At 48.3% G+C, this 70,740-nt stretch overlaps 1 protein-coding gene across 7 annotated transcripts; it reads left to right on the top strand.

The window, feature by feature from the left end:
* The first annotated feature begins 22,534 nt into the window (after positions 1 to 22,534).
* Positions 22,535 to 65,604, top strand: SLC25A37 (solute carrier family 25 member 37). Of its 7 annotated transcripts, none has more exons than XM_025463082.3 (5): positions 29,959 to 30,076; positions 32,007 to 32,103; positions 57,835 to 58,063; positions 60,061 to 60,117; positions 61,978 to 65,604. In XM_025463082.3, exons 3-5 carry the CDS (start codon positions 57,841 to 57,843, stop codon positions 62,496 to 62,498), a joined length of 801 nt encoding a protein of 266 aa, XP_025318867.1. In that variant the 5' UTR covers positions 29,959 to 30,076; positions 32,007 to 32,103; positions 57,835 to 57,840; the 3' UTR covers positions 62,499 to 65,604. The 7 variants fall into 7 exon arrangements, with proteins under 7 accessions (XP_025318866.1, XP_025318867.1, XP_025318868.1 ...); XM_035716989.2 differs by having other exon boundaries at positions 29,976 to 30,076; positions 32,010 to 32,103; XM_025463081.3 differs by lacking the exons at positions 29,959 to 30,076; positions 32,007 to 32,103 and adding an exon at positions 22,535 to 22,963.
* Positions 65,605 to 70,740: the final 5,136 nt, after the last annotated feature.

Genomic DNA, 70,740 nt, shown 5'->3' with positions numbered 1-70,740 from the left:
CACTGGGGAGCTTCTCCCGTGGCCCCACCTAAAGTCTAGCCTTCCGTAAGATGAAAATAAATCATGCCCTTGGAAGTGCTCAGAATTATACGAGGAGGAAGATGATTGTGTTAGAGGGAAGTATGATGTCTCTCCTGAAAGGCCTAGTCCCGAGTGGGGCATCAGAAGGACAAAGCTCTGTGGTTTGTTATCCAGGCCTCCTTAGGATAAAGCTCAGTCCGAGGGTTGCTTCTCAGCAATTTGGAACACCCATAGCCTTGGGAGGCTATCGTGAGTACACCTAAATGTCTGGGATATTGTCTGGGATATTCCCCTGGAAAGGGCCTGAGAGATCAGTTCCCTCATACTATAGACAGAAATGGAGGCACAGAGAGGTCAAGGGACTTCTCCAAGGTCACACAGCTATTCTCAAATCCAGGCCTTCGATTTACAGGCCCAGTGTCCTTTCACAGACTTTCTCAAGTGGGGTCCTCTGATAGTTCTTGTCCAAATCACCAAGGGTGCAAATGAGGGCTCGGGAGAGATGGAGACTGTCCCCCCGACCTACTGAGCTAGTATCTCTGGGAGTGGGACCTGGAGAATCTGTATTTTTAACATCAAGCAATTCTTGGGCATCCCTGCTTTGTTTCAACACCACCTTTAAGTGTTGCTTCTAAATGGTCTCTGTGGAGTAGCTACCATTTATAAACCACCTTCCAGAGAACATAAAAAGGACATATGCTACTAGTTGTCACTGGACAATGCAGTGCCCTCAGTTAGCTACAATGTATGACAGTTCACTATGTGTCCTGTAAGCCACGATCATACAGCTGAATGTTCTGAACAATCAAAGCAGCTTGGGTAACACACATACCTCATGTGGCGCCTTGAAGAGCCTTTCTTCTGCTGGGTTCTGGGATGGGTGTGCTTGCCTTGGCTGGTCACTCCCAGCTTATCTGAGTGTACTCACCACCCCTCAGAGTCATCTTGCTTCATACATGTGCCTCCGGCCTGAGAGCAGATGGTTTCTGATACAGGGCTGAACCCATCCCTCTCCTAATCAGCCGAAAAGGACCTGGCAAGTCCATGGGAGATAAAATACAGCTGAGATCTGCCCCCTAGGAGCCCCTTGGGAGGTTGAAATTGGAAAGTGAACGAGTGACGGACAGACCAGCCACTTCCACTTACTGCCCACTAAGGGCCTTTTGTACAACTTCGTGGCTGTGCCAACGCTTCCAAACACAATGAGACTGAAAGATACCGGGACCCACCTGGATCCCTGGGTTCTCTGTAACGGCTAGATCCTTTTTTTTTTTTTTTAAATGTGTATTTTTTTTTTAATTTTTATTTATTTATGATAGTCACAGAGAGAGAGAGAGAGGCAGAGACACAGGCAGAGGGAGAAGCAGGCTCCATGCACCGGGATCCCGACGTGGGATTCGATCCCGGGTCTCCAGGATCGCGCCCTGGGCCAAAGGCAGGCGCTAAACCGCTGCGCCACCCGGGGATCCCTAACGGCTAGATCCTTAGGGAGGATTTGTCTCTGGGTGTCTGTACACCTGATTGCCCACCTCCCCACGCCTGCCTCCCAGCAGGTTCTTGCCCCACTCCAGACAACCTTGGCTGCTCTTCCCTGCTTACCTGTCCAGGTAGCATGCAGTGAAAATGGGGCCCAGTTTCAAGAAGGGTCCCAAAACGGGAAACCACTCATTAGAAGACAAACTTCATGTCAACAAAACCTGAAGGCGAGGTAGGAGGGGCCTAGAGAAATTTCCTTCAGTCTGCATTTAATTATCTTTTTTAAAAGTTAGTTTTTTGGCTCGAGAAAGGTGGGAAAGGACTATTGTTTTCATTTCTCTGAAAGCTGCCTTGAAAACCACCCCAGAGGTTCCAACAGAGCAGGGGCATAATGTCCCTGACACTCGGCACCTGTCTAGCACTAAGAAGGTGCTCAGAGATGATGTGTCAAATGAATAAGCCACAGCCCCTTCCTGCTGGGTGGTATTCATTAAGGTGGTGGCAACTGACCACACGGTCCAGGGTGAGGGCCACAGACTTCCAGACTCTGAAACCCCATATTTGTTGGCACCCCAGGGGTACTCTGATTCCTCAGATGGTTGGTTTGTATTGATGAAACACAACTAGGTTAATATGTGGAACTAGGATGCCAGGTTACCCATAAATTTACTGTGAGAAATAAATGTGCGGTGGGGAGGGGGAGGCTTGGCACATTCCCTCTGTGTAGACAAATCCTCATAAAAACCAAAGGGTGACCCACATGGTGACACGGTGAGCACAGAGCCAGAACCAGGGGATTAGATGAATCAGATGTTCTTGTTATCAAAAGTATCAGGCCTTTATATAACCATCCAGCCAAAGGACGAAATACTAGCACGCCGTTGGTGCTCACGCTCACCAGAGAGGCTGTCAAAGGATGGGACAGTGAAGGTTGCCTTTTTTTCATCTCTGCCCAGACAAGTGCAGCTGAAGTTTCTGTGACTCTCCTTTTACTTCTAGACTTCAAAACCCTTTCGGATTAACCCATTCTTTTTTTCCCCCTGCACCACACCCACCCCTGGCTTTATTGAGTTATAATGGACATGCAACATTGTGAAAACTTAGGGTTCTACACCGTAATGACTTGGCATACATATATTATGAAATATTTACCACAATAAATTAACATCTATCATTTCCTATAGTTACAAAAAGTTTTTGTTTTCCTTGTGATGAGAACTTTTAAAAAATTCTGTTTAAATTCAATTAATTCACATATATTATTGGTTTCAAAGGTAGAGGTCAGTGATTCATCTTATATAACATTCAGTGCTCATTATATCACATGCCCTCTTTAATGCCTATTACCCTGTTACCCTCTCTCCTCACCCCCCCCCCTCAGTTTGTTTCTTACGATTAAGAGTCTCTTATGGTTTGTCTCCCTCTCTGATTTGGTCTTGTTTTATTTTTTCCTCTCTTCCCTTATGATCCTCTGTTTTTTTCTTAGATTCCACATATGAGAGAGATCATACAATAATTGTCTTTCTCTGATTGACTTATTTTACTTAGCATGATATCTTCAAGTTCCATCCACATCATTGTAAATGGCAAGATTCCATTTTTTTTGATGGCTGAGTAGTAGTCCAAAGTATATATACACCATATCTTATTTATCCATTCATCTGTTGATGGATTTGGGCTCTTTCCATATTTTGACTATTGTGGACTTTGCTGCTACAAACATTGGGGTGCAGGTGCCCCTTTGGATTATGATGAGAACTTTTAGGATCTACTCTACTAGCAACTTTTAGATATACCATAGAGCAGTGTTCATTACGGTCGTCACATTGTACATTCTGTCCTGAGTCCTTATTTCTCTTACAACCGAAAAGTCTGTACCTTCAGACCATCATCCTTCAATCACCCCTCTCTCCCCACCTCTAGTCTCTGGTAGCCACAAATCTGATCTCTTTTTTTACAGATTCTGCTATAAGTGAGATCACACAGGATTGGTCTTCCTCTGTCTGATTGACTTCACTTGACTTAAGCTCCTCAAGGTCCATTTTTTCCCCCTTTAACTGAAATATTGCTACTTTCAACCAGTTATCGGTCAGATTTTATGGACCTGGCCATCTTCTCTCTTTCAAATGACTACATACCTCTGATGTACTGTGTATAGGTTTTTGAGTTTAGCACTCAGAAGAAAGCCAAATATTCCTCATGGTTAAGGTGGTGAGAAGCACCCTCCTGTAGCCCCCAAGTACTGACAGCAGCTATGAATCAGGCTTCTGGAGAGACAAGTGTAGGAATTTTAGTTTTACCTTTTTCTCCCCGACCCTCTCAGTGCTGTGGTGTCTAGTACAGAGAGCTTAGGTGGATGTTGGCCCAAACCTCCAATGTCACCGAAGGAGGCCACCGATGCTGAGGAAATCCCTCTCGGTATGGGTTCAGAGTGGGAAAGTGTAGTGGGCACAGCTTTGGCCCACCCCGCTCGTGACCATTCCCTCCCCTCCCTTTCTTCACAACTCCTGAGGACTGTCTGACTTGTCTGAGGAGCCTCTGCTATCAGTTGGGAATAGACATTTTCAGGTTATGAAATCAACCTCGCAACAGAGAAAGCACCACACAGAGGTTATGGGGCACACACCAAAAAAGTAGAATTGGAAGGAAGCAACAATCAGAAAGCACCTAGAACAGAGACCAGTACTCATTAGGCAATTTTGCTATTCATTGACTGGCTGAATGAATTCCTGAATACTTCAATTGGCTCCTTTCACGAAGGAGGAAATTTTAAGTCCTGGAGGGAGTGCTGCCAATTTGTTTCAAGTCACACCGCTGAGCCACGGCACCTGGGGGCAGACCTGTAGGGGTTGTGAGTCTCAGCTGTGTGATATTACAACAGTGGCAACTGGGTAAACCGAGAGCTGCAGGGGTGAAGAGAAGGGAATCAGGTTGACAATTAGAGATCATAAAAAGAGTAAAACTATTTTAAACAATTATAGAAGAACCCAACCAGCAACAGCCTGAAAGCCTGCCCTTGTCTTGGGATTTTGATACTGCTGGCCCTCAACTTCTCCTCTGTCTCCATTTTTTTTTTTAAGATTTTATTCATGAGAGACACAGAGACAGAGAGAGGCAGAGACACAGGCAGAAGGAGAAGCAAGCTCCATGCAGGGAGCCTGACCTGGGACTCGATCCCGGGACTCCAGGATCACGCCCTGGGCCGAAGGCGGCGCTAAATCGGTGAGCCACCTTGGCTGTCCTCTGTCCCCATTTCTATGCAGCTTTTTCCAGGATGAGGCACCATGATCGACTTCCTCTTGCTTCCATCTTAAGTTTCTCTGTCTTCTATCCCCCAGTCAACAGGTAATCACGCATTTTGTACCAAGGAAAACTCTCCCTAGATCCAGCTCCCCTTACATCATGCTTGGTTTCTCTTCCCTCTTCACCACCAAACTCCTTGAAAAGCAGAGACTAGACCTGTGGACCTCAATGGTCATCACCAGCTCCACTGCCTATTAAGCACTTGGAAGATAGCTAGTCTGAATCAAGTTGTGCTCTGAGTATAAAATGTGCACCAATTTCAAAAACAAGATGAAAAAGAATGTAAAATATGGCATCAATAATTATCTTGGAAAAACTGAGATGAATAAAACATACATATTACTAATATTAGCTTTACCTGTTTCTTTTTAGATTCTTTTTTTAGAGATTGATTTGTTTATTTGAGAGAGAGAGAGAGAGAGAGAGAGAGAGAGAGAGAATGCAGGGGGAGGGGCAGAGGGAGAGAGAGGATCCCAAGCAGACTCCACACTGAGCCAGGAGCCCGAGGAGGGGCTCCATCCCACGACCCTGAGATCATGACCTGAGCCAAAACCAAGAGTCAGACGCTCAACTGGACTGAGCCACCCAGGCACCCCTCTTTTTACATTCTTAATGTGCCTACCAGAAAATTTAAAATTACATATGCAGCATGTGTTGTATTTTTATTGGGCCGTGCTGGTCTAGACTCTACTTCAGAGTGTTTAAAGACTGTGGCAGATATAAAGCACTACGCTCATAAAATAAAAATGGGCTTTGAGTCTATGGAAGAGCTTTTGTTCTCAAACCATCATTTACAGTCAGCTTTTAAGTAAGGGAATGCAGAAGTTGTGACATGAGAAACTGTGAGGGAAATGACAAGGTACCCTGTTTAGCACTCCAGGAACTTGACCCTGAAAGAGCAGTGATGGTACAGCCAGTGCTGGGTCAGGCTTTCTGTCTATCATGACACCAGAGCAACCCCCTCAGAAGCTGTGTGAGGATGTGCCTTCCTGGGGGCCACATAGTGCCCTCTGTGACTGTGCGGGAATGCCCACATCGTGCATTTGATGCCCAGGGTGGAGCAGGAAAGAGCAGGAGGCAGCATGTAGTTGCTGGAGGAGGCCCAGACATCATGGGAAGACGTGGGCTCTGATGCTAGCTTGGCATGACCTTGTGTATGTCACAAAGGCCTCTGGGTCTTGTTCTTGGCACAGAGCAATCGATGCCCAGTAGTACAGCACCCACCCTCGAGTTCCCGCCTTTCTGCCTCATGCTTGGCACCTGGGAGGCCGTGGGCAAGTTCCTGGCGGTCTCCAGGCCTCAGTGTCCTCACCTGTGAGCTGCAGACTATGATAGTCATGCCTTCTGGAGTGGTGCAGCATGCATGAGCTATTCTGTGCACAGGAAGTGCCCCATCCATGTTAAAGCAAACAGAACTGAAGGGCCGAGGGACTGTGAGGCCGTGCAGTCCGACTCTCACCCGGCCTCGAGAGCACCCTTGGATTTTCCCTGATGTCCAGCCACTGCTGGCTCACTGCCAATGGTGGAGGCTCACTGTCTCCCTGTTTCCTTGTTTGTTCATTTAATTTTCTTGCTGTGGTAAAATATATAGAACGTAAGACTTTCCATTAGGGATACTTAAGCACATTAAATATATTCACATGGTTGTGCAACCTTCCCACTGTTGAGCTCCAGGGTTTTTCATCACCCCAAACAGAAATGCTATACCCTTTCAACAATACCTTCCCATTCCCCGTCCTCCTTCCCATGCCCAGGTCCTGGTAACCACTGTTCTTTCCATCTGTAGGATTTTGACTACTTTAAGTAATGGAATCCTCCAGTGTTTGTCCTTTTGTGACTGGTTTCTTTCTTTCTTTCTAAATTTTATTTTTATTTATTTATGAGAAACAGAGAAAGAGGCAGAGACATAGGCAGAGGGAGAAGCAGGCTCCCTATTGGGAGCCTGATACAGGGCTTGATCCCAGGACCCTGGGGATCACGCTTGAGCCAAAGGCAGACGCTCAACCACTGAGCCACCCAGGCATCCCTGTGACTGGCTTATTTCACTCAACTTCATGTCTTCAAGATTTATCCACATTGTGGCCTGTGTCAGAATGTCCTTCCTTTTTAAGGCTGAGTGATATTCCGCTGTATGTATACACCACATTTTGCTTATCCATTCATGTGTTGATGGATCCTCGGGTTTTGAATGGTACTATCAACTCCTCCACACCGTGAAGTGGAACCTGCCTTTCTGTGAATCATGCCCATCTGCCCAGCTCTACCTTTGGGGCCCACAGCCTCCAACTGACCCCCTTCCCACATGAATCCCAGGATTTGAAGAGAAGTCCTGAATCTGCACTGCCAACTCCTCAAAGGCTAAGCAATCTCGGACTAGTTCATAATTTCCAGATGCTTTGCCATTGTGGAGTAGGTCATTAGACGCACTTCAGTTAACTGATCTCCTTCTCAACTGGAATTATCCGAAACTGAGCTGACTTCTACTCTGTTTTGGGACTACAACCTCTGTTATCTCTTTACTAACATAGCCGAGGAATGCATTGCCTTTTTTTGGGCAGCCGTATTTCCTTGATTCATTTATTGGACGAGTTTTATTGGGTGCCTTGTAAAAGTGAGGCAATTCAGGGCAGTTGTTTGGAACTTGAGCTCCAGAGCCAGACTCTGTAGGTCAGATTCCAAGATCCAACCCTTACTAGAAGCCATTGGGCATATTTCTTAACTTCTCAGAGCCTCAGTTTCTTTGTCTACAAAATAGGAGTAATAATAGAAGGCACCTCATTGGGTTGTTGTGTGGATTAAATGAATTAGTGCACCTAAAACATTAGAAGTGTGCCTGGTGCTCCATAAATGTGCTATTTCTCTGCTTGGGGCACTGTGCCCAGTGCTGGGGGCACAGTAGTTGACCAGGCAGACCAGCTCTGGGCTTTTTGTGGTTTGCAGTCTAGTGAAATGGTTGGACAAGTAAACCATTACATGACAACTAGATTTTATTCATGGGCAAACGTGTAATTAAAAGATATGTTTTTTAAATATAAATAAACCCCAGTTGTCCCACAGTGTATTAAATCTTCTGATGAGAAAATTACAGGGAGATATGGGAGCACAAAGGTGTGGCACCTAACTCACCTCCATTCACACTCACTTATTTCTTTTTTCCTTTTTCTTTCTTTTTGAGAGAGAGAAACAGTGTGCGAGCTAATGGGGAGGGGGGAGTAGAGGGAGAGGGAAAGAATGAATCCCAAGCAGACTCTCACTGAGCAAGGAGACCAATGCGAGGCTCCATCCCACGACCCTGAAGTCATGACCTGAGCTGAAACCAAGAGTCGGATACCCAACCCACAAAGCTACCCAGGAGGTCCCAGACACCCACTCATTTCTTTTTTTTTAAATTAAAGTTTTCAATTTAAATTCAATTTGCCAACATATAGTATAACACCCAGTGCTCATCCCATCAAGTGTCCTCCTTAGCTCTTGTCACCCAGTTACCCTATCCCTTACCCTCCTCCGCTTCTGCAACCCTTTGTTTCCCAGAGTTAGGAGTCTCTCATGGTTTGTCTTCCTCTCTGATTTTTCCCACTCAGTTTCCCTCCTTTCCCATATAATCCCTTTCACTGTTTCCTGTATTCCACATACAGTGAAACCATATGATGATTATCCTTTTCTGATTGACTTATTTCACTCAGCATAATACCCTCCAGTTCCATCCATGTCGAAGCAAATGGTGGGTACTTGCCCTTTCTGATGGTTGAAATGCTCACTCATTTCTTAAAGTTAAATACTTATTAGGTTCCTGTCATGTGTGAGGTACAGTTGTAAACTCAGAATTATCAGTGGAACAAAACAAAAATCTCTCTTTTGAGAAGCCTACAGGGTATTGGAGCGAGACAGACAATGGTGTATTGAATAAAACTATAAGTAGTGAAAGTCATATTATGCATTAATACATGATAAATACAACTATATTGTCTATGGGCAGGTAGGTCTGGCATGATTCTTGATAGGCAGAGTGTTCGATGTAAACAACAATGAGGACTTTGGGATAACTCCAAGGTTTTTGGCCTGAGCTGTCAAGGTGTGTGGGATCAGGATGGCTTCCCAGAGGAGGTGACATCTAAATGGGGATTGGAAGGACAAGTGGTAGCTATGCAATTGAAGAGAGCCAGGAAAAGTGCTCTAGAAGCAGGAGCTTGTGCCAAGCTTATGGGCAGCTACAGTCATGTGAAGACTCAGCAGTTCCGGAGGGCTCTATCCTGTTCAGCATATCCATGCTGTTTAGGATTGAAGTGTAATATTTTCTGTTTTTAGAGATTTTAAAAACAATCTTGACTGTTAGCATTCTGGGAAGCTACTCCTCCTGGTATTGTGTCTTCTAAGAGGTTGATAAGTCTGTCTTCCATGCCTTTTTCTCATAGTTGATTTAAAAAAATATATAGTGGAATTGAACCTGGCCAAGGTCAGAGTCCTGTGTCATGCCTCCCTTCGAGCTGATACTGGTCCCATTAATCAACCCTCAGTGGACAACTACAGATCAACCCGACCATACGACAATATTACACAGCCTTAGATAAGACATGTCAAATTGCTAGAAAGTTCTCCAGAGTCACACAAATTGCCAATGTTTACTATGACTTGGCCACGAATTTCTGGGAATGGAGACACACATGTGCTAAGTAAGCAGGCTAAGTGTCACAGAGCAGATGAGGGAAGGATTCCTGCCCGTTCAAACATGCTACAGTAGAGCGTCCCTGACTTGTGCCAAGCTGATCAGTTTGGACAGACTGCTATTGCTCTTGAGGTCACTTTTGTGCATGTGAAGCCAATGGTGAAAATTTGAATTGATCCTATTTATCACAACATTGAAATGAAGCTTATTAAATTTAGCAAGTTGTGTTCATGCCCTGATTTTATACACTTGCATTTATCAAAAACACTTTGGTAAACATGTTATAGACTTGCCTCTTTTGGGGAAAAAAAAAAGAGAACACCTAAAAAGCGGAATTAACTCCTGCTTAAGAGAAAGCCTTTGGTGATCGTAAGCATGCTATGAAATATGTCCATGGTTACAGTCATAGATGACAAACTTTTTGTCAAACATTAAAGGGGAATTGACATTTTGAATACACACACACACACACACATTACTTTATATAACTTCTTTTTAAACCCTATGATGTAGGAATGCCTGTACTCGTTTAATAATTGAGAATCTAGACTCAGAGATGCTAAGGAAATTTTCCAAGCATACTGCTAGGTGTTAAGTGGTAAGTGAGCACTTCTGATTACAAAGTTCACCTTTTCTATTGAGCTCTGCTTCCTCCTCGGTGGATTGAGCACATATTTATTGCTTTCCTGTTATGAGCCTGCTCTGAACTAGGTTCTGGGGATAGAAAGGAGTTTAAACCAGGAGCTCTGCCTTCCAGGGACTTAATATCTAGAAGGGAGACCAGGGCATGTACCGAAATGAACCACAGTATGAAGTAGTAAATGGTGAATGCCATGTGGGTGATGTAGCAAACGAATCCTAGAAAAGTTCAGTGACAGAGATGTGTGTGGGCTGTCAGGGTCAGGGAAGACTTCCTGGAGGAAGTGACATTGCATTTAGTCATTCACATCTATTTAGTGATAGCTGACTCTGTGCCAGTCATATTTCTAGGCACTGGGGACACGGCTTGGAAGATGTGACACCAGTGTCTGTTTTCTTGAAGCTTACAGTGTGTGAGCGTGTGTGTGTGTGTGTGTGTGTGTGTGTGAGAGAGAGAGAGAGAGAGAGAGAGAGAAAGAAAGGGAAAGGGAGAGAGAGACATATGGGGGAGGGAGAGAGAATAAACTAACAAACAAGATATAAATAACTATAAATAACTAACAAACAAGATAATTTGAAAGAACAATGGGTACTACACGTTTTTTAAAAAGTGACTCGGGGGATCCCTGGGTGGCTCAGCGCCTGCTTTCAGCCCAGGGCGTGATCCTGGAGACCCAGGATCGAGTCCCACATCAGGCTTCCTGCATGGAGCCCGCTTCTCCCTCTGCCTGCGTCTCTGCCTCTCTCTTTCTCTGTCTCTCATGAATAAATAAATAAAATCTTTAAAAAAATAATAAAAAAAAAAAGTGACTCGGGAAGTGACTGAGTGGCTCAGTCAGTTAAGCGTCTGGCTTTGGCTTAGGTCATGAGCTCAGGGTCCTGGGATCAAGCCCCAAGTCAGGTTCCCACTCAGAGGGGAGTCTACTTCTTCCTGCACCCCTGCCCCTGCTTGTGCTCTCTCTCTCTCTCAAATAAGTAAAAATGTTTAAAAACTGACTTGAGGGGCCGAATGCCTGGCTGGCTCGGTCAAAGGAGCATGTGAATTTTGATCTTGGGGTCTTGAGTTCAAGCCCCATGTTGGGCGTAGAATTAAATAAATAAGCTTTAAAAAAAAAAGGGGGGGGGACTGGAGGAGCACCTGGGTGGCTCAGTGTCTGTCTTCTTCTCATCATCTGTCTTCCACTCAGGGCATGATCCGGGGGTCCTGAGATCAATTCCCGCATCGGGGTCCTCACAGGGAACCTGCTTCTCCCTCTGCCTGTGTCTCTGCCTCTCTCTGTGTGTCTATCATGAATAAATAAATAAAGTCTTTAAAAAAAAAGTGACTGGGGACTGGTTTGGATTGTTTTCTTGAAGGATGAGACCTTAATGCTAATAGTGAAAGACTAAGAAGCTGCCCATGGGAGGAGTTGGCAGGGGGAACGGCAGGTCCAGAGCTCTGGGGAATACGTGGCTGGAGCCTGGTGTGCAAGAGTCTCAGAGAGTGGGGAAGATGAGATGGCTAAGACAGGTGGGGCCACACCACCCGAGCCCCCGGAGAACCAGCTCTGGAGGGTCTGGCTTCGTTCCTAGGGCAGTGGGAATTCCCAGGGGGCTGCATGTTCCCTGAAGAATGGATAGCTTGCAATAGCAAAAAGGAGTCTAGCTGTGTGTAGGGAACTTGAGGGTTCCACTGTTCCTAACTGGGGATAATCATGAGGGACAGAAGCAGCGGTCACCCTGGATTCAGTTCTAAAGTGTCGGGGTAGGAGGAGCACTTCACTGGATTTTCCGCACCCCTGGTTCTCCATATACCTCACTCTTCTCTGTGTGGAGGGCGAGAAACAAGATTAGTAGGATATTTCAGCTCTGGATCTATCATCTACAAGTCCCATCCATCCATAAGGAAAGATTCTATTTTTCCACCAAAATATACAAATATTTCCATATTTATAGTTATGTATTGACTTATACATGTGGAAGGGTGTAGAAATCATAAGGGCCCAATGAATTTGCACAAAATGAACACAACTGTGTGCCAGCATCCGGATCATGAAACAGAACACAACCAGAATCTCAGAAGGGTAACCCTGTACTGATTTCTTTCTTTCTTTCTTTCTTTCTTTCTTTCTTTCTTTCTTTCTTTCTTTCTTTCTTTCTTTCTTTCTTTCTCTCTTTCTTTTTCTTTCTTTCTTTCTTTTTATTATTTATTTTTATTTTTTCCCCCTGTACTGATTTCTAACACTAACGAGTAGCTTGTCTGTTTGGGAGCTTTATATAAAAAGAATTATACTAAAAAAAAAAAGAAAAAAAAAGAATTATACTTTGTATTTTGTGTCTGGCTTCTTTTGTTCAATATCACATGTTTGAGATTCATTCATACCGCTGCCTCAAGCCAGACATCAGACATCATCCAATTTTACTGCTGCATAATGTTTTTCCCTCGTGTGAACATGCTACAGTTGACTTACCCATTCTGCTATTGATGGACATCTGGGTTGTTTCCATTCTGGGGCTGTTGTGAACTCTGTTGCCAGAAGCACTTTTGTAAAAGTAGAAAATGTGCATGTTATATATTTTGGTAACAAAGTACATGTTTTTGCTGGGTAGATACTAGGAGGATTGCTGGGTTAGTAGATACTGTGGACGGTTTTCCAGATTGGTTGTATCGGTTTAGTTAGTTTTAAAAACCAGACTAAAAATACTCCTTCTGATTATATTGATCAAACACCTTGGTTTTTGATAACCTGTCCTGGGTAGGCAGATTTCTTGGGAAAAACAGCTACATAGCACACTGCTTACCCAAATTTTGTGAATTATTACATTTAGGGTAACTTGAGAAGGATATGTGTCTCATAGCAAGTGAGACTCTACTAATTAACAAAGCAGAATTAAGGATTTTTAAAAAATAATTAATTAATTTATTTGAAAGAGACAGAGCAAGAGAGTTAACACAAGCAGGGGAAGGGGCAGAGAGAGGGAGAAGCAGACTTCCTGCTGCATAGGGAGCCCAATGTGGGGCTCGATCCCAGGACCCTGGGATCATGACCTGAGTTGAAGGCAGATGCTTAACCAACTGAACCACCCAGGTGCCCCTGGAATTAAGGACTTCACAGTTTATGTGAGGTAGAATTTTCCCATAGACTGGGGCTTTAATTTAGGGAAAGGTATCTTCCAGCCCATTCTAGCATGGCCAGATTGGGAGTCTGGATATTGGTGCTCCACTTCCCAACAGTGTGGCTGAGAGGTTTGGACTGGCTGGTCTCTGAGGTCACTCTCAGGGCTCTTCTCTTCTACTCTCCATTTCTGAAAGGGACTGTGGAGATGGATAATCCAGTGGTTACCACTGGTTAACACTTCTCCTTGATCAGACTCCAAGTGCTAACTCAACCCCTGCTTTGTTCACTAGTGACCAGAGCATCTCCGTGTGTCTTTCACTTCTTAATTCACAATTGCTCTGCAATTATTCCTCAACAGCAGCTGAAAATGAGTCTGCACCAAAAAGACACCTGTAACCAGAGGTCAGGAGAGACATGCCATGCATAATAGAATACTATGGACAGAGGAAACAAATATGAAACCCGAATGAAAAATCCCAATGGTGGTGCTCCAATTTGCAAATGAGTTGCTTTGCTCAAGGACAATTCTTGGAAGCAGCAGGTATTTACTTAATTGATCTTGGTCTGTCTCCAAAGCACATGCTTTCTATTTCTTCTGTATTCCCTTAAAGAGCACCTCTTCTTAGCTCAGTAGCCTATTTGAGATGTTTGAAAATGGTCATTACGCTGTCTGAAGGATCATGAACTCTTATTCATAAGGCCTGGAGCTCAATGTAAAACTCACATGTGGAATTTGGCAAATGTGGCCATGTGCTAATGTGCTGTGTCAGGTAAACCTGGCCAGAGTGGAGGATTGATGACTATTGATTTTTATAGAGCAGCCATCTGAGATATGACTAATATGGCAGCAATAAAGGAGTCTTATCAGCCTCAGGGTTTATTTCAAAGGTGTGGAGTGAAAGAGTACTGATGAAACACCTGGGTTTTGATCCCAGTTCTGCCATTAACCACTTTGTGTCCTTGGACAAGTTAGTTTACCTTTTGGATCTCTTTTTGGCATGTGAGATGAGACTTAGAGACTAGATCACAGTCTAGGTCTCTTCCAGTTCCGGGGCTTTGCAACTTCATGTTTCTAAGAAAAGTAGCAACCTTCGTTAGCATTTGTGACATGTCCTTTGGAAGAAAAGAAAATGCCACTTTTTTCTCTTCTTCATGAACTGTATTCAGAGCCTTGGGATATAAAGTGCAATGTGCTTTAATTTTCTGGAGATCATGAGTCTGCATTGTTTTTTTTTGTTTTGTTTTGTTTTTTGTTTTTTGTTTTTTTTTTTTTGAGTCTGCAATGTTTTAATGTTATATAAGAATACGGAGCTCTTTGGAAAGAAATGCTTACTCCGTTAACAAATATTGGTTGCTTACTCAGGTTACATCCTCAAGGAACTTAGATTGTAGTGGGAGAGCTAAGAAGACATGGCCACTAGAACTGTAATGCAAGGTGAAAGGTAGCAAGATCCACGAAGGAAGGATGAAAGTGTGACAAGGTTCAGCTCACTTCTTCCGGGTCAGATAAGGCTTCATGAAAACAAAGCCATTTGAACTGAGAAATGGGTACCATTTCAGCAGGTGAAGACACGGAGAGTCCTCCCTTAGAAGAAGGTGTAAGGAAGGGACAAGGCCATAGGTTGACAAAGTTTGGGGGCTGGCTTTATGTAGAGTGACCATGTGTCTGAGTTTTCCTAGGACAGTCTCAGCTTATATTTTCTGTCCGGGTGTAATTATTAACAGCAACCCCTTTTTACTCTCAAAAATCTTCGTAATTTGGATGATAAACTATATAGCCACCATAGTTATAAGTGATGCTCTCTAAGAGGCCAAATCATCACATGGCTAATAAGATCTTCGAGGAAGTAAAGGAGTGTTACTGAACAACTAGTAGGTCAGTGAAGAAAGCAAAGAAGAAATCAGAAAATACTTTGAGACAAATGAAAACAGAAACACAACTTTCCAAAATCTTTGGGATGCAGCAAAACAGTCCTAAGAGGGAAATTCATAGTGATACTGGCCGACCTCAAGAAGCAAGAAAAATTCCAAATAAAGGATCTAACTTTACATCTAAGGGAAATAGAAAAAGAACAACAAACAAAGCCTAAAGTTAAAAGGAGGAAATAATAAAAATTAGAGAGGAAATAAATGAAATGGAGACTTAAAAAAAATGAAAAGGACAATGAATGAAACTAAAAGCTGATTCTTTGGAAAGATAAAAAGAAATGAATAAACTTTTAGGCAGACTCACCAAGAATAAAGAGGGTTCAACTAAATAAAATCAGAAATGAAAGAGAAGTTACAACTGATGCCACAGAAATACGAAAGATTGTAAGAGACTATTATGAATCATGATATGCTAACAAATTAGAAAATCTAAAAAAAATGGATAAATTCCTTGAAGCATGCAACCTTTCGACACTGAATCACAAAGAAACGTACCCTTCTCAAATTATTCCAAAAAATTAAAGAGGACGGAATGCTTCCGTCCTCATTTTTCAAGTCAAATATCCCCTGATACCAAAACCAAAGATAACACACAAAAAAGAAAATTACAGGCCAATATCCTTGATATAGTTGCAAAAATCCTCAACTAAATATTCACAAACTGAATTCAGCAATACATCAAAAGGATCATAAACCATGATCAGGTGGGATTTATTCCAGGGATGCAAGGATGTTTCAACATACACAAATCTGTCAAGGTGATACATCATATTAACAAAACAAAGGGTAAAAATCATATGATTGTCTCAATAGATGCAGAAAAAAAATTTGACAAAATTCATCATCCTTTTATGATTACAAAGTCTTAAAAATGTGGGTAGAGGAGGAATGTACCTCAACATAATAAAGGCCACCTATAGGTAGAATATAAGTAACAAACAGAACAGAAATACGCTCAACGATATAGAAAACAAACTGCTGGCTACCAGAGTGGGAAGGGGAGGGGAGCAGGCAAAGTAGGTGAAAGGGATTAAGAGGTACAAACTTGCAGTTATAAAATAAATAAGTTATGGGGGTGTAATGTACAGCATAAGGAATACACTCAATTGTATTGTAATAACTTTGTATGGTGACTAATTGTAGCTAAACTTACTGTGGGGGTCATTTCGTAAAGTATAAAAATATCAAATTACTGTAACATACCCTTGAAACTAATAAGATATTGTAGTTAATTAGACTTCAATTAAAACTAGGAGGAAAGGGACACCTGGGTGGTTCAGTGGTTGAGCGTCTGCCTTCAGCTCAGGATGTGATCCCAGAGTTTCTGGATCGAGTCCCACATTGGGCTCCTTACAAAGAGCCTGCTTCTCCCTCTGCCTGTGTCTCTGCCTTCTCTCTGTGTCTCTCATGAATAAATAAATAAAATCTTAAAAAAAAAAAAACCTAGGAGGAAAAAGAAGGGAGTCAGGAATGACTTTACACTTGCCAGTTGGTTGCCTGGTAAAATACAGATAAAAATGACATTAGAAGAGTTGCCAATTAGTAGGAAAGATCATGAAAAAAAAATGCGGGGCTGAGCAGAAGGCAGACGCTTAACCAACTGTCTGGGGTGACCCAGACACCCCAACAAATTCAGTTTTTGATCAGAAAGATAGAGCTGGGGGGGGCCTGTGCACCACTGACTCCACCCCCTCCTTTCACAGGCGAAAGGAATGGGGCAAAGGACGTTACTCAGGACAGGAACCCAGGTCACCTGCCCCCCTTTGCAGCTCTTGCCTCTCTACCTCACTGTATTGAGTTGAATAGTGTTCCTCCTAAATTCACGTCCGCTGAAATGGGACTTTATTTGGAAATAGGGTCTTTGCCAGATGTAATCAAGTTAAGATGATGTCATCCTGGCATAGTATGGGCCTCTAATCCAGTATGACAGGTGTCCTTATAAGAAGAGGAAAATCTGGACGGTAGACATGGGGATGCACATGGAGAACACAATGTGAGAGTCGAGGCAGAGGTTGGAGTGATGCATCTAGAAGTCAAAGAACATCAAGCCAAGCATAGCTGGGAGTCACCAGAAGCTAGGAGGAGACTAGGAGGGATCTTCCCTTCAGGCTTCGGAGGGAGCGAGGCTTTGCCAACATCTTGATTTTGGACTTGTCGCCTCCAGAACCATGAGAGAGTATAGTTCTGTTATTTGAAGCCTCCGTTTGTGGTATTTACTTATGGTAGCCCGGGAACACTGAGGTGCCTTCTGAGGTTTCGGTTCAGGTGGGGTATTCAGATGGCCCTGTCTGTGAGGCATGAGAAAATGTGGGGCCCACGTGCAGGGGAATGGTCAGGATTCAAACAGAGCCAGGGGTGGTGATGGGGATGTGGGAATGGAAGACAGGACCCAAGGGAGGAATAGAAAGGGGCTCTGAGGACAGAGTGTGGAGAAGTAAGACAGGAGGCAGACATCACTGCTGGAAGTTCAAGAAGAGAGAGGAAGTGAGGGAGGAATTCCAGAAGAGGCAGCGGTCAAGAGGTCAGGACTGGCCCCAGCTGATTTGGCATTGAGGTCACTGGTGACCTTTCCAAGAGCTCCTTTCGAAAATTGTAGCGGTTAGAATCTGGCAGAGGCTGCAGGGGTGAGGGCGTTATGAGTATGGAAAGATGAGGGGAGATTACTCTTCGGGATGAAGGGAGAAACCAGGCAAATAGCTTAAAGCGTGGAGCAGGGAAGAGGGATTTTTTTTTTAAGCTGTGGAGAATCAAGTGTATTTTTGGAGAAAGGTGAGGAGAGGGAGTAATCACAGATGTAAGGGGTTGTGGTGGGTGGCTAATGGATGGCCCAAGGTCCAGCCATGCAAACACACGGACATGGCGCCCCTCACTCAGAATTTAGCTGATGCGTCAGTACTCCTGTGCCACACCCCTGTCCAATCCTGGAGCCTTGAGCCATTCAGTAGGGGATGCGCTCTTGAGTGGAGTGGGCATGGCTGCAAGGCAGAGAGAGTCTGGGTCCTGATGTGAGGAGGGGGCAGCTGGCGTCATTGGGTCTCATTAGGGAAAGTGCATGGGGGCAGCTGCGAAGGTGGATGGCATGGGCATCCACAGAACAGGAGTCAGGGGACTGTCCCCCAGCTGTGGGGCCCAGCCTCCTCACCGGGACGATTACCAGTGGACTCAGTAGTAGAGTCTACAGAAGTGTGAGCAGGGCTAGGCTCTCAGGAGGCAGAGTAGGTCAACACTCCACTCCCAACCTGCTGATTAAACCCTCAGCTCTCACCCTTGCCCATCAGCATCCTTTGAAAAGATGGTAAAGTGAAACAGCTCCATGTTCTCTGGGCCTGATGGCTCACACTCACTACTTCTGTATTTGACATGGGGCTCTGGAGTAAGACTAGCTTTTTTTTTTTTTTTTTTTAAAGATTAAAAAAGAATATTTGAGAGAGAGCACAAGCAGGGGGAGCAGTGGAGGTTGGGTTCGATCCCAGGACCCTGGATGACCTGAGCCATAGACAGATCCTTTTTTTTTTTTTTTTTTAAGATTTTATTTATTTTTTTTTTGAGAGACACAGAGAGAGGCAGAGACATAGGCAGAGGTAGAAGCAGGCTCCCCACAGGGAGCCTGATGCAGGACTTGATCCCAGGACCTTGGGATCACACCCTGAGCCAAAGGCAGATGCTAACCCACTGAGCCACCCAGGTGTCCCTAAGAAGCAGCTTTTTGTCTTCATCTCCTCTTCTGCTTATGGAGAGACTCATCTCAAAGTATGAGTCACAGAGCTTTTAGGAAACACAGTGCCGTCTTTGGGAAAAGTGGGAGATTCTGGGAATACATGGTCCAATATACGTATATATAGGAGGGATCCTGCACATCTAGAGGTCCTCCCAGCCTTTCCAGCATATAACCCTGACTTAAATGGATTTGTGGATGAGTGCACATTGAGAAAAACAAAGACAAAATGCACCCCCCTCACACCCTGGTACCACACCACATGGTGCTCTAGGAAACATCATACCAGCTGCAGTCACTCCAAGGCACAGAGCCTCCACTGGCTGAAATCTGGGTAGGGTGTTAATGTCTGTGTGTTGCACAGGTGGGCAGGTGGATGCCAGGGTTGGAGCAATTATTGTGAAAAAAAAAGTAAGATTTTGGAGAAAGTCTGGACCTCTTACCTCTGTACCATTAACTTTTTTCCATTTTCTTTCTTCTCAATACTCCTAAATTATATATCCTTCACCACGAGATTTTATTTTTTCTCTGTTTCATTCACCATGTGTTAGGTATGAATGCCTACCAACAGATGAGGAAGCAGGCCAACCAATGGGCAAGAGCCACATACCTAGTAAATGGTGGAACCAGGGTTTGAACAGGTCTATGACTCCAAGTCAAGTGTTCTTCACCCTACACCCTCTGTAGCTCCCCCTTTCTAATGAAGGCTGGCTCCCAGTTGGGAGAGGGCAGTATGATGACATCTTCAGAACTTCAACATTCAGGAACTTTATGTAAGACTCCAGGGAACCAGCAAATCATTTTGTGTCTCCAGGTCCACCCTACAAGACAGGATTGCTATTCTGCTCCTGGCTCCCCATGGTCCCCCCTTTTTGCCGACAGTGTGGCCAAAGCACTGGGTGATGGTATCTGGGATGTCCAAACAGGCATTCCACAGAGATCCAGAACCAGGGCTGGTGGCTGTATTCTGATATCCAGGAATGGCGCCTTCATTATCATGTCCTCTTGCTACCATATGCAATATTGTTAGAGCTGAAACCTAGACTGGGCCTCTGGGAATAACTCTCAGATCCACATTGCCAAACCGGCTTCCCGAGGGAACCTCTGCCATGTCTGAAAGGTGAGGAAGGCTACCTATTGAAGCTATGGTGCAGGGATCCAGAGGCTGCCACCATTCCTGCTGCCATTCCTACTCCACATTGCTTCTTGACATCCATGAATCTGGTGAGCGGACACTGCAGTGCTGTTGCAATAGGAAAGCCACTGCCTACCCCAACTGCTCCTTACCCAAGTGTCTCTGACTTTGCAAGGCAGCAGAAATCATCAAAACAGCAGGAAAGTGACCTCTGTCTCCTTACTGCCTCCCAGGTCTCTCCAGTTCATCCAACTAGCAGAATATAATTCACATCTGGACTACTAGCTGCAAAGATCTGATAAATATGGCTTAAAAAATGTCTGGCTGCTGCAAAACAAAAAGGTGTTTAAGATGGATGCTGAGAACTAAACCACCTTATATGATGAGAAAAAATACTGAATACTTATAACAAATGTACCAAAGATTTTCTAAGAAGCTCTGGCTTCACATTTATTTAATGAAATTAAAACATATATCTAATGTCTCTGAAGATTATGGGCTTGTTCACATTTGCCAAGAGTCCCCTTAATCATCCAGTGGGTGGCTCCTCTCTACAAATATCACCATTGCAAAGTTCAGAAGGCTTTTTCTCCATTAGGAGATTATATCCTAAAAAAGAATTAAGTTATAAAAATAATACAAGTATTATTTAGGTCTGAAAAATATAGCAAAAATACTTTTAATGCCAGGTCACTATCACAATGACCACTTCCTTCTTCCCATGTGCATAATATTTACATTTTTATAAATGTCATATTTATAGAGGTTTGTGTTTTTCTTCACCCAACGTTGTATCATACTCATTTCTCATCTTATTGCATAATACAACCACAATTTTTAATGGCCCCATAATAGTTTACGAATATACATGTCATAATTTACTCAGCCATTCCCTTCTAGTTAAACATTTCAATTGTTTCCAATTATTTAGTATTATAAAAAGCGCTTTGAAGAGGAGATTATGAATACTTAGACTTTTGTGGCACATTCCCAGAAGTGGAGCAATAACACATACTGGTTAAAAGGTATCCATTTTTAAATGAGTATCAATGGCTTTTGGTTAATGTTTCTTAAAAATCACCTATGGCAAAAGCAGGGAAAATTTTCTCTGCCAACCACTAAACAAAGAACTTCCTTCTCCCTGTGACATCCTTAAAGGGGAATTATGCCTTTGGCCTTGAAGCCTTGATGCACAATACATCACTGTATCTGAAATCCCTGAGAGGTGCCTAGGTTGCTGTGACCTGAATCTTGGGACCAGGGTGAGAGTAGAGTGGGTGCAGCATCTTCAGGCTCTCCCCCACCCTTTCATATCTTAAGGCCCAGCTCTTCTGACCAGAAGGCTTCTCTGGATAAGGTGTCTAGTACCTTAGAAGTGCCAAGTTGCAAGCCCCGGAACATGCACTTTTAGGTATGCAGATGCCATGCTTTGATGGAGACTTCCATAGACAGGTCGTTCCTCTACTTTTTGATTTCTCCTTCTTCCCCGAGATAAAGCAAGACAGTATTGTTTAGGTTGAAATAAATCCTGGGTTACACTTTTGGAAGTCAGCATGGGATACTTTAAGAACCAGGAGACCAGGGTCTTAAAAGGCAGGCAGATGCAATGCTGCAAGATTTTACTCAGGGCCACTTTGCACCTGAGAGACCAGCCTCCAAAGGCCTCGCAGGCATACCAGTCCTGAGAAAAACGCGCTTAAGAGGCCTCAGAGAGGTTCCATTCGGATGCCTACTCATGTCTTTCGATCAGTCCAGGGCAGTGGGGCTTTAAGTTTCCTTTTTTTTTTTTTTAAAGATTTTATTTATTTATTCACGAGAGACAGAGAGAGAGAGAGGCAGAAACATAGACAGAGGGAGAAGCAGGCTCCATGCAGGGAGCCCGATGAGGGACTGGATCCTGGGACTCCAGGATCATGCCCTGGGCCGAAGGCAGGCGCCAAACTGAGGAGCCACCTAGGCATCCCTTAAGTGTCCTGATGAGGATAAGAAGAGAAATTTAGCTCTATGTGTTCTAATGAGATGAAAAAATTTCCACTAAACGAATGTTCTCTCCAACAAAGCAGCCTCGCACAGGACCTTGAGTTTCAGCTCTGTCTCCTCCACCGTATATGCCCTTGTGTCGCACAAAAGAGGCTGCTGCCCCCCAGATTTCGCGCAGTGTGTCTCCAATTCTAGAACTCCACTCCACCCCCACGTGGGCCCCCCCGCCCCCCTCCGATCCAGCCATCGGTAACTGCCCCATAAATGGCATTCGCAGTAACTGTCCCCACTCGAGGCCTGAGGAATGCCAGTGCTTGCTGAGCAACAACGTTTGCAAAACCCCGGGCTCCGGAAGGATTAACCGTTGTTCCTGCAGCCCTGGGCACGTCCCCCGCGCTGCGGGCCCAGACGACCCTCCCCAGGGACCGCCAGCCCCGTCCCCGCCCCGCCTGCGCCAGGCGCCGCAGCAGCCCCCGGGAGGCACTACAACTTCCCGGGACACCCCAACGTCTCCTCTCGCCCCCGTCCGGTTGCTTGGAAATTTGCACTGGACGGTGACGTCACACAGGAAGGCGGGTCCCCAGGGTCCCGCACGCCAATGGCGCGGCCGCGGGCGGCCTCTTCTTTTCCAGCGATTGGTGTCTCGGGCCCCTTGGCTCCACCCCAGCCCGCCATGGCGTCAGGCGCCGCAAAACCGGGGAGGTGGTTCCCACTTTAAGAAGTGAAGTTTTTCGCCCCCTCCCCCTCCCTGCCCACCTCCTGCAGCCTCCCGCGCCCCGCGGAGCCGGCGGATGGAGCTGCGCTGCGGCGGCGTAGGGGGCCAGGCTGTGGGGCGCAGGATGGATGGGGACAGCCGCGATGGCGGCGGCGGCGGCTGCAAGGACGCCGGGTCGGAGGACTATGAGAACCTGCCGACCAGCGCCTCCTTATCCACGCACATGACAGCCGGAGCGATGGCCGGGATCCTGGAGCACTCGGTCATGTACCCGGTCGACTCGGTGAAGGTGAAGCGCGCGGGGACCTCAGGGACCGGGCGGGCGGAGCGGGGAGCGCGCGCGCGCGTGCGCTTGCATCCCGCGCGAGCAGCCTGGGGGAGCGCCCCGAAACCACCTCCGCTCCCGGCGGCGCGGGCCCCCGGGTCTCCTTCCGCCGCGCGCCGGGGCCCCGCCCCGGGGGCGCCCCAGCCCGCAGCCCGCAGCCCCCAGCCCCCAGCCCACGAGGGGGCCCCGGCAGGCGCCGCGCACCGCCGCTCGCGCCGCCTTCCCGACCCGGGCTGCTGGCGGCGCTGCGGCGGGGGAGGAGGACTGGCGAGCGCCCCCGGGCTCGGCGGCGGCGGCGGGGTGCCCGAGGGAGGCGATCGGTGCGGCTTTGCACAGTTTTACCGCGCCTGCCCACGCGGTGCCGGGGCTTTGGGGTTCCCGCTGCCCGCGGCTCCCGCAGGCGCGCGCGCTGCCCCGCGGCTCGGTGCGGGGTGGCCCAGGCTGCCCACACGTGCGCAGTGTCCGGGGAGCCCGGCAGCTGGCCGCCCGCAGGCGCTCGCTCGGCACGCTCAGCGCTGAGAAACGTGGCCCCGGCCTGGGTGTGTGGCTTCTGCTCCCGGGTCCCTGGGGAGGCGTGGGAGGGGCAGGGGTTCTACCGGTTCTTGGCAGCTCTCTCGGGCATACCGGTTCAGCGACGCTCCGCGTGATCCCCTTTTCCCAGGGTGTCTGCGCCTCTTCCCGCAGAAGTTCGGGCAGCCGAGCAGCCCACAGGCAAGCGAGCCCTGCAGTGACATTTGCCTTCTCTTTTTGTTGCAGGGAAGGCAGGCAAGGAGAGCATATGCTATGCTCTACGACTCTTTAACTGTGGGTTGTGTAATAGGCACTCACTTGGTTTGCTCGCCCTTCCCCGAGGTAGTTTTACGTGCATTTTTTGCAAGGAGGCAGCGTTAGCCAGGCGGATTTTTCCTGTTAGGCTACAGCTGCCTTCTGCCCGCCTGTATAGGACACCCAGTGGCAGGAAGGTAGTCCTGGTATTGATGTCTTGCACTTTTGTGGGCATCACTCATCGAATCCGTTCAGCAGCCCAGGGATTAACAGATGAAGAAACTGAGGCAAAGAGATATGAACTGATTCACCTGGCCAGGCTCATACTCCACCTGTTTCCTCTGACTCCAGCCTTAGAGTGCTTTCGGAGATTTTGGGGGCCTCTCCGGGTGGCAGTTCTCTTGAAAGGCGGGACCTCACAGAGCCCCCCTGTCGGTGGCTGTGTCTTGTTGCTGAGGCTGACCCCACATGGGGCGGGGGTAGGGGGGGTGGGGGTGTGTGTGAAGACCAGAATGTCTAAGACAGGATTTTCCCTCCCCTGGGCAGCTCTCAGAGAGCTAGCAGTCAGTGCACAGAGAGGAATCCAGTGAGAGAAAGTGTGGGCATTTGTAGTAAGGTGAGGCCCAAGCCTTGGACTGTGTTTCAGGGCCTGGGGCAAACTCTTGGAGGGTCACTCTTCTGACCCTTCAGAATCCCCAGGGGGGATTAAGGGTTCGATGCCTGGGTTATGGAGGGCCTGGGGGCAGATCTTGCCCCGCAGGTTTTCACAGCTTCTCCAGGAAAGACCCTGGACACATACCAGGTGGCATTTGTATAGGAAAGAATCCATCTCTTATAATGAAATTTCCCATATTCGAAGCTGTTGTCTCCAGTGCCTTGGACAGAGTATGGGGAAAGTTAGGGGCAGGGAGATGTTATTCCAGCAGGCACCAGACCCACAGGGTGGCTGAGATGAACGTCCCATTGGAGAGCTATATCACCTGTGAGATTTTGCTGAGTTTGGTTCAGAGCATCACTAGAGCTTATCTTCAGGGTTGGATGTAATTAGTCATGCCTTCTCACCTTCGTCTGTCAGTCTAAAGAGGCATCTGTCTTCTATGTTCTGTGTTTAGTTTCTTCCCTGCCTTGCCTTCTGCCCTGTAGACGTTTTATGTTATAGTCCACATGTCCCTGTGTGCTTAGTATTATTTTACATAGCAGTTTTCACCTCTGGATAGGCAACAGGATTGGCTGTCCCAGACAAGTCACTCACCTTATGGGGCGTGACATGAAGGCCTGGGTTAGCTCATTAGTGAGGGAATCCTTCTTTGTTTAAGCATGCAGGTTGAGTTTGAGAGCACCTCATTTTTCATGACAACTTTCTTGGAAGGGGGTAGCAAGGATTATTCTTTTCATTTTCCAGCTGAGACAAAAGGCACACAGAGAGAGAGTTAAGCGGTGGGAGTCCTGTTGCATGGTCCCAGGGAGGCTGCTGCCAAGGCTGCCGAGATCAGCACAGTTGTCTGTGCCCAGCATGACATATCAGGGACGCATCCATGCCTCAGTCATGGAAATGCTTCTCTTGGGGAGACCTCGACTGTGTTCTTCTTAAATATTTTGGATGGTGGAGACCATGAGTAATGGAGACAGGAGCCCTGGGTGGGGTTTCCAGCCCTGCTTCTAACTTGCTTCATGCTTTAGGCACTGTTCTGTATCTTAGTTTTGTCACTGTAAAATGGGGGCTATGGGCCATTTGAGTATTTCTCCCCATTTTTAATCTGTCCCCCTTTCTGTGTACACAGAAAACCTATTGTCCTCTTTTACGATACTTGAAATTCCAAATAATTATTACAGTTGAAGCCATGGCAGTGTCAATTGTATGTCGGCAAAAATTTTTTTTCTGATTTTATAAGGTACACGTTTTGAGCTGTGAATATGTGAATTAAGTGAGGGTATCAGGTGGGCCTGCTTTTTCCAGTTTTTCCATCCTAGATGCTGTGGTCCATGGAACTCAGTGCTGGTCACTTTGACCACTGAGCCAGGAGCTGCTTGCTCTTGTGGTCATAAGGGCAGAAAGCCAACCTTACTGATGCTTAACATTATTATGTTAAATATGTTTCCCATGAAGTCCCATCCTAACACTCCCCCCCTCCCCGTGTGACTTTAATTACCTGTATTTTTCAAATTGTGTCTTGTGACCCCTTAATGACATCAACATTTTAAGAAAGATCAGTCTTTCTAATGGTGAGAGTACAAAATGCAAGTGTGTGTGTGCCATACAGTAAGAAGCCTTGCTTGGTGAAGTTGGGGTTTTGCGTGTGTGTGTGTGTGTGTGTGTGTGTGTGTGTGTGTCCCCTGGATGGCTGTGTCAAATCCCCTTCTGACCGGAGGTTACAGCCAAAAAAGCATGAAGAACACTGAACCTGATGATCACTAATGTCTCTCAAGCTCCAGCAGTCTGTGATTATTAAAGGGTTATTTGGAAGACCTTTGGCAACTTTGCTGTTCCTTCCTGTGCCGCCTTCCCTCACTTAGTCCCTAGGGGTGGAGTGTGAGTGCTTACGAATCTGCAAAGGGCTAGGGCCAGGTCACTGGGACCTCCTGTCGGTTCCCACTCCCTGTCTGGTCTGCATGGTACCAAGGGAGGGAGCATATGGGGGCCCTGCAGCGCTTTCGCCAACAGTAGCAATTACTCGTTTCTTTCCAAATGGGGCTTTGCAGCGGGTTTTCCTTGATTCTCTAGCGGGTGCTCCCGAGTGGCCAAGTGGCGTGATCACCTAGACCCGCGCGTGGGGTGGCTGCGAAAAGCCCTGGTCGGGAGTGCTCAAGACTGTGGGGAGAATGCCAGGTGGGTGGAGGAGGAAATTCCAACCAGATTAGGCACACCACTCTAGACCATGCCGAATCCCGTGGTGGTGAAAGCGGGGGGCAAAAGGAAACAGGAAAGATTTGAAGCGAGGCAGCTTCCGCTGGCCCTTTCTCAGCCCTTCTCTCTGCTTCTCAGGGAAACGCGGTCCCTAAGTGTGCTGGGAGAAGCCCTGCTTCCCAGCCGGGCGCACAGTCCACGGGAGGAGAGGACCGCGAGGGCCTGTGGCTCGCCTTCTCTCGAGGAGCTGGTGGGTGCTGAGCCAGTTGGAAACCTCGGTTGGCCTCAGGGGTTTCTGGAGCAGCAGTGACCAGGCAGGTGCCAGGATGGCTCAGCATTCCTCAGCTTTCGAGTTTGTTCCACCACCCTCCCCGCCCCCCCCCCCCCCCCCCCCCCCGGGGTCCCAGCCTTGCAGGCCTGCTGGGAGCCAGGGTGCTCAGCGGGGTAGGGGGGGAAGCCTGCACCCACTGCAGCTTTTCGAAACCAAGTACAATTCAGTAGATGCCATTCAGCTTCAAAAGGGCGTGAAATCCCAAATTGCTCGAGTTCTTGCGAGAAAATTATAGTGATTTTTCCGTCTCTCTTCTCCCGTCTTGTCTCCTTTAGGTCCTTCCCCTCCCCCCCCATTTTTTTTCTGTCCTTAAGTGGGTGATGCTTTTCTCAAAGGTGCATTTGGAAGGGGCACAGAATGAAGAGAGGTGTACTCTTGAACTTGTGTCCTTTTGTTTGCCTCGTGACTGCCCCTGCTGATGCCCGGAGCCTGGATCTGCACCTTTGCAGGCCTGCCCGGGAAGAGGGGGAGGACCTTACCCAGCCCCCTCAGCCCGGAAGTGGGGGAGGGGCGGGCTGGGGCAGGCCTTGGGGGGGCGCCCCAGAATTCTAATGGGCAGGGAGGGCGCCCTCCCCTCTTGAGTAGGGAGAGGCAGTGGGCCTTACTGGACACAGTGTACCTGACTGTGTCATTCAAGCACTCAGGGATGTGTGCGCGTGTGTCTGTGGAGTGTGTGTCCCAGACCTTTCCTTGGTTTTCTTTTTTTTTTTTTTTTTTTTTAAATTTTTTTTTTTAAATTTTTATTTATTTATGATAGTCACAGAGAGACAGAGAGAGAGAGGCAGAGACATAGGCAGAGGGAGAAGCAGGCTCCATGCACCGGGAGCCTGATGTGGGATTCGATCCCGGGTCTCCAGGATCGCGCCCTGGGCCAAAGGCAGGCGCCAAACCGCTGCGCCACCCAGGGATCCCCTTTCCTTGGTTTTCTTTTTTTTTTTTTTAAGATTTTATTTATTTATTCATGAGAGACACAGAGAGAGGCAGAGACATAGGCAGAGGGAGAAGCAGGTTCCCTGTGGGGAGCCCGATGCAGGACTTGATCCCAGGACCCCAGGATCATGACCTGAGCCAAAGGCAGATGCTCAACCCCTGAGTCACCCAGGCATCCCCTTTTCCTTGGTTTTCTTGAGAGCTTCTGTTCCATCTGCTCTTTGGAGCACTGACCGACTGAAGTCCACTTTCCCTTTTTTACTTCCCTTCCAGCTTTAGGAGGCTGTCTTTCCCCAACCCACTGGATGAACTGGCTTCTGTGTTGAACGAAGCCTTTGGCAGTCTCTCTCCAACCCCAGAACATTCTGGCTGTCTCCGTATTTCTCCTAGTACCCGACATTTCCTTCTCAGGGAATTTCCTTTTTCTTTTTTTCATCCTCTGAGCCCTCTGGCCTCCTCAGGGCTGGCTGCAGCCGTGTCTCTACGGTCCTGCTGCTTGCTGGGGCTCTTGGGCAGGCGTGAGGAGCCCGAGCCTGCCCTTCCCCTCCCCGCCTCCACCTTGAGTGCTCATGGCTGACATTTTCTATGGGTGGGGAGAGGGTGGAATGTATCTAACCACTTTGTCTTGAACTACAAACCTTCCCCCAAGCTCTTTCCAAGCTGGAGAGATTCCGAGGGTTCTCTCACCCTCAGAGAACTATCTTGGGGAGAGATTCAGATCCCTAGTCTTTGACTTGCTGGTTGGGGCAGGAAGCTTAGCTTTGCTGAGATGTGATTGCTCTGTCTGTAAAATGCAGATCCTGATTTTCCCGCTGGTTTCTCCCTCCTGACCTAGCTTTCCACCGCTTGCTGCTTACCGTATTTCTCATCACACCCTGCGGAAGTTCCTTGGAACAAGCTCCCTTATATCTGCACTGAATGTTCCTTCCGTCTCCGTGTCCTGATAGAAATCCAGCTCTTCCCTTGAGGCCACTCCTTCCCTGAAGACTCTGGAGTGTAACATTCCCATGAGCTCAAGCCCAGGCACCTGTGGGGCTCCTGCCCTCTCACCATTACCGACCAGCCTCTTCTCAGCCTCTCCTCCTCCTTTGAGGCTCCTCCCCTTTCTCTCTCTCTCTCTCTCTCTCTCTCTCTCTCCATCTCTCTGTCTCTCTTTCATCTGCCCACCTCTGCCTCCAGCCTGACTTATACTGAAGGGCGGGAGGTGGAATGATGAGGAGCAGGGACCCTTGAGCCAGACTGTGGATTGGTCCTGGCTCCGCTTGGTGTGACCTTGGGCAAGTCCCTCCTCCCGTCTTCCCTCTGGGCCCCGGTGGCCGTCCGGTGGCCGTCCGTGCAAAGGGGAATGTGGTACTGCTGCCCGGGAGTGACTGTGCGGGTTAGGTCTGGAGAACATTGCTGACAGAGCCTGCCGTGTGGTGAGTGCTCTCTGCGGGTCAGTGCTCCTATCTCCATCGTCGGCCACAACATAGCTGTGCAGCTCCCCTGCTCCGCTCTCTCTGGACTTGGGCGTCTGGCGCACAGACTGCTTCCACCACGAATGAATCCCGTCATCACTCTGAGGACCCCCTTCCTGGGCACCACCTGACTAACACCCATATCCCTGTGTTCTTTATGCCCTTCAGGTCGGTGGCCTTACTAAATAAACTCCACGGGGGCCTTGTCCTAACCCAGAGCTTTGGCACCTGAGGGCTTGAATCCAGATGTGTCAACCTGGCCACACTGGCCTAGGTCCCTGCCTCTTCTCTTCCCCCTCAGCCTGGCCCTGTCCTCCTCATCCAGACCGGGGCCACTGCAGCCGCTCCCGGGACCTCTCCTTCCCCTCCACACCGGCCTGCCCAAACCCCCATCCTGGATGGCCCATTACCCTGTTTTTTTTTTTTTTTTGCCCATTACCCTGTTGAGCAGTCAAGCCCTTCTGGGGAAAAAATCACATGTTGTGTCCATTGGTGTCCTGTGTGCGCATGCCTCTGGGCCCTCAGCCTGTCCTTCTGTGGGTTCTGGTCATTCCGCTTCTAGTCCTCTCAACAGCTGCTCCAGACCATGTAGGCTCCTGTTTCTCCACTTCCCATCCTTCTGCTTTCTCAGCCTCTGCTTAGCATCTTGCTCCCGAGCTCATCCAGAAACCAAGACCCCGGTCAAGCTCACCTTCCTGTTACTGTCCTCCCAACCAGCATGCTGTCCTGTACCTTCCTACTGTCGTAAGGTAAGAGGGTCCTTCCTTTGCCAAAGGCGAGTCCGGTGGGCCTGGGGAAAGGGGGTGTGTGGGAACCACCCACATACACCCGCATTTCAATCCTGCCTCTACCCCAGTTCAGTATCCTTGTCTGCAGAGTGGAGATGTTAACACCAAGCCCTACCTTATAGGGCTCTTGAAAGAATTAAATGAGGCAACTCACATAAAGCTCTTGCTGCAGTGTTTCCTGCACAAATGTGCTATAAATGGTCATGGTGGTAGTTATTTTGGTCATCTCTCTGATGAGTAACTCGGCTTCAGTATCTTTAGCCTTCCCCTGACCAGTGATTCCTTCCTAAAAGCATTTATACAGTGCAGGCGTGTCCCATCTTAAATAACAGACAAACCCTAGACATCTCACCTTGACCCCGTGTGCCCCGAGGGTTTTTCTCCTTAGAATAACAAGTGTTAGGAAAGGATCATTGACACTTGGTCTCTGCTTCCTCACCTTATCCGCCTCCCAAACCCTCACAGGCCCCGGCCTTTGGCTTTGTGCCCAACCCTCTGCTGGAATCCTCTCAGAGGCTGCTAGTGATCTTGCTAATAAAATCAGTCACTGTTTTCCTGGTCTCTCTGATGAGGGGCAGCCGCCTGGTTTTCCTTGGAAGTCAGTCTGCCACCTTCCTTCCTTCTCCCAGGACACATGTCTCAGTTTCTGTCTGGGTCCCCGTTATTCACAGATGGCAGATTGGTGTCTCTGGTGCAGTCTTCCTGGAAGCTGGACAGCCTGTTGCCTCACAGACATGTTGGAGACTTGGCTGCCTCGGTGGCCAGGACGTCCAGTGTGGTCATCCCGGCCTCCCCTCCAGCCTGCCCCCCCCCCCCGCCCCAGAAACTTGGTGATCCTCTTCAGCTTTTCTCTCACCTCTGCCCACTCTCCCCAGCTGCCACCTCTTATGTTTTCAAGACCCTTCCATTTGTGCATCTCTAATAGCTCCAGCATGTATTTATTCTTCTCCCTCCCACCACACCTTGGTTTTGGGAGGACTCACTGTCTTCTTTGGATCGATGGCATCCCAACCACTTGAGACACTTCTTGTCCCCATTTCCCTGTGACCTGGCCATGCCATTCTTCTCCACAGCATGTGCTACCTTCTAACATGCAGTGCCATTTACTTATATTTATTACTTATATTCGTTGTATATGTTATTTCTATTTAGAATATTATGTGTTAGGGATCCCTGGGTGGCGCAGCGGTTTGGCGCCTGCCTTTGGCCCAGGGCGCGATCCTGGAGACCCGGGATCGAATCCCATGTTGGGCTCCCGGTGCATGGAGCCTGCTTCTCCCTCTGCCTGTGTCTCTGCCTCTCTCTCTCTCTCTCTGTGACTATCATAAATAAAAAAAAAAAAAAAATTTAAAATATTATGTGTTATTTATGGTCTGTCTCCCCTTATCTGAATGTAAGCTCCCAGTGGGCAGGAATCTTTTGCTCTTCTATTCTCTGGTATCTTCCTGTTGCCAGAAACCATACCTGGCACGTAATAGGGGCTCAGTTAGGAAATTGTTGAATGATTTACTGGAAATCATTCATAGCTGTTCACGCTCACCTCTGAGTCCTGTAGCTTGTGGGTGGCTGTAGTCTTCTTAAATAGGGACAAGTCACAATCCCCATCCTTTCAGGTCTAGTTCCTACATCTGGGAAGAAAAACCTGCAGGCAGGTTTGCAGTGAACTGTGTTTAAACAGTGAATGCAATTTAAAAAGTATAAAGCTCTCTGTAGGGGCCAGGTTGTGGTATTATCATACTGGGAGCCCGTTAAAAGGTAAGGTTAGTTGACTAGAATGAAAAATCTAGCCTGTGCTCCACGTGTAGCAGAGTCCACACTGGGGCCTGAGGGCCAGTGCCATCTTCTGCATCTCATATCAGCTGGTGTCTCTCTCTGCCTCATATTCCCCTAGCAGTCCCTGTTGCTTGCAGAATAAAGCCTGAACCTTGAGGAGTGTGCAGAGACCCAGATCCTCTCCCCTCTGACTTGTCCACCAGAGCAAGACAAAGGTATCGTGTGAATATCGGTTGAATGAGTGCAGGCTCCGTTGTTTTAAAGAGATGGGGAGGGGTGGCGCTGGGTGGTTCATTCAACTGGGCGTCCGACTCTTGACTTCGGCTTGGGTGGTGACCTCAGGATTGTGGGATCAAGCCCCCCAGCAGGCTTTGCACGCAGTGGGGAGTCTGCTTGAGTTTCTCTCCCCTGCCCCCACCCACCGCATGTTCTCTCTCTCTAAAATAAATAAATAAATCTCTCTAAAAAAAAAAAGGGAAGAAATGTGGGGAAAAAAGTGCTTTGAAACATGCTACTAAACAAATGCTAGTTGTAATGTTTTTGTGCGTGTTATTTTTGAATCCACGTGTACCTTGCCCGTAGAAAGACTTTCTCAGCCCTTTTGTTTGTCTTTTTTTTTTTTTTTTTTTTGTAGTTGAATTCTCAAGCCACAGTTATATTGCCATTAAGCTGTTAACTCATCTGGCCACCCACTTCATTCCAGGCTTACTGAGCGTCTTTCCTGCCAGTCTCTGTGCTAGACACTGGACAACAAAAATAAGTCCTGGCCTCTGTTTCCAGAGCATTGCTCCCTATAATTAGATCCTGAGCTAAGGTGGCAGGACTGGCTCCCTTTGAGGGGAAGAATGGGCCAAATTGGTATTTACTTTCAAATGGGCACAAGGTCTGGGGTGTTTGGACTCTGGAGTGCCCAAGCTGCCATCTTGCAGGTCCAGTGACTGCCCAGGGAGCATCATTCAAGGCTTCTTTGCCACGCAGTCTTGAGTTGGCTCCTTCCCCTGTAGGAGACAGTGGCTGTCAGTTGTCCTACCCACCCCCCTACCCCACCAATCCTCTTGCTCACCCCCGAGGTTGTTAGTCATTCTGGAAGCTGAACTTGGCTTCCAGAAGGTGCCTCTGAAAACATCCTCCACCCTACCAGTAACCCCAGACTGTCGGGAAGGGCTGTTGTCCGGTCCCTAAGAGGTGTTATGGTTTCACATTCATGCTTTCTCTCCGAAGAGAAAACAAAACGTGTTGAAATAGAAATCCCAGCAGCAGCTTGGCTGAAGCAAGAGTTGCATAACAGATTTAAGAAATGTCTGGCCATTGTTGGGTCAAGTGGAGGGACTGTAGCTTCATGTCGCTGAGAGGACTTCCTCTGATGTATCGGACGCAGCCGGCGAGAGGCCCAGGAGGGGGCGGCACACCGAGGTCTGGCCGGCAAGAGCCCCTGCCCTGGTCACTCATCGTGGTGACAGCTCTTGTTCCTTGGCACCGCCATAAAGGCTGCATTTGAGATGCTCCGTGGGCCAGGGCTGGGAAGGGCCGTGTGTGCTGGCGTGGAGGCCCCTAGAAAAGGGCACTGCCCTGGGGCACAGGAGGCCCTGTGAAGTTAAGTCCTGGTCTTGCCATTGGCCAGCTTTAAAACCTTGGCCAAGTTACTTCTCTAGGCTAGGCTGGTGTCTCTTTGTTCTAGACTAGTTTTCTAGACTAACAGCATCTGCTTACTCCCTTGACGGGGCTGCTGAGCTCAGGTGGGATCGCGAGCTTGTGGGTGGCTTTCGTAAACCTGGGCATGCCCAGATAATGACAGATCCTATCGGAGGCAATATGCTTAATGATTCAGAGGAGGGCAGTTCAAGTTCACAGCACAGGGTCTGGGGCCAGCCTGCCTGGGAATGGTGCCTAGACAAGCTACGTCAGTAGCTTTACCCCTACTTTTTCTCATCGGCAAAACGGGGATCATCACAGTACCCACCTCAGAGGGTTGCTATGAGAATTAATTAGGATACATCTAGAGTGTTAAGAATAGCATCAGGTACCTGGTAAGCAGTCAGTTAAATTTAGCTCCTATATCATTTCTAAAAGTGTTACTACTTGAATCTCTGTTTATGCTTGTATGTTGCTTTTGCGCTTGTATGTTGCAGTATTTTTGAATTGTTTCTGCCTGCATTCTGTCATTTGATTCTCTAGATCTTTGAAGGTGGGAAAGGGCATGTGCTGTTTCTCATCTCACCCATGAGAAAACCGAGTTTCAGAAAAATAACATGCTCTGGAACTCAGGCATTTTCTGTTACACCAGAGCTAAAGCTGGGGACGGTGAGGAAGTAAGTGAGCTGCTAGGGAGTAGACTCACACGTTAATGGCAGCAGAGCCCCTGAGCTGGGTTCTGAGAGGAGATGGTGCAGCCCCAGCTACATTCTTGGGAAGGAAGAACTAGAGTTAAGGGAGTGCGAGCAGAAAATCAGAGTACGGCCTGGAATGCAGGGCTCTAACGTATAAGTAGGAGTTCTTTGATCAGATACTCCATCCAGTACAGAGGGCAAGGGGATGATGACAAATGGTCGTTGCTGTAGGTAATTCTTGGCTCTGTCCAGTTTCTCTCTCTGGAGTGACTTGCAGCTGCTGTGGCCCCTTCTCATTTCAGTGGGGAGTTGAAACATTGGGCTCAATATAGCGATTTGAATTTGGACTGGCGTGAGAATCCTTTCCCAAATCAAAGGATTGAGATGGCCTATTGGGAAGAGCACTATGTCATCGCTCCTTGGTCAGTTAGGACAGCTGTTTTCTTACCTCACCCAGGGAAGTGTAGCAGTGACCATCTTGCTTCCCTTTCACGTCTACTTACTGCATCCAGGAAGAAAATACAGCCAGGCTCGCAGCAAACCAACCTTTATACTGTTGAAGAAGTATAAAGCTCCCTGTAGGTGCCAGGTCATGGTATTTACTATCACACTGGGATCCTGTTAAAGGGGTAAGGTTAGCTCGTTGGAATGGAAAATCCAGGCTCTTCTTCCAGCCACTGTGGGATTCGCTACAGCTGCACGGCCATGGGCGCTTCACCTGTCTCCGCACACGGCGTCTCCCATCTGTTGAGTAAAGACCAGGGTGACCCTCTGCCCCCGCCTCTTGTGCTGGGTGATGCGGAAGGGCCAGTTAGACTCTGAGCATGCTTGGAAACACATTCAGAATTGTTTATTGTGGAACAGGCTCCGAGCAGAGCTGTGTGTGGCTACTGAGATCAGGCTAGTGAATGGTAAGGTCGTGTGCATGGAGGACAGCAGTGTGCCCGTTCATCTCTGTCGGTTGGCATCTTATAGGCCCACTTTCCTTTTTTTTTTTTTTTAAAGATTTTATTTATTCATAAGGGACACAGAGAGAGAGGCAGAGACATAAGCAGAGGGAGAAGCAGGCTCCCTGTGGGGAACCTGATGTGGGATTTGATCTCAGGATCCCGGGATCATGCCTTGAGTTGAAGGCAGACACTCAACCACTGAGCCACCCAGGCTCCTCAGCCCACTTTTACTTTTTAAGTGAGTCTGCCCTTTGAGTGTCAGGCAGATGAGGCTTTCCCACCTTGGGCCCTTGTGTCTGTGTTGTCCTTGTTTTCTCATGACCGCTGTCATAGAAAAGAAAGGGGAAGGGGGTAGGACATAGGTGCCTTTGTCTTGAGGTCCTCTGGTTCTTATTTCCTCATGCTGCCTGCTTTGAGGGTTTTGCTGGCGCCTTGCTGGCCCCAGGCCCGGCAGTAGGTGTGGAAGGTGGTGGTGGGTGGACACCAGCAGCCCGCAGGAAGCTTGCCAGCCAGGCCTGCTCGGAACAGGAATGTGCCAGACACTGCCATTGACTTGCTGGGCTCTGCTCCCCTGGGATAGGGGATGTCCCAAGGATGTCCCAGGGCTGTCACGAGACAGGGTGGTTTAGCTGATGAGCAGATCTGAGAACTCAGACTGGAACAGGGAAGCCTTTCCAACGGAAAGGTGTTGGTGTGTGTACACATGTGTGTGAGGGCCAAAAGGGCAGACCCAGGGCACGTCTTTAACTGAAGAATCAAGTCAGTCTCTTTCCTTAGTCACTGTCTCCGTGGCTTGTTTGCTAAATGTGGGCTTGTGTTAGCCTGATTCATAGAACCATGGAAGAGTTGAAAGGCATTTGCAACAATGCAGTTTCATCTGCTGAACTTCACTGAATGACTCCGTTAATTAAGGAGTGAGGACATTTGCAGAGTGACCTCATGGGAGCCAGAGTCTTGACACCTTGGGGATCTCTCCCCACAGAAGCCCTTGTCTGTCAGGGAGGATAGATATATTGACGAATCATTATTGTAGTGGGTGTTGAGCCTGTCCTTAGGGAACCTGAACCTCATCTAGAGGTTCAGGAAAGGAAAGGGCCTCTCAAAGAATTATCTCAGTATCTATATCTAGACCAAAGGAGATGTAGATGTTAGAACAGAGCCCTGCAATTGTCTGTCCCCTAGACTGTCACGTCCTGTCCCCAAGGTGCCTGGTCATGATCAGGATGCCTGTACCCCTCTGACACTCTGCTTTTGGGGTTCCACTCTGAGCCACTTAAAAAAATATTTTGTGTATTTATTCATGAGAGATACAGAGAGAGAAGCAGAGACATAGGCAGAGGGAGAAGCAGGCTCCATGCAGGGAGCCTGACGTGGGACTTGATCCCACAACCCTGAGATCACGACATGAGCCAAAGTTGGATGCTCAACCACTGATCCACCCAGACTCCCCTGCTCTGAGTCTTCTGACTGCAGAATCGGCAGAGATAGTTTTCATGGGGCCCTGCACGTGGAACCTGCCCCCGGTTCTGAAATTTTCTCGCTCCCCTTTTCTGAAGTTTCTTGTTTCTCTCTCCCACGTTCTGGGATTTTTAATTCCCCAAGTGACTGGCTGGTGGGTTTCCATCCCTGAGTGGTAACTTTAACCACAGTGCTAAAGACCAGAGGAGGGTGGGAACAAGGAGGCAGAGAGAAAGGCTGTCATATCAAAGGCATTTCTGCTCCTAATTGTCTCATAATTAATGGGTGGCCTTAGTGTCGAATGCCAGCTGCAGCAGCAGCCAGATAAGTGGCTAAAAATTAAATACCATCATGTGACTATGTGGAGGTTTAGGGTTTGCCTGAGTGACCTTTACTGGCACAGGTCACAGTTTGTAGGGTTATGAGGGAGAAACTTGACAAACAGTGTAGGTGCCTGGTGTGTATTCCAAAGGACAGAGACTGTTCCAGAGCCCCATGGCACCTGGACCTGTTCTTGACACTCAGATCTGCATGCCATTCCTTATCGCTTTTTATTTTTTATTATTCTTTTAAAAGATTTTTTTTTAAATTTTTATTTATTTATGATAGTCACACAAAGAGAGAGAGAAAGAGAGGCAGAGACATAGGCGGAGGGAGAAGCAGGCTCCATGCACCGGGAGCCCGAAGTGGGATTTGATCCCGAGTCTCCAGGATCGCCCCTGGGCCAAAGGCAGGCGCCAAACCGCTGCGCCACCCAGGGATCCCCTCTTTTAAAAGATTTTTTATTCATTCATTCAGGAGAGACAGAGAGGGAGAGAGACGCAGAGACACAGGCAGAGGGAGAAGCAGGCTCCATGCAGGGAGCCCGATGTGGGACTTGATCCTGGGTCTCTGGGATCACACCCTGGGCCAAATGCGGCGCTAAACCGCTGAGCCACCCGGGCTGCCCCCTTATCGCTTTTTAAAGGCAACTGTGTAGCTGGACATTTCCCCCGTTCCTTTCTTTCCTGTTAGCCTATCTGGCTCCGGTGGAGCCTTTTATAAAATACAGAGTACAGTCCCCCAGCTTGTCCCAGCAGCCCGTGGCTGTTTTGATAAAGAGCCTGAAACTGGGCTCTTGAGGAATGCTCCCCTGGTATCTGTATTACTCTAGGGTTTAGACAGAAGTTCCTGGAACTCGCAGGTTCTGGAAACCGAGTCCTGTTTCTCTAAAAGGCCAGCCCGGTGACATGGGCAAGAATTGGCTGACCCCGAGGCTGGCCCTCTGTTTCTGTGTCTGTGGATTTCCCTGGCACAGGAGGTCTTTGTTACCGAATCTCTTTGCTGAGTGTTTTGAAGGAGGGTGTGTGTGGGCCTTTTCAGTGTCGTTAGACAATGCTGAGCTGTTACCCAGAAGAAACGGTCAGGGTAGCAGCCAAGATTTGATCTGGTTCAAGTTATGCCATAGAAAGTGCCCTGTCTGGACAGGAGCCATCAGTGAAATAGTTAAAATCCTAAATAGCGTGTGAGACTTGAGAGCTGTCTTTTAATGTAAGTGTTTCATTTTTCCCCCCCTTGGAATCTTGGCTTCTCAGATAATAAACAGAATTAATGTATGTGTATTTATGCAGCCCAGGAAGGATGGGGGGTTCAGGGACCCGACTTTGCCAGTTACTGCATATTTCTAGTTAGCACTTAGAGCTTTAAGAATGTCTGCTTCAAAAGTGACTTTTGATCGCACAAAACAATGTAGTAGCAATAAGGAATCTATTGACAAGTTGGTAGGACTCCTAGGTCCTTCTGTGCTTCCAGAAGAATCTTTTGAGTTTAGGAAGGAGGTAGAGAAGGAGCTGGCACTCCATACCAGTTTGTCCTGGGGTGTGTGTGTGTGTGTGTGTGTGTGTACGCGCGTGTGCATGTCAGGACGGCTTCAGGTGGTGGCAGGTTCCATTTATTCTTGGACTTAACACTGTCTCTCCCACCCCCCCACCCCCCACCCCCGCCCCAGGCTCCTGAGGCCTCTGGTCATGCTTTCCCTGACCTTGGGTAGGAATTCTCATCTGAAACTTTCCTAGTGTCTCTTTCCAGGGTCTTTTGTATTTTCTGACGATCCAGGCACAAGAAAGTTTCTGACGTTCTCTTTCAGACCCTAAGAACTGAGAGTCACTACAAAGCTGGACTTTTACCAGAAACTGCTTTAAATTGGAAACAGATTTCTGATCTCTGAGCAGCCAGTTTAAGAGACAGGGAGAACCTTTGTCAACCTAGAACTTGAGCATGGAGGGCAGGGAGCAAACTGAGGAAAAGCACAGCAAAAGCAGATTCTTTCTGTACATATGCACACATAACATTAGCATTGGCTTTTTCTTTTTCTTTCTTTTTTTTTTTAGCATTGGCCTTTTAGAGCAAATTGTAATTAGCTTAAGATGAGAGGCTGAGCAACTAGTGACTCTGAGAAAAGCACTTTACTCGTGTGAATCTCTGTTTCTTCATCTGTAAAATGGCAAGATTGAGCTCAAACTGAATGATCTCTTAGGAAGCTTCCAGTTCTAAAATTTCCACCCCTTATTTCCATGGGGCATTTGGACATCATCGTCTTCTGACCTGGAATGTCTAGACTAACAGGCACTTCTGTTTGGAGGAGGATGTTGGAAGACTCCTGCCCTGGAATTGTACCAGGGGGGATAAGGAGCAGGGAGAGGGACCAGCCAGGGTATTGTTGGGAGTTCCTGCATCTCAGAGTGCCTGCTAGTCCTTACTAGACTACTAGAAATTATAGGCTGTTTGGTTTACTTGGAACCTCCAGCTACAGTGCTGAAAGACTGCAAACCATTCATTCAGGCAATTCCAGAAATGCTGAATGGCCACAGCCCCACCCTGGAATCAAGGGGAGCCGTGTAGCAGATGCTTCTGGAAGGCCCTGTTTATAACTCTGACTCCTTCCTGCCGGGGACCTTTAACAAGTTCACTACCAGGAAGCTGAGTCATTGAGGGGTCAGCTGGCACGGCCAAGGTCAGGCAGCGTTGCCAGCAGCACAAGTTGGGTTAGCCCAGAGGACCCGAGCGTTGTTGTGGATGGTGGGGTATGGGGGGGGGGGTTCCTCACTTCACAGGCCTTTGGGTGTGTCCCTTCCTGGGGACCAGAGCACCACCACTCCTCGTGGTTTGCGCTTCCGTTTAGATTTCACAGTGGAAATGTTCCGCTGTATCCTTTACCTCCTTTCTCCCCACTTCCTCCTTCTCTGTTCCCTGATCCAAGAGAATCTTCCTCCAAAGCCAGAGGTCAGGACCAAACAGACCAAAGGGTGAACCGATCCTCCTCTGCTGCTGTGGTTTTCAGGGCTTACCGTGGGCCTGTGTCCTTAGGCCTTTTTCTGGGGTCACCTCCCTCTGCTCAGCTGGCTGCCAGCCTTCCGGGGGCCTCTGGCCACTTCCGACCTGCCACTCACTACCTGTGCCCCAGGTAGCCCCTTTGTCCTGAGCTCCACTTGCCTGACTCTCCCCAGGCCCAGGCTTCAGGGCTTGCCTCCACCGGGACGCCTCCCCACTTGTACATGAGGCTTCCTGCATTGCTCCCCAGCACCTTCACTTTCTACTTTGCCCTTAGACTTTGAAATTTTGTTATTTGTATGATTTTTGGTTTACTCGAGCTGTCCTTACTAAGACAACAAACCTCTCGAAGGTTTGTTCAGCCCCAGCACCCCCCAGGGGCACATTGATGTTTATGGACTTGGGGAGAAAAACCCGTTTTTTTTTTTTTTTTAAGATTTTATTTATTTATTCATGAGAGATACAGAGAGAAGCAGAGACATGGCAGAGGGAGAAGTAGGCTCCCTGTGGGGAGCCCAGTGCAGGACTCGATCCCAGGACCCCGGATCATGACCTGAGCCAGAGGCAGACGTCCAACTGCTTAGCCACCCAGCTGACCCCCAAACCCCATTGTTTTACCAATTTGAGGCCTCTTGCTCTCGTCCCCCATGCGCATCTCCTGCTCTCACTTCTGGAAACCCTTCTCGTCAGACAACTTCATTTTAAATCCTTTATAGCTCTTGTTTCCAGAACGAGAGATTTAGTCAGCATGAAATCTCACCCATGATTGTAGGTTCCTGTCATTCCCTTCGGCATCCAGTAAAATTTAAATATGACTCCCCCAAAAGCTTGTGAAACAGTTTGTACGTGGCAGACATTTGCTACGTGTAAGTGGGTTCCAGAGGCTGAAAGGGAAATCTTTGGGATATTTCCTTTGGTGTCTTTCCCCTGAGACCCTTAGAACATCCAGCCTGGTGTTTCTGGTATTTTTGTCTTCTTTCTCTGTTACTGGCTGGTGTGCAAGGTGCGTGAAGAGAGCAGAACGTCCTCTCCAGCTGTGACCTGACTCCACCCTTGTTAATCAACGAACATCATGGAGACAATTTGATCTTAGCATTTGTGGGAAATCTGGCTTCAGTAGCATCTGAGAATTTACCCTGAACCCCTCCTTAGGCCTCTAGTATACACTGAACTCTGGAGCCCAGCTTCGATGGGGCTTATGTCCCCAGCTTTTACCCTGTGTGGTAGGCCCCCGAAAATGGTGAGGCTCATGGTGCTGCAGGACCCAGCAGGTAGATAGCCTTTGGTGGGGGGGGTAGGCAGCAAGGCAGCGGCTGTTTGGCAAGGGGAGTGCATGCAGGGTTTCAAGTGCCTACTTTCTGTATGCCTGTGGGTGAAATTTTGTATACCTCTGAGTCCTTGACAGGTGGTTATTGGGTGTCTGTTTTATAAAGCACATAGGCAGGGCACTGAGATCACAGATGCATGAGGCCGTCCCCTCCTTTTTTCCTCAGACTTTATTGGAAGACGGGCATGCAGACGCATCACCTGATATAATTATAAGTAGAGAAATGAGCAAGAGAATGCTGGTGATGGGGCTGCTTTGAAAAGTCTTTTCTTCCTGTGGATAATAGGCTAATAGTGGGGCATGCTTTCGAGGGTGTGGCCTCTGGGAAGGGTGTGGAAGCTGGTGCTGCAGAAGCTGACAGGACCACACTTGACTTGAGAACCATACGTAGGGCTTCTGAGGTGCCCGGCTCCCTGGGCCTGTCTCGGATGGATTCCAAGAGGGCTGTCACTCACAGCGTTCAGGGGGCCCCCTTCACTTCCTAGCTCTGATGGCTTGTCATCTGTGTCGTCACCCAGTCTGTCACATCCAAACACTTGGCTGGTTTTTGACAGCTACCTCCATGCCTGAGCAGTTGGGGTACTGATCCCTGGGATAATATCGTTTGGGGTGGCACAGGCTAGTGTGCATGAGACAGGGAAGTGCTACATCACTGAGGCTGGTGGGGGTCAGCCTATGGGAAAGGATGGAGATTCAAACTGCATCTTATCCATTCCTGCCTTCTGGTAAAGCTTGGCCTTCTGTCCAAGAGCCCCCTGGGCTGACCTTCCAGGTGCTTCCTTCCAAGGCAGGTTCTGGAACCAGAATTGTTGCTGTGGCTAGGGGATCACGCTGCACATTGGACATCCTTGGCTGCCAAAAACAAACAAATAAAAAAAAAATACTATCTCAGGTGTTACAGGAATTCTAGGGAATTATTTGATTGTGGCGGGATTTCAGATGATGAGAAGTGTGTGGCATGAGCTATTGATTTAGATTTAGGATTTTTAAAAGATTATGGTAAAATACATGAAAGATTTCCCATCTTGATATTTTTTTTTCTTATTTTCACTACGTCTTTAATTTTAATTCCAGCATAGCTAACATACGGTGTTGTTTTAGTTTCAGGCATCCAAGATCATCTTAGCATTTTTAAGTGTGTAGCTCAGTAGTGCTGAGTACATTCACATTGTTGTGCATCTACTCTCCAGAACTTTTTCATCTTCTCAGAGTAAAACTGTCTCCATTAAACAACCACTCCCCATTCCCTCCACCCCCCACAGTCCCTGGCAACCTCATTCCACTTTCTGAGATTGGCTTTTCTAGGTGTCTCATAGAAGTGAAGTCCTACAATATTTGTCTTTTTTGTAACTGGCTTATCACATGATGTCCTCCAGGTTCATCCATGTGGTAGCATGTGTCAGAACTTCCTTCGTTTGTAAGACTGAATAATAATATTGTATGATATACCACGTTCTGTTTATCCATTCACCCACGTATGGACACTTGGGTTGCTTCCACCTCTTGGCTATTGTGAATAATGCTGCTGTGAACATGGGTGTGCAACTATCTCTTTGGGACTCTGCTTTCAATTTTTGGGGGGTTATAAACCAGACGTGGGATTGCTGGATCATATGGTAACTCTGTTTTTAAATTTTTTTTTTTGGTAACCACTGTACTGTTTGCATAGGGGCTGTACCATTTTACATTCCCAGTGACAATACATGAGGTTTCCAATTTCTCCTGTATTTCTTTTTCTCTTTTCTTCCCTTCTCTTTTCTTCCCTGCCCTTCCCTTCCTTCCCTTCTTTTAAATACAGGTGTTTTAAAGCTGCAGGTAGGCCTGATGTACAGTAATGTAGATATATGGATTTATCTGCCCCCATATATGACACACCCACACATTTGGTTTTTAAAGGATTCTTTATCTAATTCTTATAAATTTAGACTGTATGAGGCCAAAAAGGACCTCCTTAGAGATATCAGTATTAACTCCATTGACCCATTTGACAGATATTTGCAAATTGTAATAGATCTGAGAAGAAAACGGAAGAAATCTCCCATCCTTTCTGGTGTTTACCTGGTGGTAGATATCCATGTTGATGCCCAGCTAGGCTAGATTGCTCCCCAGGGATTTGAGGGCACAACTGGCCTGGAGTCTGGGTCTTCTCAGTCTTGGAACAGGGCTCTGTCCATTCAGTTGTACTCACATTTAGGTGCACATTTTGGGATGATTGCCCCCATTTGGGCAAGTGAGACATCTGTGGCTAGAGACATCTGTGCCCTGCGGCACCATGTGGGTTTATTACCCAGAATCTGAGGGACTTGAGAGCCTGCCCATACCCAGGGTGGGGGGCCCACATCCTTCAGGGTGACCGTAGAGCACAGGATAGGGGGCAGAACCCACAGAGGACTCCCCATACCCAGTTCTGTAGCTCCTCTTGTCCCCATCTGGCTATTTCCCTACAGTTCAGAGAGGAGCCAGTCCTTGAGCATGGGGAGGGCCCTTTCCACAGTGGTGACCTCGAGGGAATGGGCTGCAGTCAGCAGTGTCCGGGAACCTTGGGACTTTAGCACTGGTTAAAGGTTTCTAGAACCTCCCTTGCCGCCCAGCAGCCAGGCCTGGCAAGCAAGCTTCCCAAGGCACAGTCATCCTGGACCGTTTGCGCCAGTGTAAACTGACACTGGTGAATTTTCCCTCTACCTTTCAGGCTACCCAAGTTCCCTTTGTTACATAATCAGGATTAATGTAAGCAGCCAGGTCCATCGATTTAGAAATTGAGAGCCAAGAAAAGCGAATGCAGGAGTGGAGCTGGTGGGAGGGACAGGGGCCCTTGTGGGTGCTGTGGGCATATCCCCTGGCCACACTTTTCTCTTCTGTTAAGAAGCAGCAGAACTACAAGCTGCTTGGGCTGTCGTGAAGGTGGCGCAGGTGGTCTGTGTAGTCTCAGCGCATGGTCATTGTGGGTGGTGGGCTGTTGCTCCCAACCAGGGCTGATCTTGAGGGCATCCTCCCCCGAGAAAATGGGAGTTTTATGAAGGAATTGGAGTAAAAATTACGTCTTCCTAGGAATTTGCTGTTTATCCCCAAAACAAACCAGCAAGCAAAAACCCCACCAACAAAGGAAAGCCACAGCTGTTGTAGGCCAGATCCCAGGCAAAGGGCTTGTCATTCGTTATTTCCTTTAATCCTCATGGAAATGTTAGGAGAGGGAGGGGCTGTTATGATCCCCACTCCCCCCCCCCCCACCCCCCATGCACAGATCAGGAAACAGGCTCAGAGAGATCGAATAACTTGCCAGAGGTATAAAGGTGTGAGGAGGAAGCAGCAGAGTGGGGTTTAGACCTAGGTGGCTGGCCTTTGCGGGTCCGGACGTCAGTGCAAGCAGGAAGGCCACCTGCTTTGTCCAGCCTCTTTCTGACCAGAGGGGATGGGGCTTGAGTTTCACTCCTGTCCCTGCCTCTTGAGGTTATAGGAACTAGGGTGCAGAATCCTCAGCACCAGGGCCCCGAGACTGGCAGCTTCCTTCTGGGACCCTGGGGTCTATCGTGTGTGTGGATTATGGCCTGGCCCCCTCTGTGGTCTGATGTTCAGTTCAAACCTGTCATGAGATCCTTTGTACCAGAGAGCCATTTGTCAGCAAGCGGGAGGAAAAGCCTCCCACCTTCCGGGCAAGATGAAGCTAGTTTTGGTGGTGGTTCTTAATAAGATTTCAAAGCTGTTTTATTAACATAGGTGATGGTTTAGGGAACTGTTTAGGGATGGAGCTGGAGCCCTTACAGAAATAATTAACAGAGATGATACACATTTGTGGAGGCCTCCTGTACTCTGCGAGGTGATCCATGTGCTTGAACGTTTTCTTATGTATCCATTGCAGGAAGCATGTGAGGGAGGGGTTTTCACAGATGAGGGAACCACAGTTCAGAGAAGTTGAGTAACTTCCTCCAAATGCCTACAGCTGAAAAATGGAATAGGATTTCTGTTGAGAGGTGGCTAAAGACTGGGGACATCTTTGTGTCCTCGGGTCCTAGTCACAGAGTCAGGCCTGGAGTAGAATTTGTAATGGAATGGATGAACTTCAAACCCCAGGGACCATCTGAGCATCAGGCTGGTGGGTGGGCAAACAAGATTTCTTTGAGATTCCACCATTGGGATTTTCAGCAAAAGCTTGAAAGCTGGTCAGCTGGCCAGAGTCTGGGAGTTAGAGCCCTGGCCAGTCCTGGCACAGTGGTGACCAGCTCTGGGAGCTTGGGCTGGTCACATAACTGTTTCCTAATTAGAGAAAACAGTGGAGGTTGGGGGCTAGATGGGTGGTGGAACTCTGAAATCAAGAGAAACCCACGTCGGGCCCCACCCTGCCAAACCATGCCGTCCGAGCTGCCAGGACTGAAGTCGGGAGCAGGGCCCAGATTGTCACGTGGAGATTCAGTGCCCAGAGTTTGTACTTCTGCACTCAGGTAATCCTGGTGCCTTGGGGTGGCTTCATGTGCTCGAAGGGTACTTCCATGTGGATTCTTGCATTAAATTTGTTCTTTGATGTGGCGTTATGATGCTTCAGCGAGTTTGCCTATCTGTGAGGAAAATAAAACACTTTGGAGAATGAGGTGTTTCATTCAGTTCCGCCCCTCGCATCTTGTCCTTACTTGTAGGTGGGACGTTTTTATAAGCCAATGACATAGACGAGGCTGCTGAGTCAGGGGAGGCTCTGGGGAGGCCCGGATCTAGCAGTGAATTAAATTCTTCCCAAAGGAGCCTGAACTCTGGAATATTTAGCTTTAGCCTTTGAATGCTGTAGGAGTGCCAGGCTTTCATCCATCAAGATGCCCTTCCCGCCCACAACATGGGCGGGCAAATGGCTCAAGCTCTTTTGGAGGAGTGAGAATGGGTTCATATAGAATGAGCCACTATTACCCGGTTCCACTGGGGACCAGTGGCCAGGTGGCCAGCGATGGGGAACAGTGAAGCTATGTGGTCTCCATGTGACTGGGTTCGTGACTCTCTGTAAGTACCCTGCTTGTAGGCTGGACATAGATCCCTCAGGAGCTTTGTGGTCTTAACTGGGGAGGATTTGGGTGACTTTGACAACGTCAGGACTACTCCCTCTTCACAAAGGTCAGGCAATAAGGGGTGGTATACATAGGACTTAGCAGAACACATCAGAGACAGGAAGGTAGCTGGAGATCACCTGTGATCCCTAACTGTCCACCCCCTTACAAGAGGTTGGGTGGCCTCCTGGTTCAGAGCATGGCTCTGGAGCCAGTCTGCCTGGCTTCCAGTCCTCTGTGTACTTTGTGACCCTGGAGCTAGTTGCTTATTCCTTCTCTGCCTCAGTTGACTTGTTTCTAAGATGGGGATAATTAGTCACTAGAATGACTGTTTTATTATTATAATTATTTTGTGAATAGAGGATTGGGGCTCAGAGAAACAAGCTGACTTTCTTAAGGCCACACAGTCCTTAATACTAGATATGGGACTAGAATCCTGGGCCCTGGGCCCTGCTTGTCTTGCCAGAGCCAGACAAGGTGGATAGGAGTGACTGGTGGTTCAGGCTTCCCCTCTCGCATCTCCCAGGGGGATCATAATCCCATCCGTGAACTCCGAGCCCTGTTACCTGGAATCTTGGCAATTTTTGCCATCTGTAAAGTGGCAATCATTTAATCCTTTGGGGCGACCACAAACTGGATGTTCTAAGTGTGTCCTGGGTACATTGGATCCGACCCAGACACAGATTCTTTCATCCCTGCCTGCATCTGCAGGAGAGTTTTCTAGAGAAGGGGAGGAGTGACCAGGTTTAGCTCCCAGGATAAAGGGATGAGGGAATGGTGTCCTTTGAGCCATAGCAGGGCCGTAAGCTGCTTGCTGCCCGTGGCTGTGCGGTGGTGGTGCAGTGGCCTTGCTTGTGGCCACAGCTTTGGAGAGAGCAGAGCGTGGCCGGCCTGCAATGAGCCCAGGGAGGGCTTCTGTTGCCTGGGCCTGATCCCTTCTCCCAGAAGCTGGCGATTTCATCCCATCTGTGTTGCTTACTGTGTGGCTCCGCAGAGCTGCCCTCTAGTGCAATACGTAACCATGGAAAACACTTGACTATAAAGTAAATTCCAGATGCCTGAGCAAGCGGTTCAGGGTCTCCCAAGTCCAGCCCCAACCTGCCTTTCTCTCAGCAAACATTTATTGATTATATAATGCTCAGCCCCTCTCCTGAGTCCAGGACTACCTCTCCACCGCACCTTACCCCTGCCTTTCCCTTTAAACATCCCCTTTGGCCATACCTTCCGCTGGTTCCCAGACCCACCTGCACACTCCCCTCCCCCTAGCAGAATCAGTCACTTCCTCTCTCTCCCGTTTGCTTTTTTTTTTTTTTTCAATCACAGTAACACATGCCCGAAGTCAAAAAATCAAATCGGATGGAAAGGATTGCAAAGACAGTTCCATTTCTTAGCAATCGCAATACTGTTCCTCTTTCGAGCTCAAGTGGCCCCTCTTCTGCCACCCTTTTCTGGGTTGGATGTGATCTGGGGTCTGACTCCTCCCGCTGTGGCCTGTTCCTAGGAAAAGTGATATTTGGTACTGTGGCTTCTCCCCTGGGAGGCCGAGAGGCTTGGTTTTGGTGGAATTTTTATTTCCTACTAAATACGTAGTCATTTTTTTTTTTAAAGATTTTATTTATTTACTCATGAGAGACTGAGAGAGAGAAAGGCAGAGACACAGGCAGAGGGAGAAGCAGGCTTCATGCAGGGAGTCCGATGTGTGACTCGATCCCAGGGCTCCAGGATCACACCCTGGGCTGAAGGCGGCGCTAAACTGCTGAGCCATCCGGGCTGCCCCGTAGTCATTTTATCCTTAGAAAAAGCAGTGCCCTGAAAGCATACTCATCCTGGGCCCTGAAGGTTTCGGGATTCTTTCTGGAATGTGGGAGTGAGAGATGGCCCAACCACTTCACCGCAGGCTAGGCCCCACGCTTCAGAGGCAGCCGGTAACCAGGAGCCCGCTGGACTGTGGCTGGTCCATTTCAGAAGGACAGAGGTGACAGTTTTGAAAGTCGCACCTCCTGTGGGACATAAGTGGAAGAGCAGCCTTGCTGGTTTGCTGAGCTTCCCTCCCCTGAGCATCAGGGTGACCTGGAATAGTGACCTGGAACAGAGGAGAGTCTGGCCCTTCTGATAGGTGAGGCAGGGAAATAGATGCAGGCACAATTTAGCTGCGGTATGATCCCACCAGCTCTCTGATTTGGTTTCTCTGTTTTGCCTTGGCACAGCCCTTCTGACTGTATAACGCACCTGCCCTTTGTTTGCTCTAAATGAGTGGTTCTTACCGGGGGCTTTCAGAACATACAGTTCAGGGTCTCCCAAGTCCAGCCCCAACCTGCCTTTCTCTGAGCAATCATTTATTGATTATATAATGCTCAGCCCCTCTCCTGAAGCCACCACACACCTCATTCTCCTGCCTCATGCCCCCCTTTTATTTGGGGCTGGTGCTGGGGAGGCATAGACTTTTAAGGAGTCATTTTCCTCTTGCTGGCTCCCAAACTTTAAGAGGATCAACGTTTCCTTGTGATGAAAAAAGAGAGACCAAGTATATTCTCTTTACATACATACTTTGGCCAATTTGGGAGATTTGAAAAGACATGATTTGGAATTCTGACCTTGAGAATAAACTTCGAAGTGCTTCTGCTTGCCGTGAATAGTGGGTTCTCCTTAAAGCATTTCCTGCAGTGCTCTGTTCCTGGTTAATGTGTGTGTGGTGGGGAGGCGGATGATGATGCAGGGCAGCATCCTCATGCTTCACTTTTGATGGCTTCTATAGGTATTTTCAAAGGGCCAGGGTGTGATTGTCCATCTTCTGTATCACACATAGTAAGGGCGAGATTGCAGGTTGGGGTGCAGATTCTGAGTTGGGATGCTGGCAGTCTTGAGCTCTAGAGTGCCGAAGGTGTGACTGTGTGTGTGGGGTTCTCCTGGATGTGGTTAGGGTTGCTTCTCTGTTGTGCATGCCTCCTAAGGATCTGGAAGGCTAGGATAGTCCTTTCTAAGCCCTTGATGAGGTCCATAGCTTCATTCTGGAACATGGTTCTTTCCTCACAGCACTGTGCCAAAAAGCCTTTCTTTCCTGACTGCCTGCTGGAGCCCATGCAACTCTGTGTCAGCAAGCGACACCCACGTGGGAACAGACTCCTTGGCTTGCCTCTGTCTGCCCTTCGTGGTTGTGGGTGGGAACTGGAGTGTCAGCAGCAGGCCCCAGTGCCATGGACACACCGTGCCACAGAAGGGGTGTGGGTGGAAGTGGGAGAGCTTCGGGCCACAGGGCTGGAGAGTGAGGCTGTGTGCCCATGGGTGGCTGGCCATGGGGCTTGGAAAATTGGGAGGTGGCTGGGGTTGGGACCTGCAGTCTGGCTTGGGCTGTAGTTCCACTTCATGACTGTCAGTGCCACTTGGGAACAGTTAGCAGATGGGATAGAATTAAACTTACCGATTTGACTTTGATTCTGCAACGGACACTGGGCGGCAGACACTAATGCTGTTTGGTATCTTCCTAGCACCCTGTGGGTGCCTGAACTGAATTTCCTTTCTCTGGGAGCAAGTCTGGAACAGCAGAGACTCCTCGGTAGCCTTTTAGGGCCCAGTCCCCATCCCTTGGTGGGATGTTTGTTCACACCCTGAACTGGGAGCCCCACTCATACCCATTCCCAGCCCTGCCTCAGAGTAGGAGCTTGGCAACTGCTTTTGAATGGATGAATGGGTAGATATCTCATTATCTCCCGGTCTTGAAAGTGCACATGTTTTTAACACAGGACGTTTTTAAGAAATACCAAGAAAGGAGGACTTGGAATCTGGGCCAGGTGGGAGGACAGTTGCCCAGTGGTGCTGTAGGTCCTTGGGTTGGGCAGGATACTGGAGTGGAGGCAGAGATCTCCACACCAGGCTCAGCTTGCTCTCTCCCTTTGCTTTTCTTGCTGGGCACAGTTTCCTACCTGAAAAGGCAGGTGCTGAGCTACATGTGTCCTCTGCCTGGGGCCCTTGCAGCTCCTGTCATTCGATCCTGCGAGCTCACCTGAGGCAGAGCACACATTTTCCACTTCTGTGCGCCCTCTCCTCCTCTCGAGAGGAGAGCAAGACAAGGCAGGCTCATCCTGATTTGTCTTCTTAGGGGGAAGTTTGGGCCAAGGGGCTTGCCCCTCACTCCAGGCTGGCCTTGCTAGCAGCTTATGGAGCCCGTTTCATGCGAGTACAGAGTTGGTCTCATTGGTGGAGCCCTGCTGTAGAATTGCCCTTCTAGAGCCGGAGGAGACTTGCTCAGTCACACAGTGAGTGAGAAGAGCCAGGCCTGAGACCCAGGTCTCCTGATTTCTGGGCCGGGGCGCTGGAGTAACACGGCCCAGAGGCTCCTCCTGCACCTTTGCCCAGCTGCTTCTTGGGCCTGCCTTCCAGGCTGCTCCTGCCAGCTGCTCTGTGCCCAGGCTGCCTGGGAAGGGGGTGAGGAGGGGGGCGTTGGGATCCGGGGGGCCGGATCCTGCTGACACCCGAAGCTGCTCCCTGTGTTTCCTGCTCCCAGGCCCAGCTGTTTTCTCAAAGTGTGTTCTGCGAGGCGGAACTGGTTATTCGGTGAGACAAGGTTTCTGTTGCCCAAGACAGACGCATGTAAAAAGTGCCTTGTTAAGCAAAATTCACTGGCCACTTTCCTGAAGGACTTCCCAGAGCCTTGAATGTGCTACCGAGCCTTCCGAAGTTCCCAGAATGCAGAATGAACATGTGAAGGATGGGAATTTATCATAAAGAAAGGGTGAGCAGCTAGGCCTGAGCAGGAACTGAAACCCAGGACAGGATAGGCAGTTTGTGAAATTCTCCGTCTCTGTCTTTTCGGTTTGTTTTGGTTATGATTTTTAATCTCTGCCCTTTCTCTGTGTCTTTTTCCTTCTGTCCCCTGTCACACCCGGGCTTTTTAAACAAATTGTGGTAAAATACACATAACTTGGAACGTGCCATCCTAACCACGTTCAAGTGCACGGTTCGGAGGCATTAAGTACATTGGCAGAACTGTACATCTTGCAGAAACGAAACTCTGTGCCCGGGGAGCAGCCCCGTTCCCCTCCCCCAACCCCTGGCAGCCCCATTCTACTTTCTGTTTCTGTGGTTTTGGCGGCTCCAGGTACCTCATGTTATGTGGAATTGCACAATATCTGTTTGCGGGTGTGTGTCACAGGCTTATTTCACTCACCATCATGTTCTGAGGTTCACCCAAGCTATAGCCTGGGCCAGAACATCCTTTTCAAGACTGAGTAGTGTTCCATTGTCTGTATGGATCCCTTTCGGTTTATGCATTCATCCATCGAGGGAAGGGCCGCTTGGGTTGTCTCCACTCACCCCCAGCTTCTTCTCGGTTCCACAAGTCACTTAAAAAATGCCTGGCCCTCAGTTGTACATTTTCCAAGTAGAGTCACTGAGAAAGAAAGAAAGAAAGAAAGAAAGAAAGAAAGAAAGAAAGAAAGAAAGAAAGAAAGAAAGAAGGAGGGAGGGAGGGAGGGAGGGAGGGGAGGGAGGGAGGGAGGGAGGGAGGGAGGGAAGGAAGGAAGGAAGGAAGGAAGGAAAAGAAAAGAAAAGAAAAGAAAAGAAAGAAAAGAAAAGAAAAGAAAAGAAAAGAAAGAAAAGAAAAGAAAAGAAAAGAAAAGAAAAGAAAAAAAGAAAGAAAGAAAGGAAGGGAAGGAAAGAAAGGAAAGATGCTGAACTGGGGGGCTCCCCTGCTGCGGCCACTCCTGTGGCCACTCCTGAGCCACCTTGGCTTCTCTCGGCCTCCCTCCTGGGAGAGCTCCGGCGACCACGCTGGTGCAGATGGCCACCCTCGGAGATCCTCTGTGCCACATGGACGGAGAGTCTCTGTCATTCTCCCCTCATCTCCCATGTTCCCTGCTATTTATTTCCCCATCAACTTTTCCTTTCTGCATCCAGGTGCCCGATGGAGGGTAGGTGAACTCTGAGAGCAGATTGAAAAATGTAGGTGGCACTAAAGGGGCTCCAGCTCTGAACTTGGCCACTGTGGCCACGGTGGGCCTGAGGGACCTTGACTGGATCCTCCCCCTGTTCAGGGGCCACTTGCCTCCATCCCAAGCTTGTGTCACTAAACGTGGCCTCCTTTGGGGAGACCCTCAGAAGTCTACTGGACACAGAAGTCTACTGAGTGTGCAGAGACACCCAGTTATCTTTGTCTTGTTCACAGGGTGTGGTGCATTTTGGTTCAGTAAAATTTACTCTAGCTGCCTCACCCCTATTTATTTTATCTTATTTTTTTAAGGATTTTATTTATTCATGAGAGACACACAGAGAGAGGCAGAAACACAGGTAGAGGGAGAAGCAGGCTCCCTGCCTAATGCAGGACTCAATCCCAGGACCCGGGATCACGTCCTGAGCCAAAGGCAGACGCTCAGCCCACTGAGCCACCCAGACGTCCCATCACCCCTAATTTAAAAAGAGAGAGATGAGACATCAATCCCAAATTTCCCTTCTGAGTCCACGAGAGCTGGCCAGTGTGAGCAGCTTTGTCAGGGAGAAGCCTTCTTGACACTATATAAAGGGTGAGTGGGAGAAAAGATGGGCATTGTTGCCTGCCTCCTCCTCCAGGCCTTTCCCACGGTTACCTCACTCCGGTTTCTGACAGCTGGGGATCATTCCACACCCCAACCTTGAGGAACCAGCCCGAGGTCCCAGAGCTGGAGTCAGACCGACAAGGTCGGACTGGCTGGCTCTAAGGCTTCCTGCCTCTGCCCCCCGCTCTGTCCACACTGTGTCCCCCACCTTTCCCCCTTACTTAACCCAGGTGTGTCCCTTTCTGCCAAGGCTGGATACAGAATGTTACTGGAAAGTGCTAGGGCCGAACGGGTCCTTTATTTAGGAGTTCTCCACACTGATGATTAGAATCATCTAGGGAATTAAAAAAAGTTTTGAATCCACATGTGTTGGAGTGGTGCCTGGAAGGACATTTTTAAACATTTCCCTGTAATTCTGGTCATCAGCCACTGTTGCGATCCTCTCCTTCATTTTCCATTTGAGGATATGGAGGACCAGAGAGATGACATGCCATAGCCAAGGCCACTTGGCCCTGTTGGAGCTGGTGTCAGGTCCAGAATCCAACCTCTCCACTCTTCATTCCAGGTCTATGTGTTTTCTTACACTGCCACCCCTGCTTGTAAGGGTTCCTACTCCCTAGGACCCGAGGGAGGCCTTCGTCACCACTGCTCTTGCTGCCCCAGGCCAGAAACAGGGGGTGTGGGTGGTGGAGAAGGCAGCCAGCTTCTGCATTCCATCCCCAGGGGCTTCTCCTCTGAGAACAGGACTGCCAGGAGCTGCCCTTTATTGACAGGCCCCAGGGACAGGCTGCCTCTGGACTGCTTATGGCTCAGCAGATCACAGTTGGTCTTGGGAAATGCAGTAAAACGAGAACTTTTTTTTTTTTTTTAAATCAATAGGGAAGGAGTGGTGGGAGGAGCAGGTAACTCCAGAAAATCTACTCATCATATTTTAGGGGGGAAGTGAAATAAGAGACACAGTACCCCATGACCCCAGTTGGTACTATACGTTGCACACATTTGTTTGTTCATCCATTCGTTCAACAAATATTTATTGGACTCCCTGGGTGAGCTAGACACTGTAATAGACGTCGAAGATATACTGTAAATAAGACACATGCAGCCCCTTGCCCCCATGGAGCTTAGACCTCTGCAGGGTTAGATGACTAGAACCACATCCTTTATTGTTATTAACAGTAATGATGGTCATAGACATTTAATTTTCTCAACCATTCTGTCACCAGAGGAAATGAAAGTAGGAAGAGTGTAAGATCCTGTCTTGCCCAGGGTCACAGCATAAGTGATGGGACCTGGTTCATCCCCATTCGCCCTATGCCGCCTCCTGCCTTATGCTCCTGCTTTTTATCAGGGGAAATTATAGGAAAAGGGCAGGGGAATACAAAGCTTTCTTTGCTCTAAAATATGAGCAATCTAAGTGTCTTTGAGAATTTAGTGCCGTAGGTAGCCACAGCTGTCCTGAAGAAGTAGGTGTGCCTCTTCCAAAGTGGGCACTTTGCACTTCCCATACTTCATTTGCCCCGGCCAGCAGGACACTTGGAGCAAAGTCAGGTGTCCTCTAGGTTGACCGTTTCACTTCTCCTTTGCTTATAATGTATCCTCCATTACTAAGCTACGTTGAATACATTGGAAACATTTTAGAATAGAAAACAGTTCAACCAAAGGTACAGTGACCCTGACCCCCATCCATTCCTGCCCTGCACTCCCCGAGAAGTGTGTGTCAGGTGTGCCAGGCAGCTACCTCGGGCTGGACCAGGGGGCGTTTTCACCAGTCTGTGGTAGAAAAGAAGGCCTAAAGTGGTGAGTTTTGGTTTTTTGTTTTTTTCTTTTTCAAGAGAGAGAGACTTGTGGGGAGGGGCAGAGGGAGAGGGATAAGCAAGCTCCATGCCCAGCACAGAGCCCACGTGGGGCTCACAACCCTGAGATCGTTACCTTAGCTGAAATCGAGTAGGACGCTTAGCCAACTAAGCCATGTGCCAACTAAGCCAGGTGCCCCAAGTGGTAAGTTTTTAATAAAGCTAAATTTAATTTACAGAATACTTTTATAATCAGAGGGAGTCTTTGCTTTTTTTTATTTTTTTTAAACATTAAAAATGTCCTTTCATAGAAAATGGTTGTAATGGAGGACATTGGTGATTGGTTGCTCATGTTGTTACTGTTTTATGCTTTCTTGGCAAAATGAAAAGTTGCCAGTGATGTGCCCATTTTCTTTGTGGTTTTTGTTAGCTGGTGAAATCGGAAAATTGACCATTAACTTTAAAAATTTATTTATTTTTTTAAATTCAGGTGTAGGGATCCCTGGGTGGCGCAGCGGTTTGGCGCCTGCCTTTGGCCCAGGGCGCGATCCTGGAGACCTGGGATCGAATCCCACGTCGGGCTCCCGGTGCATGGAGCCTGCTTCTCCCTCTGCCTGTGTCTCTGCCTCTCTCTCTCTCTCTCTGTGTGACTATCATAAATAAATAAAAATTAAAAAAAAATAAAACTCAGGTGTAGTTAACATACAGTGTCATATTAGCTTCAAGAGTGCAGTGTAGTGGGCAGCCTGGGTGGCTCAGTGGTTTTTGCGCAGGCTTCAGTCCAGGGCGTGATTCTGGAGACCCAGGATCGAGTCCCACGTCGGGCTCCCTGCATGGAGCCTGCTTCTCCCTCTGCCTATGCCTCTGCCTCTCTCTCTGTGTCTCTCATGAATAAATAAATAAAATCTTAAAAAAAAAAACAAAAAACGAGTACCATGTAGTGATTCAGCACTTCCGTATGTTACTCAGTGCTCATCACCGTAAGTGGACTCTTAATCCCCATCACCTAGTTCACCCATCCTCCCACCCCCCTCCCCTCTGGCAAACACCAGTTTGTTTTCTGTAGTTAAGAGTCTGTTTTTTTCTTTGCTGTTTGTCCCTTTTTTTTTCTCTGTTTGTTCATTTGTTTCTTAAATTCCACAGATGAGTGTTAATTTAGATCATTGGTTTTCACCCAGTTCCTCTGAGCCCTAGAATTACCGAGGGGATGGATGTCTCTGCCTCAGAGTGAGGAGAGAGCTGGGGGCCCTTCCCCCATTCCCAGCTGGAGAAATTCTTCTTCCATTTTGTATATTAGTTTTGGGTATGATTTTTGTTTGGTGGTGAAAGGATATCCCCGCCAACAGCCCTCCCTTCTGGGCTGTGCATGTGTTGAGGGGAGCCGAGGAAGGCATGCTGTTGCTTTTGCAGGACAGAACCAGGGTGGGTCTTTCACCTGGCAGACATTATCTCCTGTACCAGTCAGGGTTCTCCAGAGGCCAAACCAGGTGAGAGAGAGAGAGAGAGAGAGTGAGAGAGAGAGAGAGAGAGAGAGAGAGAGAATGTGTGTGCGTGTGTATGCAGATCCACTATACTACACAGGGTAATTTGTTTTACTCAAAGTCTAATGTAGTGATTGATTGATTGATTGATTTTTAAAGATTTTATTTATTCATGAGCGACACAGAGAGAGAGAGAGGCAGAGACACAGGCAGAGCGAGAAGCAGGCTCCATGCAGGGAGCCCGATGTGGGACTCGACCCCGGGACTCTAGGATCACGCCCTGCAGAAGGCAGGCACTAAACCACTGAGCCACCCAGGGATCCTAATCTAATGATTTAAATGTTGATCTCATCTAAAGAAATTCCTCCACAGAACATCTAGATTAGTGTGTGGCCATAGTTGGAGCCATTGTAAGTACCATGGTCTTGCCATGTTGACTCGTAGATGAACTGTCACACCTACTTCAGCGCCCTGGTAGTCTGATAGGGATAACAGAGGTGGGGAAAGCCGAGCTTCTGTCTCAAGCAGGCAGGGCTGCACACAGGAACAAATTAAGAACAAGACCGTTTGTATTTAAAAGTGCTAACTTCTGGGAAGCCCTGGTGGCCCAGCGGTTTAGTGCCGCCTTCAGCCCAGGGTGTGATACTGGAGGCCCAGGATCGAGTCCCATGTCGGGCTCTCTGCATGGAGCCTGCTTCTCCCTCTGCCTGTGTCTCTGCCTCTCTCTGTGTGTGAATGAATTTATTCTCATGAATAAATAAATAAAATAAAAAAATAAAATATTTTTTAAAAAATATAAGTGCTAACTTCTAAAGGCACAATGTAAAATATAGAGGAGATGTGAGATGAGGCCTGGAGGACCTTCGGGAGATGCCCAGTTGGGGCTGAACAAGAGCATTCAGAACTTTCAGATAAGTGAGGACACAGACTTTAGGACCAGAAGTGGAACCATAGGATAAGAATACTTACATGTGGGAGCACCTGGGTGGCCCAGCGGTTGAGCATCTGCTTTTGGCTCAGGTCGTGATCCTGGGGTCCTGGGATCGAGTCCCACGTCGGGCTCCCTGCATGGAGCCTGCTTCTCCCTCTGCCTGTGTCTCTGCCTCTCTCTGTGTGTGTCTCTTATGAATAAATAAACTGTTTTTTTAAAAAAGAATACTTACATGTGACTAGGTCTCTGAGTTTATTAAGGAATTCTTATGCATTGTTTCATTTGATGTTTGTGGCAATCCTGTTTTTTTAATTGGGGGTCCTGAGGTCCAGAGAGATTAAGGGATCAGGAGTCACACAGCTTGCCAGTGGCAGGGTACATATTCCTTTTTTTTCTTTTTTTTAGATTTTAGATTTTATTTACTTATTCATGAGAGAGGGAGAGAAGCAGAGACACAGGCAGAGGGAGAAGCAGGCCCCATGCAGGAAGCCCGATGGGGACTTGATCTCGGGACCCCGGGATCATGGCCTGAGCCAAAGGCAGACGCTCAACCTCTGAGCCACCCAGGTGTCCCCAGGGTACCTATTCCTATCCCAAATCTGCCCCCCACCTGTTCCCCCTCTCCTGGCTGTAATGAAATCCATGGGAATGTGTGTCTGTGAGGGAGGGAGTCCTCCAGGAAGGAGGGAAGAAATGTTTTCTTCACCGAGGAATCCTGTGAAACCGACAATGGACAGCTCTCTCTCCCCCTGCCCCAGGTCTCCTTTTTCCTATCATCCTTGTTAACATCCACTGTTTTGTCTTCTTGCCCATCCCCAGACACGAATGCAGAGTTTGAATCCGGATCCCAAAGCGCAGTACACAAGCGTCTATGGAGCCCTCAAGAAAATCATTCGGACTGAAGGCTTCTGGAGGCCCCTGCGAGGCCTCAACGTGATGATGATGGGCGCAGGGCCGGCCCACGCCATGTACTTTGCCTGCTATGAAAACATGAAAAGGACTTTAAATGCCGTTCTCCACCACCAAGGAAACAGCCACCTAGCCAACGGTATTTTGAAAGCGTTTGTCTGGAGTTAGAGAGCTCTCTCCTTCAACAGACCCTTCCCCGGGGTTCTCCTCCCCGTGACCCAGCAGCCTGACGCCTCATCTCCGCCGCGCTTGCTTATGAATAAAGGACTCTAGAGTCGTGTGTGCACACACACCCAGACACACGCACGCACACACACACAGGCTTTTTCTGTTTCCCCTTCTTCGCTTTCTAAAGCCTGGGGGAAGTCGGTGACAGAGGTGTTTCAGTTTGCATTGTTGCGTGGGTTTTTCATTTTTTTTTCTTTTTAAGACATTGAAAAGCAGTTAATGATCAGATCTAGGAAAAAAAAAAAAAAACCCTGAATAGAAACAAAACTTTTCAATGCTGGATTCAAAAAAAAAAAAGTTATCTGGACAGCTTCTTTGAGACTATTTAAAAACTGGTTCAACAGGTCCCTGCAACGTCAAGATCTAACTAAGCTTTAAAAGGTCAAGAAGTTTTATGGCTGACAAAGGATTTGCTGCAGCGCAGGCCACCTTTCCCGTCTTAAGCCTCTGGGGATTTGGGGATTTCGACCCCATTCTCTTCTGTTGGTCTCTGGTCGAGGTTGCACATCTCTGCGAGCCCTGCGAGCAAGGGCTGGAGTGGTTTTCCTTTGTCGTTTTGAGGGAGCAGCGGGAGGGGGCTTGGGTCAGCAGGCGGCTCAGTGGTAGCTGCTCCTTCCCCCTCCTGTGGGTTTTGCTTTTGTTGGTTTTTCTTTGGGTATGGAAGGGGACTACGAAGAGCAGCGTAAGGTATCTTTATTTTAACAAAACTAATTTTTCAGCAACGAAGAGGTAGAGTGACCAGCGACAGCTTCCCCCCATTCTTTTTGTCCCACTAAGAGAGAACCCCAAAGCATCCCTTCCATCAGCAAACCCTGGTAATAATAACTACCTGGCTGGTTTGCAGACATTTATTTTGCTTTTTAAAAACAAAACAAAACCGGGTCCCTGGTTGCATTTATCAAGACAGCCCCAAAGGTCACACTCTGATGCTGTTCCCTGAGTGCGTGGCCTCGGGGCTTGCCTTTTGCTGAAACTGCCTCGTGTCATGGTTTAGTCCTGGGTCACTGAACCCCCTGTAGGCGGTTGGATGGAACACAGTTCTGCCCAGCGCTGTTACTGCTTTGCTGTGATGTATGCTGTGGTTGCACTTTGACCTTTCTGGTAGTAATTGTAAGTGTGTGTGGAGGGGGACGGGGGCTTTATATGCATTTCTGAAGCGTTATCCTGCTGTTGCTCATTCCTTCCCCCTTCTGGTGCTAATCTTAATTGCTGAGCAGTGTCACCTGTCTAGGGAGGAAACCCAAAGCCAAAAGCCAGATTCCAGGCCTGAATTAGACTTTTAAAGTTCCTGGTTCTTGAAGCCAGGCGAGATGAGAGCCTGAGATGGGGTCTGCCGTCTGAGACAAGTCACAGCTTTGCAGACCAACCCTGGAAACCTGCCGTATGCAGAGCTTCCTGACGTGTGCTTCCCTTGCCTGTTTTCTTGAAAATGCCTGGATTTTATTAAGGGTTTTTTTCTTTTTGAATTTCTTTTTGTCCTCCCCTCTTAGCTGTGTATATAATCGCATCCCCTTTGCTTGCCCCAGCTTGAGGGCAGATAAATTAATCTGTAGACAAAGGTGAGGGGACAGGAGAGAATTAAAACCTGGGCAGTTGTCCACTGGGAAGAGCCACAAGGTGTGGCTCCTGGGTACCATCTGATGTCAGCGGGTCTAGCCTTGCCTGGCAGTGACTACAGATCTGCAAGATGAAAATATGGCTCATGGCATCTGTGTTATTGTTCCCATTTTCCCCAACAGTTCAATCATCACTTTACGTTTTGAGGAGTCAGTGCTCACCTGGGTGCAGCCGATCATAGATTTTGCTTCTTAGAAAGCTCTCCTACAGCGTTCCGTCTGATTTTAGGTTCCAGGAACTTCCTCAGAACGCCTGGTCCCAGAGGGTAATTTTCTGAAGTTTGTTTTGCAGGGATAGCTGGGAGTATGGCCACCCTGCTCCACGATGCGGTAATGAATCCAGCAGAAGGTAATGCTTTATGGTCCCAGGGAATGGCAGGAGGGGATGTGCAAAGGGGCAGGAAAAACTGTGGTGGTGGGGACAGAAGGTCGGGCCAGGGGACTTCCAGTCAGGATAAGCAGAATTCTTTACCACGTTAGCAAAGGCCTTGAAAAGGGACTGAGCATTTGAGCTTATGGTGTAGGTCCTGATCCCTTGAACAGAGAGTGGGACTATGATCCGGGGAGACCAACAGCGTTAGCATCTCCTCGGAGCACCTCCTGGGAGCACGTTAGGAATGCTAATTCTAGTCCCACCCCAGACCTGCTAAATCAGAATCTCTGGGAGTAGAGACAGGGAGTCTGTTTTAACAAGCTCCCTTGGCTAGTCTTTGGCACTCCTCTAAAACCTGTGTGTACATGTAATGTACGTATACACACAGACACACACACACACACACACACACACACACACCCTCTGACCCTTGTTAACCTTTATCAATCCTAGACAAATTTAGGGGGAAGCCGTCAAAGGCCATTCATTAGGGCTTGGGTTCAATTTGCTTTTTTAAAAGAAATCTGAAATTCTGACCATTTCTAACCTACACAGTTGTAGAGAGAAGAGTGTCGGGAATGCCCACGTGTGCCTTACTCTCCTCATGAATTAACCTTTGGCCGTCCCTGTCGTAGCCAACTCCTCCCACGTTACTTTTTATTTTATTTTTTATTTTGATTTTTGGGAGCACTGGGAAACAGTTGTCAGCTGTGCAGACTGGAGTCCTTAGCCGACTCGTGTCCTCACAGTGAGGGGCTTCAGTGGGGCCTTGTCCTGGGCATCCCCTCCGCAGAGTTATTCCCTGTGTGCCATGCATATGACTGTCCTCCTTTGTCCCCATCTGAAAATGGTCCCTTGCCAGAAGGGAAAATTCAAGGTAGAACATCAACATTTCAAGTCTTGTGTTAGGAGTTTTTGTCTTTTAAGGTTAAAATTCCTAATTTGCTCTCAGTTGCCTCCCATCCCCTAGCAGACAAAGGACTTGTTCTGACCTGCAGGGATGTGATGGGTCAGGCTGGAAGAGGTGGGCTTCTGTTCTTGTGTGTTTAAGGCAGTGCATACAGGGACCTGGTTAGTGACCAGTTAATTAGCCCATGGCAACCAGGCAAGAATTCTTTTTCTACTTTTAAAAGAGAAATAAGTGAGGTCCAACTTCCTATCTTGTCTTTGTCGTATTGACCCAAGGACTTCATTTCTTGAAAAACAAAGCAAAGCACCTTGTATGTGTTCACCTGGCCATGTGTGGGGGCTGTTATTTCTCAGGCCCCAGCTAATGCCCGGTTGCCTCCTGTTCCTTTGAACCAGCCAGGCTCTTCACTGGAGTTTGTCCTGAATCCGGGCTGACTTAATGCCAGTGTTTCTCCCAAGAGCCCTGTGACACACAGAGGCTGTAAATGCTGTGTACAGGCCACGTGCAGAGAATAAAAGACGGGACACCTGTGCAGCTGGGGTGGCAGAGAGGCAGGCAGAGGGACCAGAGAGCAGGATTTAGTTCTGCTGCAGGTGCAATGCTGGAGGCCTCCGGGCCCCAGGGGGATCAGATCAGTGGTGAATCTAGTCTGAAGTGGTTGCCCAATTCGAGGACCTCCTTACATGGGCTTCAGGCAGGGGGTGACCCAGCACAGGGTCCCAGGGCCACATTGGTAGGCAGGAGTGCCTGGAGCTGGCTCTGGTGTCTCAGGATGGGGCTGCGTGTGTGCTAGCTCTCTGGGACCTGTTACCAGTGTGTCTAAACTTGCTTGTTTCTCTTTATGGCTTGGCTTCCCCTCTCACTCCGACCTGGGGTGGGGCCAAACCCAACCAACCACCCATTGACTGCCGGCGGCCTGACCACAGTTGTGAAGCAGCGCATGCAGATGTACGACTCACCACACCGGTCGGCCCTCAGCTGCATCTGGACGGTTTGGAGGACCGAGGGCTTGGGGGCCTTCTATCGGAGCTACACCACGCAGCTGACCATGAACATTCCCTTCCAGTCCATCCACTTCATCACCTATGAGTTCCTGCAGGAGCAGGTCAACCCTCACCGAAGCTACAACCCGCAGTCCCACATCATCTCGGGCGGGCTGGCCGGGGCCCTCGCTGCCGCTGCCACCACCCCCCTGGACGTCTGTAAGACGCTCCTCAACACTCAGGAGAACATGGCCCTCAACCTGGCCAACATCAGCGGCCGGTTGTCGGGCATGGCCAACGCCTTCAGGATGGTGTATCAGCTCAATGGCCTCTCCGGCTACTTCAAAGGCATCCAGGCACGTGTCATCTACCAGATGCCCTCCACTGCCATTTCCTGGTCTGTCTATGAGTTTTTCAAGTACTTTCTCACCAAGCACCAGCTGGAGAATCGAACTCCATACTAAAGGAACAGGCTGTGGGCAGTGATTCCAGAATCTTTTATTTTTAAAAGGCTTTCCCTGCCTGCTTCCCTTCTCTTGTCCTCATACTTGGTTGAGGTTATCTTGGCAGGAGGTTTGCAGGGGTGGGGGGCCCTCTGCTCCCTGACGCCTCAGGGGACAATGGGACAGCCGCTTACCGGAAGGCCGTCCTCAGGGACATCCGAGGTGGTAGATGGGGAAAGACTTTGGAAGGGGAGCGAGGAATGGCTTTTGCTCTCCGTCCCCTCGACAGGAATGTAGCTTTTCTGCCTCACTGTAGCAGTCTCCTGCCCTAGAATCAGCTCCCACGGGAGGGGAGGAAATGTGCAGTGACTGGAAACATTAAAAACAGAATTCTGTACATAAAAGTTCTAGTACACAGTCGAAAATAGATGGATAATGTTTATCCTTTATTTTTCTATGTAGAAGTTTTTGGCGGGGTGTGTGTGTGTGTGCCAGCGTGTGTGTGCAGATCAGTGGTACAGCTGGGAGTATCGGCTGTTCTTTAAAAAAAGAGAGGGCTGGATTCTAACATTGGGTTAAGTAATAAAAAGGCGCCAAAGTGATAAATTGCTGAACGTGGCCTAAAATTGTGTGGAGCCCCCAGATGGCAGTTTCACTTGAATGTAAAATAATAAAGTTTCTATTTTGAAGTTCTCTTTTCGTGGGGGTAAAAGGTACGTTGAAAACAAAATCCAAATGATGATGTATTACTTCCAGTTACTTCTTTTCTCCTTTTATTCAATCAGTCACCTTCATGTGCCTTTTCCCTCTGTCTTTCCTGAAAATTCCAGGACCAAAGACCTGGCCCTGGAGTGTCTTCTCTCGCTGTCAGCACACACGTGTGCACACATCATGTGGCAGGATGGGTTGCGTTGGAGGCCAGCGGCCCCCAGTAGGATCGGGATACCTACTGACACCATTCCCTTCTTCGTTGTGAATGATGCGAGTGTGTGCCACTCTGGGCCAGCACTTAGCAGCTCTTGACATGCCAATCTTTTGTTACTTGTTGGGCAGGCAATGGGGGTAAGTCCTACCTTTATCCTAGGACTTATTTCTGCTTTAGCCTTTAACTCCGGCACTCCAGATAGTCTCGTTTTTGTGCGCGCGTGTGTGTGGACTAAATCCGTTTCCCTGTGTGGTTTCAGGGATTTTTGAAAAGCCTAGCAAGTATGTTGATGGCTTTTGTCCATCCCTCTGTTCACCATGAGCTCACCTGTCCTGTCACAGAGACTCTCGCCTCGCAGGGAGGGACTGAGGTCGGATCCTCTGGCCAAGTTCAGCTGCGGAAGCGAGGCCCAGACCCTCGTGCACAAGTCAAGCCGCCTCTCCAGAGCTGGCTGCAGCCTCACTTATCTGCATCAGCTGAGGACTCCAGGCCTAACTGCCTTGTTTTCTGAAATGGTACATCCGAGCCAGATGCTCACTAAGAAAAATGCAAGCTTGTTTCCTCTGGCCACGCCCTTTGATTGGCTGCCAGGCATCTCCAAGGGAAGACCAAGTGGCTTCACGGTTTCCTTCTGGAGCCCTTTAAAAATGAGTAGGAAGCACACGTATGTTCAATCTGGTGGGCCTAGCCCTGACCTTCGGCCTTTGCCCTTTGCCCCTCACCTTCCACAGGGTCAATGCAGTGCACCTCACTGAGATCCCCACCCAGACTCCTTTGGAGGCTATTACTCCTGCAAAGAACTCAAAGTGGCACTGGGACAGTTTTCGTCTTGCACCCTGCATACTGCCTCCAGGAGTAGTTTTGAGATCAGAGACAGGACGGTGCCATATCGGGCAGCTCCCACTCGTGACCCCTGAGCAGGACCTTGACTCCTGGGCTGGGAGGTCTCGGCTGCTGACCTGTCCTACTTTGGAGCTGACCACTCCCACTCCCTCACCTTCCTCCACCCAGTCAGAAACCAGTTGCAGGATGCCTCTGTCCCACCTGGGGGTGCCAAAAGCCCATGGAAACCATGGTGCTCCGGGAAGTATTTGCATCTTCTAAAACATGCTGTGCGTTACTGTGAAATTCTGCAAAAGGAAGACAATTATAATTCTAAAATAATTATCCAACCGCTGTTTTTCATCCTCTTAAGATATGCCACACTGCTGCAAAATATTCTTTCCTATGGGGTTTTGTTTTCGATGGTATTGAGAAAAGAAACTGTTCACTTCTCTAGGAAAACTCCTTTGGGTGAGGGATGCAAGAAGGAGAGGCAGGGAGTGGGTTTGAAAGCTCTGTGGACTGAGCTGGAAGGTCTGGGAAATGGGGGGGGGGCACTCATCCTGCCTCCCCACCGCCCCGGACCGTCCTGAGCCTGGATGAGCCATGTATCTGAAAGTTTTGAAAGTTGTGAAGCACTGAACAAATGTAAGTTGTCTTAATTTTATGGGAATTAATTTTCCCCCTTTGAGCTCCAAAGTTTGTGTTCTTGCGCCGTGCAGGCTGCAGTCCAGTTATCAATAGTGACTTTGACATTGAGAAGGAACTAAATGGGAAGGTGTCCTCACCCCACCCCGGTGATGATCACCTTAACGTAATCATGGCATGTGCTTGTTCGTTCGTGTCTTTGGGGTGATGTCCGCAGCCGGGCAGTGCCCCTTGAGTGCAGTGCTCAGTCACTGCGTGGGCATACAGGCATGAACTCCTATGCCCAGACCGTGGTGTGAGATTCAGTCCCTTGTAGAACAGGGTTTTATTAACTTTGTATTGAATCTAGCTATTTACTGGCCTCCATCCTGTGTGTTTTCTGTTTGTTTGTAATGATGTCTTATTCCAAGCACTGTCCTCCAAAGTCCCCCCTCCAAAGCTTCATCTCTAGCACGTTGTTATGCCAATAAGGTTTTATTTAACTTTATTTAAGGATGATTGTGTCTGTTAAATGCGGATGTACTGCTGCTTCCTACCTGTAAGATGCACAGTGTAGAAGGGTGAGCAAGTATTGTTTCTTAAATGCCTGTAGTAAATAGCACAGTTTCTGCCTCCAATTGTTGCCAGCTCTCTGGAACAGGGACAAATGTGTGTTTATGTGTGGGGATATTTCAGATTTGCTGCTACCATTGTGACACTGGAGCTAGAGAAAATAAAGCCTTGATCTTTGAAGTGTTGTGGGCTCTGTGGTGGGAATATTGAAAAGAGGAGAGTGGATGGGGAGAAGGAGGCTGATCCATGGGGCTGGTGCTTAGTCCAGCCTCACTCATGCAAAACCAGATCCATGGCTGGGATAGAAAATGCCCTTTCAGCATTCCTAGAAATGGAAGCAGATCACTATGTTGGGCAGCTGAGGGACGGTCACATCATCATGCCAAAGCAAGGGCTGAGAGCCACCTCTCGCTTTGATCTCCACCCTGGGGAGGGTGGGAGTTTTCTTTCCTAGTGTGGGAGTGTGAGGGTGACAGGCTGTGAGGATATGGGATGCACAGACCTGGTACCTGGAATGTGCCTGTTTCACGCTTTGTGTTGGGGGGGGGGCATGTGTGCGCATGTACCTCCCCCACCCCCACCCCTCTTAGAAGTTCAGTGAGGGTCCCTCTTCATGGAAGGCCCAAGAGCAACTAGATTCCTCACATAATTCCTGAAGATCACAGGTTAAGCCAGATACCTAACCTTTTCTGGAGGTAGGAGAGGGGTGGAGAGAGACCTCAGACCCTTTTGAAAAGCCAGGGACAGGTCTTGACTCTTCACAAAGCTCGGAGGTCAGAGAACCTACTTGCAGCATCACCACTGAAGGCCATAGCAAGGGTGAAAAGTCAAAATCGAGGGCAGACCTGAGAACCAGCCATGGGCAAGGGTGCGTGAAGTAGGGAAAGGGATTGGAGATTGTGGAACACTCGAGGTAAACTGGAAGCTGTGGCCTTTTACCAAAGGCCAACCCGAGCTTCTCAAAGCAGATCTGTGGCTTGTGGTTGCTTCCACTCCTCTGGGGTGGGTGGCAGACATGGGGGCAGGGGGCTGTTTCCAGAGCATACATGTCCATCCTCCTCTGTGTGCCCCATGAAGTCCATCTGCCACCCAGGCTGGAGTCCATCCCGTAAGCAGAGCACCGTGTCTGGGGCCTTGGGGAAAACAGCCAAGTATACCCTGTGGTTCCTGCCCTGTCCAGCCTTAGGCAGCCCAATAGGGGAACATAAGGGAATACACAGAGGTAAAACAGTAACGTAATGCCGCTGGGTCAAACTCCATGGCCATGATTTTCCTGGCCCTCTTATTCATGACTCTGTCCCCACTGGTAGTTTGCTAGAGCCAGCCCCTGCACCCAGCTCCCTGGGGCAGACTCTAAATTTCCTGCCAGCTTCCTGTGCCATGCTGTCATGCTGCTATTTTGAAATCAGGGATGGCAGGAATATTTGCACCACAGAAATAGGCATGCGCTACAAGTCAGGGCTTTTTTCTTACCAGCTTGCCAGTCTGCTACAGCTGGCGCACAGCCCAATGCTCAGCACATGGCAGGTGCTTGGAAAATGTGTGCTGAGAGAAACTTTTCATCTTCTACCGGTTCCCCTTCTAGTGCTGGACCCTCCAGTTCTGCCCATGGCAGAGGCCCTGTTCATCCCAGTGGACCCTCTCCAGCACATCCATGCTCCTCAGATGCCAGCCCTAGAAAAGCCATCAAGGGAAGCAGGTTCCTTTCCTGCTGGGCCTAGGTCTCCTTTCTATCTGAGTTCTCGGGAGAGATGCCAGTCCTACCCACGAGAGCAGTCTTAGGGAACAAACAGCTCCAAGAAGAATGTAACAGGCCCAGAGTTGTGCAAGAGAGAGACAACCACTGGGAGGGTGTGCAGGTGGGCTGGTACTGCTCACAGGGGAATGAAGAGTGGTCTTTGGTCTGAGGCAGAGGCAGCCGTGGGCTAGGAGTGATGAATGCAACTAGAGAGAACAACTTAGTGTGTGGCCATCTGAGCATTGTAGGGGGTGCTCCAGTGGTAAGCTGCAAATCGGAGCTTTGACTGCCATCAGGAGTTTGACCTTGAATCAGTAGGTGATGTGGAGCCATTAAGGGTCTTGGAGCAGAGGGCACCGTGAGCTCGGCTTTAGGAAGAGTCTCTGGCAGGAGTGGACAGGATGAGGTGGAGAAGGAATACTGCGGCCACAGTATTGGTGCCACAGTGAAACCACCAGAAGTGGGATAATGAAGGGAATGGCAAGGTGACCAGAACAGAGTGCATGTAGCAGATAAGCGTGTAAAAGTGGGATCTACAGGGCTTGGGGGCAGGGTGCACGTGACTGTACGGAAAGATGAGAACGAGAGCTCACTGTCTGAGAGCAGGGGCGGTGTCAAGGGGGGGACTTGGCCGAGAGGAATAGCAGGTGGTGGCAGAGAAGGTACCTTGTCTCTACGTTCAGCCTCTCCTCCAGCATGCACAATACCAGAGCTTTGAGCTCTTAGCTAAGAGCTGCCTCTTTAGCTCCCCTCTCCTGGCTTCCATTTTCCCGCCCTCCTTCGGGTTGTCCACCTTGACTACCATCCCCTGGCTTCAGTTCCTTTCTGGGCCACCTAGCGATGGCTGCTCGGGAAGCTTCTGCCTTTGCACCTCCTGTCTCTCTTCCCTCTTTTGGTGCTGGCCTGCCTTCATAGCTTCAGCTGGCCCCTTGAGAAAGATGGTTCCCAGATGTGGGATATAGCACCTCGACTTCTCTCCTGAGCTCCAGATCTAAATGTCCAGGTGCCTGCTGGGTATCCTCCAAATCTTAACATTTGTACCCTAGTTCCAAGAGACTCCTGCCCCCTGCTGCCAGAGGCTTACTGTGCTACTCACTTGCTCAAAACCTTCCAAGGCTCCTCATTGCCCATTGAATTTAAGAATAGGCTCTCCTACATATGCCAGTACCTGATTTAGCTTCCTGTGTGAATGAATAAAGAGAAACAGGATAGGATAGCAGGATAGATGTATGAGATCTCAGGTCTCAATCCCAAACAGAGCAGTGCTGCCTTCTTTCCAGAACTTTTTTTCTAAATTTTATTTTATTTAAATTCAGTTAATTAACATATTATGCATTATTAGTTTCAGAGGTAGAGGTCAGCACTTCATCAGTTGCATATAACACCCAGTGCTCATTACATCACATGCTCTCCTTAATTCCCATCACCCAGTTACCCCATCCCCCACCCCCTCCCATCCAGCAACCCTCAGACTGTTTCCTATGATTAAGAGTCTCTTGTGGTCACATTCAATGCAATCCCTATCAAAATACCATGGACTTTCTTTTTAATTAATTTTTATTTTTTTAAAAGATTTTATTTATTCATGAGAGAGACAGAGAGACAGGCAGAGACATAGGCAGAGGGAGAAGCAGGCTTCATGCAGGAAGCCCGATGTAGGACTCGACCTGGGGACCCTGGGATCACACCCTAAGCCAAAGGCAGACACTCAACCACTGAGCCACCCAGGTGTCCCTGGTGACCATGGACTTTCTTCAAAGAGTTGGAACAAATAATCTTAAGATTTGTATGGAACCAGAAAAGACGCCAAATAGTCAGAGGTATGTTGAAAGAGAGAACCAAAGCTGGGGGCATCACAATGCCCGACTTCAAGTTGAATGACAAAGTTGTGATCATCAAGACAGCATGGTACGGGCACAAAAGCAGACACATAGATCAATGGAACAGAATAGAGAACCCAGAAATGGACGCTCAACTCTGGTCAACTCATCTTCAACAAAGCAGGAAAGAATATCCACTGGAGAAAAGACAATCTCTTCAATAAATGGTGTTGGGAAAATTGTACAGCCACATGCAGAAAAATGAAACTAGACCATTCTCTTAACCACACACAAAGAAAAGCTCAAAATGGTTGAAAGATTTAAATGTGAGACATGAATCCATAAAAATCCTAGAGGAGAACATAGGCAACAACTTTTTGAACTTGGCCACAGCAACTTCTTGCAAGACACAATCTATGAAGGCAAGGGAAACAAAAGCAAAAATGAACTATTGAGACTTCATCAAGATAAAAAGCGTTTCCACAGCAAAGGAAACAGTCAACAAAACTATAAGACAACCTACAGAATGGGAGAAGATATTTGCAAATGACCTATCAGATAAAGGGCTAGTATCCAAGATCTATAAAGAACTTCGCAAAGTCAACACCCAAGAAACAAACAATCCAGTCATGAAATAGGCAGTAGACATGAACAGATATTTCTCTAAAGAAGACCTACACATGGCCAACAAGCACATGATTAAATGATCCATATCACTTGCCATCAGGGAAATACAAATCAAAACCACAATGAGATACCACCTCACACCAGTGAGAATGGCTAAAATTAACAAATAGGAAACAAATGTTGGCAAGGATGAGAAGGGGGAACGCTCTTGCACTGTTGGTGGGAATGCAAGCTGGTACAACTACTCTGGAAAACAGTGTGGAGATTCCTCAAGAAGTTAAAAATAGAGCTATCCTATGACCCAGCAATTGCACTACCAGGTATTTACTTCAAAGATACAGATGTAGTGAAATGATTGGGACATCCACACCCCAATGTTCATAGCAGCAATGTCCACAATAGCCAACTGTGGAAGGAGCCACGATGTCCTTTGACAGATGAACAGACAAAGAAGATGTGGTATATGTACACAATGGAATATTACTCAGCCATCAGAAAGGACGGATATCTACCATTTGCTTTGATGTGGATGGAACTGGAGGGTATTATGCTGAGTGAAATAAGACAATCATTATATGGTTTCACTCATATGTGAAATATAAGAAATAGTGAAAGGGACTATAAAGAAGAGGAGGGAAACTGGGGAAAAATTAGAGAGGAAGACAAACCACAAGAGACTCCTAACTCTGGGAAAGAAACAAAGGGTTGCTTTGTTTTGAAGGGGAGGAAGATGGGGATGGGGTAACTGGGTGACAGGCACTAAGGAGGGCACTTGATGGGATGAGCACTGGGCATTACACTATATGTTGGTTAATTGAATTTAAATAAAATATTTTTTTAAAAAAGAGTCTCTTATGGTTTATCTCCCTCTCTGATCTCATCTTGTTTTATTTTTCCCTCCCTTCACCTATAATCCTCTGTTTTGTCTCTTAAATTCCATAAGTGACATCATATAATTGTCTTTCTCTGATTGACTTATTTCGCTTAGCATAATACCTTCCAGTTCCATCCATGTCATTGCAAATGGTAAGATTTCATTTTTGATGGCTGAGTAATACTCCATTTTGTATGTGTGTGTATCTGTATCCATTGTGTGTGTGTATGTATATATTTATATTTATCTATATATAT

Source organism: Canis lupus, chromosome 25, assembly GCF_003254725.2.
Source record: "Canis lupus dingo isolate Sandy chromosome 25, ASM325472v2, whole genome shotgun sequence".
In the NCBI taxonomy this organism is placed as follows: domain Eukaryota; kingdom Metazoa; phylum Chordata; class Mammalia; order Carnivora; family Canidae; genus Canis; species Canis lupus.
The sequence above is the reverse complement of the archived record's forward strand: the minus strand, read 5'-3'. Positions and strand labels throughout refer to the sequence as shown.

Bases quoted from the DNA above. Each gene is read 5' to 3' on its own strand.
- SLC25A37 (XM_025463081.3), top strand. From the start codon at position 22,751: ATGGAGCTGCGCTGCGGCGGCGTAGGGGGCCAGGCTGTGGGGCGCAGG. The intron at 58,064-60,060 runs GTATTTTGAAAG...TTTGTTTTGCAG, and splicing joins AAACAGCCACCTAGCCAACG to GGATAGCTGGGAGTATGGCC. The intron at 60,118-61,977 runs GTAATGCTTTAT...GCCTGACCACAG, and splicing joins GGTAATGAATCCAGCAGAAG to TTGTGAAGCAGCGCATGCAG.